This window comes from Phoca vitulina, unplaced genomic scaffold (assembly GCF_004348235.1).
Source record: "Phoca vitulina isolate PV1807 unplaced genomic scaffold, GSC_HSeal_1.0 scaffold13, whole genome shotgun sequence".
NCBI lineage: Eukaryota > Metazoa > Chordata > Mammalia > Carnivora > Phocidae > Phoca > Phoca vitulina.
Window position 1 is genome coordinate 2896742 of NW_022589716.1, and position 67965 is coordinate 2964706.

Here is a 67965-nt window from a genome sequence, read left to right on the forward strand (position 1 = left end):
TTTCTTCTGCTTTGTGCGTGCCGTCGGGCCTTTAACAAAAATACCCTAAAGCATGAACATGTTTTTCAAAATTTCCACGCCATAGAGAATCACCCCTGCTTAGTTACCTGGCACCACGATTATGGCTATCACTCACGCACGGATCTGCATACCCGCGTGTGCACGGACGCGCGTGTGCGCACACGCGTGCGGTTGAAGCAATCCGCGTGGCTACTGCGGAATTGCAGAAATGCATTGTCACATTCCCGGAGGCCGGAAGTCCGCAATCCGGGCGTCAGAGCGGCACCCCCTCCCGCCGGGGCGCGGGGCATCGCTGGTCTCCTCCAGCTCCTGCGGGCTCCACGCGTTCCTTGGCTGGTGGCCGGGTCACTCCGGTGTCTGTGGTCACATGGACTTCTCCACCTGTCTCTGTCTTTCCTTCATGTGTCTCTGAAGGACACGCGTCAGTGGATTTGGGGCCCACCCAGAGAGTGCAGGGGGATCGCATCACGCGATCCTTTACTTAATCACATCTATAAAAGACCGTTTTTCCAAATAAGATCTCGGTCACGGTTTCCAGGCAGTGGACAGGGGTGGTTTTGTTTGTTTGTTTTTTGTTTTGGGGGGCTGTTTTTTTTGTTGTTTTGTTTTTTGTTTTTTGGGTGTTGTTTTTTTTTTTTTTTTTTTTTGGTATGAGGGGAATATCACCATTCAGCTCATTATACTACAGCTGCTGCTTTGTTTTCACATTCCCCAATATTCAGTTTTTGGAGCGCCAGATAACACAGTACCAGATGTGGGGCATCCAGTTAGTGAGTGAATGAACTTTGTACCTCCAAAGAGTTTGATTCTCCAGCAGTGTGGCCCTCTAGACCTTATCATGCCATTTCGTAGGACCCTTTAAATTTTCCACCAGGCACATTTTTATTTTTTTTTTTAAAGATTTTATTTATTTACTCGACAGAGAGAGAGACAGCGAGAACAGGAACACACGCAGGGGGAGCGGGAGAGGGAGAAGCAGGCTTCCCGCGGAGCAGGGAGCCCAATGCGGGGCTCGATCCCAGGACCCTGGGATCATGACCCAAGCCGAAAGCAGACGCTTAACCGACTGAACCACCCAGGTGCTCCTGGGTGAAATAAATTTTAATAATATTTTCAATGTGATCCTTTGTATCTAAAATATTATCATCTCTGGGCGCCTGGGTGCCTCAGTCGGTTAAGCGTCTGCCTTCAGCTCAGGTCATGATCCCTGGATCCTGGGATCGAGCCCCACCTCAGTGGGGAGCCTGCTTCTCCCTCTCCCTCTACCCTTCCCCCCACTTGTGTGTGCTCTCTCTCTCTTTCTCTCTTGCTCACTCTCTCAAATAAATAAATAAAATCTTAAAAAAATAAAATATTATCATCTCGACATATAAACAACCTTAAAAAAGGTATTAATGAGACATTTTACATTCTTTTTTTTTTTTGAGTGCCCAGCCTCCAAAATCTGATGTGTGTTCCTCACTGACTACACATCTCAATTCATACCAGCCACATTTTAAGTGATCACTAGCCATGTGCACCCCCTGCTCTCCCCCCACCCCCGTTGTATGGGACAGCATGCTCCGCAGCCCATATTTTAAATGTTTACATATATAAATATTTACATTTGCAATGCCCTTTCTGTGTGTAAGCATATACACAAATAATTAATGGTTGAAACTCAACTGTATTCAGTGCAGTGCCCTGCCTTTTGTAAATATTTTATCATGAGAATTTTATTACCTAGGTCGTTAAAAATTCTCCCTTACGTTATTTTTTTTTTCATTTTTAAAAATTTAAATTCAATTAGCCAACTTGCAATACTTCATTAGTTTCAGATGTAGTGTTCGATAACTTATCTCTCTTATGTTGTTTTAACAGCTGGGCACTTTTTAGTAATGAATGTAACTGTTCTCCTATTATTGAGCCTGCCGGTGTTTTCATGGTTTTTTTTTTCTCATTTTTAGAAAAAACACTGAAGTGATCACTGACAGATTATTGCCTCTTTGATCATAGGTTTGATTCATGGAGGTTATACCTTGTCCTTTGTATTTGGCAATATGTTTTGAAGATCCTCCCTTATAGAACTGCTTTTGGGGGGGGGGCGCCTGGGAGACTCAGTTGATTAGGCGTCTGCCTTCAGCTCAGGTCGTGACTCCAGGGTCCTGGGATCGAGTCCCACATCAGGCTCCCTGCTCAGCAGGAAGTCTGCTTCTCCCTCTCCCTCTGCCCCTCCCCCCCACTCATGCTCTCGCTCTCTCCCTCTCTCTCCCCCTCTGTTTCAAATAAATAAATAAAATCTTAAAAAAAAAAAAAAAAGAACTGCTTTTGGCATGTTAACAGCTGTGTAGTAGCTCCTGATTTATTTAGCCAACCCCCTGCTAATGGCTAATGAGGTGGTTTCTGGAATTTGCTTGCGTGAATGCAGCTGCAATGGACCTCCTAGCATTTTGTACATCCTGGCATGTTTCCTGGGCAGACCTTTCTGTGGGGTGACTGGATGGTCTAGTCCCGCAGCAAGGGCCAGAAACGATGTGACCCCAGGCAGAGCTCCGGGGAGGATGCTGTCCTCTTCTTGGCCTGGGTGGGTGGGTGGGGGGAACCCGCAGTCTCATGGGCAAACCTGGTTAAGCCCTGCACGTCTGTCTGCAGCTCGTGGTGCATGTGGGGGTGTCGGGCATGGCGACCACGGTCACGCTGGAGAAGTGCGGGCATAACAAGGGCTACAAGGGGCTGGACAACTGTCGCTTCTGCCCCGGCTCCCAGTGCTGCGTGGAGGACGGCCCAGAAAGCATTGACTCCATCATCGACATGGACGCTGTCTGTAAGAGGGTCACTACGCTGGGCTTGGACGTGTCGGTGACCATCTCACAAGATGCCGGCAGGTAGGGCACCTGGGGGTGAGCACGAGCGGTGGCTTCCCTCGTCTACCTGCCCAGGCTAGTGGCGGGCAAGCCAAGTGTGTTGACTTTGGCCTCTGTGGGCTGAGCACTCACTATTCACGAGGACTGGAGCTAAGTATATGTTCGGAACAGGTCCCACTGATTCTGCTTCCAGGACTCATGATGTATGGGTCTGCCCACTTGTCCCCACCCAGGCCCTGTTGTCTGCCACCTGGATGCTGCCCCAGCCACCTCCCTGGTGGTCCTCCTGCCCCCTCTGCCCCGGCCCTGACAGCGCTCCCCCTCTACGCCATGGGTTTCTGTGTTAGTTTTCTGTGGCTGTTATAACAAAAACCGTCAACTTGGTCGCTTAGGACAACAAAAGTTCACGCTGTCCAGTTCTGGAGGCTAGAAGTCCAAAACCAAGGTGTTGGCAACGTTCGCTCCTTCTGGAGGTCCTGAGGGAGAATCAGTTCCTTGCCTCTCTCCCGGGTTTTGGTGGCTGTTGGTAACCCTTGGGGTTCCTTGGCTTGTGGCTGCATCACCCCAATCTCTGCCTCCATCTCCCCATGGCCTTCTTCCCTGTGTGCGTGTTCACATGGCCTTCTTATGAGGACTCCAGTCGTTGGATTTAGGACCCACCCTAGTCCAGTATGATTTCATCTTAACTAATTATATCGGCAAAACCCCTATATCCAAATAAGGTCGCATTTTGAGGTTCCGAATAAACATCAATTTGGGGAAGAAACTCTAGCCTATTACAAGTCTTTTATACATTTAAATCAGATGGTGTCCTTTCCTTGCTTAATCCCTCCTGCAGCTCCCACTGCACCTAGAATAAAATCCCAACCTATCTCCACCATCCACAGGTGGTGTGTGGTCTGGTCCCTGCCACCCCTCTCCCCTCATCTGCCTTCGCTCTTCCTGCCCCTACTGCATGCCAGCCCCACCAACCAGCCTCCTCTGGTTGCTCCAACACACCACGCTCACTCTAGCCTCAGGGCCTTTGCACATGCTGTGGCCCCTGCTCAGAACTCACCTCCCTTGGATAAGGCATCTTTCAGGCCTTAGCTCCAACATGTTGCCTCCTTGGGGGGGCCTCTGCAACCCTCTAGACCAAGCTGTGTCCTCTCTGTTCTATGTCCTGTCAGCACCAGTGTCTCCATTCCTCAGTACTCTGTACACTTCTCCAGCCCAAAGGCGGCGGTGGCAGACTCAGTAGACTGAATGGAATAACCAAATTTGCCATCATTCTGTTTTTAAAACTAATTCCAGGGGTGCCCAGGTGGCTCAGTCGGTTAAGCATCTGCCTTCGGCTCAGGTCATGATCCCGGGGTCCTGGGATTGAGCCCCACATCGGGCTCCCTGCTGGGCGGGGAGTCTGTTTCTCCTTCTCCCCCCTGCTCATGCTGTCTCTCTCTCGCTATCTCTCTCTCTGTGTCAAATAAATAAATAAAATATTTTTTAAAAATAAAACTAATTCTAAATTGCACAGATAATTCTAGAATATCTTCTCATATGCTCCCGTCGTGAAAAATTCTCTTGCCTTCTCTCCTTCTCCTTAGCGATCCCTCTATTAAATCTGAGACTTAATTGTAAAACCTCCTACACCTTTCCATAGACAGTTAACTCTTGAACAACATGGAGGGTAGGGGTACTGACCGCCCCCCTGCATAATTGAAAATTGTGTAACATTTGACTCCCCACCCCCCAAACTTAACCAATAGCCCACTGTTGACCAGAAACTTACTGATAACATAAACAGTTGATAAACACACATTTTGTATATGTATTATATACTGTATTCTTACAATAAAGTCAGCTAGAGAAAAGAAAATGTTATTACGAAAATCATAAGGAGGGGCGCCTGGCCAGCTCAGTCAGTGGAGTGTGCGACTCTTGATCTTGGGGCTGTGGGTTTGAGCCCCACATTGGGTGTAGAGATTACATTAAAAAAAATCATAAGGACATGAAAGCAGCCCACGTATCCATCGGCTGATGAATGGATAAGAAGATGTGAGATACACACACACACACGTATACATGTACACACACACACAGAGGAATATTACTCAGCCATCAAAAAGAATGAAATCTTGCCATTTGCAACAATGTGAACGGAACTAGAGACTGTTATGCTAAGTGAAATAAGTCAGAGAAAGAAAATTCCCTATGATTTCATTCATGTGTGGAATTTAAGAAACAGAACAAATGAGCAAAGGAAAAAAGAGAGAAAACAAGAAACAGATTATTTGTTTGACAGAGAGAGAGAGCACAAGCAGGGGGAGCGGCAGGTAGAGGGAGAAGCAGGCTTCCCGCTGAGCAGGGAGCCGGCTAAGGGGCTCAATCCCAGGACCCCGGGATCATGACCTGAGCCAAAGGCAGACGCTTAACCGACTGAGCCACCCAGGCGCCCCACCAAGAAACAGATTCTTAACTGTAGAGGACAAACTGCGGGTTACCAGGGGGAGGTGGTGGGTGGGGGAAATAGGTGATGGGGATGAAGGAGGGCACTTGTCATGCTGAGCAGCAGGTGATGTATGGACGTGTTGAATCACTATATTGTACACTTGAAACTAATAGAACACTGTAGAGGCTCCTGGGTGGCTCAGTCAGTTAAGCCTCTGCCTTGGGCTCAGGTCATGATCCCAGGGTCCTGGGATCGAGCCCCACATCGGGCTCCCTGCTCGGCGGGAAGCCTGCTTCTCCCTCTCCCTCTCCCTGCTGCTGATGCTCTCTTTTGCTCTCTCTCTCTCTCAAATAAATAATTAAAAAATAATAGAACACTATATATGAACTAACTGGAATTAAACTGGAACAAACTGGAATTAAAATAAACACTTGAAGAAAACTATAAGGAAGAGAAAATATATTTATAATACTGTATTATATTTGGTGAAAACAATCCTTGTATGAGTGCACCCTTGCAGTTCAAACCATGTTGTTCAGGGTCAGCTGCCTACAGAGCACTTGGTGTGCTGATTTAGGATTTTGTCCTATTTAGCTTTCCTCTCACGTGGATGGGGTTACACAATGTGCCTTTTCCTGAGCGCCCTCTTCCTCAATTTCACCTGCGGGCACACAACACGGGTCTTGGTGAATTCTCCGGTTCCCAATGGATCCACTGCATGCCTTGCAAATGGCTGCATAGTATTCATTCCATTGTGTGGCTGTTTCCATTTAGGAAGCCACTCCTCTGTCCGTGGACAGTCATGTTGTGTCACAGCCCGTTCGTTCTGCTATAACAATATACCACCGACCAGGCAGCTTATAAGCAACACAAAGTGATTGCTCACAATTTTGGAGGTGGGGAAGTTCAAGATCATGGCGCCAGCCTGGTCAGGTTCTGATGAAGGCCTCCCTCCAGGTTGCAGACTGCCGACTTCTTGCTGCATCCTCACGTGGCAGGAGGAGGAAGAGAGTTTTCTGGGGTCTCCTTTATAAGGGGCACTCACCCCCTTTGTGAGGACTCTCGCTTCCCAAGGGCCCCGCCTCTTAATACCAAGGCATTGGGAGTTAAGGCTTCAACACTGAATTTGAGGAGAGACATTCAGACCCTAGCAGGTTGCTTCTTACTCTACTTTTATACTTAACAGTGCAGCGAACACCTTCTTCATCTTTCTTGTGCCCTCATGCAGTTGGCTTCTGAAGGCAGATTCTCAAAACCGGCAAGAACATGTCATCAAGTCCAGGCATTTGTAATATTCCTAGCCTGCCAAATTCTCCCCCTGGGGCAATTGGCATTCCTGCTAGCCGTATCTCACTGCCTCCTTCCTGATCACATATACACCAGCACTTGGAGTTACCAGGTTTTTTTCATTTTTGCCAACCTGGGGGGTGGGAGGGAGAAGCAGTATTCCATCTTGTAGATTTCTGGCGAGGTTGGGGGTCTTACAGCAGATCTGGATGGAGGCTGTCCTGTTAGTCTATGTATTGACCCTCTGACCCCATTTTGGTCTCCCTCCTGCCCCCAACGCCCTGAAACTTAGGTACCTCTGTGACTTCACCTACTACACCTCGCTGTACCAGAGTCATGGCCGCTCAGCCTTTGTTCACGTGCCTCCACTGGGCAAGCCCTACAACGCAGACCAGCTGGGCAGGGCGCTGCGGGCCATCATCGAGGAGATGCTGGATGTCCTGGAGCAGTCAGAAGGCAAAATCAACTGTCGCCACAAACACTGAGAGCCTCTCGGGCCTCCCAAGACCTCGTCCCACTAGGGACCCTGGGAGGGACGTCCGCCCTCTGGGGGCCTGGCCAAGGAGGATAAGCCTGTCAGCTGGGGATCGGATTTGGATCAATATTCCAACGTACACACTTCCTCTCCCTTCTTCTCCACAAAAGGGCTGGTCGCTTTGAAGAAGGTGGCTGAAGATTTTTTTTCTCGATTTCCCTTTGCATCTGGGGGACACAGCCACAATGGCTGGGAAGCTGGTGGGTCCCGATCTCCACAGGGAATCCTGGTCAAGTGGATCTCTGCTCTTGATCCCACAGCTGGGGCCACCTGCTCACCTGCTTTTCTAAGTCTCTGGTGAAGGGATTCCAGTGTTCCCTCCGTCCATGACTGGTTTTTCCCAAACTTAAAAACTCCTTGAAGAGTGTTTGCCCTGATCCATGTCCCAGCAGCTGGGACAGCCCCGGAAAGGGCTGCCTTGGGATATGGCGGAGGCTTTTTTCCCTTCTCTTTCTTATTCTCTTTTTCAAAAACAATAGTGCTAGTTTGGGCACAGAGGAATTTATATTCCCTTTGGTTAAAACGCGGGCTTTCACCGACGACAAAGTGTCTTTTCTTTTTCCTGGGATGCGGCCCCTTCTTGCCTCTTTCTCTGAAAACGGGACCCACATCTTTGTGTCGGAGCTGACATCGGGTTCCGTTTCCTCAGGCGGGCAGGGCCCTTGGCCAGGCCCTGGGGGGGTGGGAGCTGCTGCCCCAGCTGGTTAAAAAGGTGGGCTGACCCTTTCGACACCAGAGCTGTGAGCTGTACCCGTGGGGACTCTGGAGCAGGGGTAGGAAAACAGCCCTTGTCATTTTGACTTGCACGTGACTTTTTTTTTTTTTTAATATGTAAAAATCTGTAGCAGCTGCAAACCCACCCCACATCTGGCCTGGATTTTTGCAGTCTTGGTGCTGGGGACCAGCTTCTTGTTCTCCTTAAGTTGGGGGGGCTGCCCAGAATGGGGCCCGGGGGCTGGAGTTTGCTGATCTCCATGTGTGCTGTGTTTGAGCAGGGGGGTGCTGGAGCAGCCCGTGGGCTTTTGTGTAGACGGTTCTGGAGACGGAGTAAATTTTGATCTCAGTCCCTGGCAACTTTGAACTTAGCGGCCACGGAGGAGAGTAACCTCACCCAGGAGGCCACTGAATTCAGCTGGACCTTGATACCCGCCAGAGGAAAAGAATGACAGCAGCTGTGAAGCCGGCTGAGGCAAATACACATTTTGGAAGTGTTCTCCTGCTTGGGGGAGAAGACGGGGGTTTTATCATTTCCCTAAGTGAGAGGTGGACTGGAGTCTGATGCCAGGTTGGATCACGTCGGTGTTACCCAGCACGCAGTTCTTTCTAAAACAGATGAGATTTTTGTTTTGTTTCGTTATCTCAAACATTCCCCTTCTTTGCCTCTTGTTCTGCTGGCCTGGGGAGTTTCTCTTCTCTGCTGAGCTGCGGTGTTGCTTGAGAACCGGGTTGATAGGTCTCTGAGTTAAATGCATTTTCTGGGTCCTGGGTTTTCTCCGGAGGGGAAAGTGGCTCCAGGTGGGTGACTTGGGGCTGGCACTTGGCAGTGGGCATGGCCTGTGGCTGGCAGGTTCGACTGATCGGGACTCTGCCCCTCTCTCCATGTCAGCCTGCCTTCTGCCAGAAATGCCCTGCTCACGTCCCCAGTCCGAGATTGCCGTCTCCTGAGAAATCTGCCGTGTGGGATTCCGTAAGCAGAAATTGTGACTCTTCTGAATGTGGGGAGCTCAAGCCTCGGGGGTCTCCCCAGAGGTCTTATTGAGAACGTTAGGTTTCATCTAGCTCTGATCCCCAAAGGTCTGATCTTCAGGGGTGTGAAGGAGGAAATGAATTCAGGCAAGATGGGGAGGGAAAGGGGGGGACCTGGAGATGAGCCAGGTCTGCGCTTAGCTGGGTACCCACTGGAACCCAGACACACCATCCCCAAACTCCACATTTTCATCTTTCCTTTGTCTTCATTTTGCCTCTCTGTTTAAAGCACCATGTGATTCAGAGATTTAGAGGTATAACTTATTGTCCGATCATTGTTGAGTGTATGTATGTCATTTTTGTGTTCCTGCAAAGGTTTTGGATTTTCTCATCAAGTCAAGCCAGAATCCTGTCCTTGTCCACGATGCAGAGCATTTCGCACATTTTTATTCAATCAGACAGCCATTAAACATTTCACCCACTTCCCGCCAGCTTTTTTTACTTTTATTTTCTAGTTTAAAAATGGTTTTCTTTTGGGCAAACTCATCTGTTCTCTCCATGGTGTGTCTGTCTGCATTTGTTGGGTGTCGGACTAAAATGTCCTCCTGTGAGAAAGGAGAACCAAGGCCCATTCTTGCTCCCTTGTCATTTGCAGAGTCTCAGGTGGAGGGGGGCACACAGAGCGGGGCCGAGGGACGGGTCTGTGAAGTAGGTGTGGCTTGGCAGGGTGTGGAGGGGAGAGACGCCAACGGGGGGAGGGGTGAGCAGGTGTTCATGGTAGAAGGATGGGCAGTGGGATGTGGTGGCAAGGCTGCTGGGGGAATCTTGTAAGAAATCGGAGTGGGGGCCCCCATGGGGGTGCCGAGGTGGGGGAGAGGGGCAGCACCAGTCATCTCCTTCATGGTGCTACGCCCTCCACACCGAAAGGGTACCTTTCTTCTTCTCTCAGCCCCTTCGGCTCCCCCTTGCTCACCAAAAACAAGGCCAGTGGGATGGACGTGAGCTTGTAGCTTAAAAAAGAAATAAGAAGGAGAGGTTAGTAAGAAGGAAAGAAAGGTGAGAAGAAGCAGGAATTTGAGTTGGTGGACTGGGTTTGTGCCGCCTGGCCCGCCTGGTCCAATCAAAGAATGGCCAAGGTCCCTTGGCCACGGGGAGAGACGGGGATAGGTGGGGGGCAGAAATCATGGCTTCCCAAGAGGCGCCGGGCCTTTGCGGAAACGTCAGATCGCAATCGTTTCGGCAAGGAAAATCCTTTTCAGCCGCCTTGCTCTTTGCTGGCACGGTGACTTCTAGAACAGAAAGGGCCTGCTCAGGGGGATGGCTGGAAAAGGAGATTCAGGATGCCTTTTTGTTGTCTTAGAAGTGTCTGCCAGGAAGCCAGGCCAGCTGGTGTGTGTGTGTGTGTGTGTGTGTGTACCCACATGCCTGTGTGGGCCAGGGAGGGGAGCTGCTCCTGGAAATCCGCCCACAGCACCGGCCTCTTTCCTGCTGCCACTGTCTAGACTGTTGACCTTTGACCTCTCCACCCCTTGGAGTGTTTAAACCCAAAAGTCCCCTTTGGGGATAGCGGGACAAAGCCCCATTCTTCTCCACGGGCCCAGCCTCCACCCTGTGAGCGCTGCCGCGGGCAGCCGGTGTGGGGCGCTGGTGGTCCCGCGGGCAGAGGCAGGCCGCCGCATTCCCAGGGGGCTCCCCGTGGCCGCGAATCCCACTGGATCCGTGGGACTTGGGGAGCCAAAGAGGCCTTTTATTTGTATATCCCAGATTACATTTCCCTTCCCCAGGCACAAGTGCCTCCTAAGGGCCTGGGGCTGCTGGCCAGGAGGGAGAACATCTCTGTTTTTACAGTGGGGAAGCATGTTCCAGCCCTGAGCTGGTCCCCTCACCAAATCCCCCCCCCCCGCCTGCCCCCATCTCTCTCCTCACCAGGCCTTCCTTTTCAGCTGCCCCGAGACCCACAGAAGTGCCTGCCTCCCCAGTATGCATGGGGCACAGAGAAAGGAGACAAGGTGGGAAAGAGAGAAGCAACCCTAGGCTCTGGGAGGTGGCCCTGGCTCCCCAGGGCCCAGCCCAGGGTCACCAGAGCCATTTGCAGAGGTGGGGGACTGGGGTGAGTGGCTTTTGTGGCCGACACACTTTGTCTCTAGGACATCCCAGAGAAAGCCGGTTTGGAATTGGACTCTGTGCTCCCGAGGCATGTGGCATCCCCAGGGACCAAGGAAGCAGGGTTGACCTTCTGCCTGCCCTGGGGGTGCCTGGTGTGTTTCTGGGGCTCCCTTAACATCTCAGGTTTCTAGCTCATCCTAAATCTCTCTTTAGGAAAAACCTTTCCTACCTAAGGTAACTGTGTTTTCTGTCCCCCAAGGTGGGCCTGTCCCCCGCATCTCGGGGTGGCCTCTCCCTGACCCCCAGAGTTCCTGTGAGTGCCTTGTCTGAAACCCTCCTGTCTGGGAGCCCAGGCCGGGGAAGGGTCTGTCGTGACTTTGCTGGGGGCTGGGCTCGGGAAGATCCCAAACTTGACACCCCAGAAAGCAAATAAAACAGTTGAAATACGTGATTTCTTGTGTGTCTTTGTGAGGGGTTAGTATCCACCTCGGTCATCCTTGGCCTGAGGGCCTGAGTGGGCAGAGGGGCATCCCTGATTCACTGGGATTTCTGTCCCTGGTTTGTGACCTGGTGCTCAGCCTGTGGTGGCTGTTATGAATGTGCTGAGTTAAGAATGACAAGATTTCTGTACTGAATGGTCTCCCTCCGCACAACCCAGTGCATTTGTTCTGATGCACAGAGAGACTGAGTCACTTGCCTGTGGTCACACAGCAAGGGGGTGTGGCGCTGGGATTTGAGTCACGATCATTTAGACCCCAGCTCGTGCCGAGTTCCCACTCACAACCCTGTGGTGGGGGGTGCCATTACCACCTTTTACAGATGGGGAAACTGAGGCTCTGCCAGGTGAAGCCTCTTGTCCCACGTGTCATGGCCAGGGGGTGGACAGGTCTGGAGCTAAGCAGTTTGAACCAGAAATAGGACTTGGTGACTCCCCTATGTATGTCCTCAGAAGGAATGAAGACATTTTTTTTTTTTTAAGATTTTATTTATTTATTTGAGAGAGAGAGAAAGCATGAAAGGGGAGAGGGTCAGAGGGAGAAGCAGACTCCCCGCTGAGCAGGGAGCCCGATGTGGGACTCGATCCCGGGACTCCGGGATCATGACCTGAGCTGAAGGCAGTTGCTTAACCACTGAGCCACCCAGGCGCCCAAGAATGAAGACATTTTAAGGGTCAGGGGCTTTCAAAGAATAAATCTTTGAAACCAAAAAGACTTGTCTTGGCGAACGTGGGTCCAGGGGAGGGGGCACCTCCTCCAAGTCCCTGAGGACACAGGGTCTTCGCTCCCTCAGAGGAGGTGTCCTTTGCACCCAGCACAGCTCCAGGCGTGTAACTGGTGTGTAATAAAACTACGGGAGGACGGAGGAAAGGGGTGAGTGCTCGGTGTTCCCTCCCGAGGCCAGCAGGGGGCGCAGAGAGGCGCTGGAACCTCCCGGGAGCGGAAGACACGCCCGCTTCCTTCTCCGGCCGACCTGCCCACGCCGCACGTCCTTGCCTTAGCCTGTGGCTGCCTCGGTCACTTATGGAGTGCCTACTGTGCATTGGTTCCTGGGGCTGGGGACACACCAGGGATCCAGCAGTTTCCAGGCTGGGAGTACAGTGCAGGGGACCCAGTAGTAATGAGGGAGGCACAGGCGGCTGAATAGTCCAAGGCAGATGGGGGGAGGTTCATGGGAGGGTACAGCTCGGAGAGGCCTCGCTTGGCCCCATTCAACAGTTTCCCTCAGCTCTCGCCTGGACATTCTCAGTCTTACTTGGAGATGAGGGTCTTGGACACCAGTCTCATCCTTCTAGTCCGCCCCATTCTGGGTATCTAATGGGGGCCCCTCCGCACCTCTCATATCCTCCACGGCTCCCTTTCGCTTACAGGAGAAAGCCAAACTCTTCTTCTGGGCATTTGAACCTCTGTTCTCTTTTTACCACTGACCCCAAGCTGGCCTCTCTGCCTGGAACCCCCCCTGCCCCCATTTATACCTGGAGAACTCCTATGCATACCACAAAACCCAACGTCATCTTGCAACACGTTGAGTGTGACAGTCCTGGGTAGGGAAAGGTAAGGGGGGGTGAAGTACTGAACCGGAAATCCCAAAGTCCTTCCCCCACACCCTCTTTCACTTTCCTACCCCCTCCTTTCTGCACTGGCAACTTGCCACCAGGCATTCAGCAGTTTCTACAAGGAGTGTCTCAGACCTGCCGGGACATGTCCAGGTCCCCCGGAAAGGGGGAGGGGCAGGCTCGGGTGGCACCCCTCCCCCCACACACACACACTGTGTGGTGCTGATGGGGGAGGTGGGGAGGCCAAGACAGAAAGAGACTATGAGAGACTGAAAAGCAGAGATGCAGAGAGACAGCAAGGGAGAGATTCAAAAAGGGGCAGAGAGAAAATGTGGAAACTCCCTAGATATTTTCTCTTCCAAAGCCCCATGTTTAGAGTGAGGACAGTGAGGGGCAGGGAGGGCTCTAGCCAGCCAAGGGAAAGGATTTGAGACGTCGGGTGAGACAGGGGTGCCCTGCTCCGGGCCTCAGTTTCCCCCGTGATAAGGAGCTGATACCCACACCCCCCTGGCAGGGTTGTGCGTCACTGCTCCGCCATGGCCTGGCACCGAGTAGGTGCCCACCCTTGACAAGGAAAAAAACCCAAGGTTAGAAGAGCCATTAGGGCAAACGGGGGGGGGGGGGGGGGGGGGAGGAGGAAGGGCAGGCTCTGGGGGGTTACCCCCACCAAACATTCCGGTCAGCGAACACGTGGGATCCGGAAGCCTGCTGCCTCAGCTGACCCACTTCCTGCCCCGCTCATTCTGTCCATAGCCCCCCTTGGTCAGGAACCCACACAGCCGGTCCCAGGGGCTGAGCCAACCACTTCCGCCCCAGGCAGCTTGGCCCGGGCTGACTCACACTCAGCTGTCCGCCCCCCTCCCCCACGGAGCGTTAATGGGGGGCAAAGGGAGGGGCTGGCGGAGGCCCCAGCCCGGAATGCCGAGAGGTCAGGATGGAAGCACCGCAGAGGAGAACCATACACCAGTTTTAACTGCCTGGCACATGAAAACCCACCCTTGACAAGGAAAAAAGCCCGAATAATTGGAGGGTTTGGGATACATTAAACGCGATCACAATGTCCCACTTTCGGACACCCCAAAAAATCCAATAAGAAATTGAAAAGACAAGCCAGGGACTGAGAGAAGATGTCTGTCATGCCTTTAACTGATCAAGGAATAGCTTCCAGAACACAGGAAGACACACCAGAGGGAAGAAAAAACCCCCACCAAATATTAAGATGGGCGGATGACATTGTTTCATGGGGCGGCTGTAACAGTTACCACAAACTGATGGCTTAAGGAAGCAGAAATGTATTCTCTCACAGTCTGGAGGCCAGAAGTCCCAGATCAAAGTGTCGGCAGGGCTGGAGGCTGAAAGGGAGAATTGGTCTCAGGCCCCTCTTCCGGCTTCTGGGGGCTTCCCGCACTCCTTGATGGCTTTGGCTTATGGCTCCGTCATTCGCATCTCTGCCTCTGTTTTCACACGGCCTTCTTAGAAGGACGGTCACTGGATTGAGGGCCTGCCCTCCTCCAGGGTGACCTCATTTTAATGTAAATAATTATATCTCAAAGACCCTAAAAAGTCACCATCTGAGGTTCCAGGTGGACGTGAATTTGGGGACACAATAGTCAACGAATACAGGCAGGAACAGGTGATTCAGGGAAGGAGAATCAAGACAACCCAAACTTGAAGCTCGGCCTAGTTTTCAGAGAACAAAAATCACTCTGAGACCTCTCCTCACCCCTAGGGAGGCTCCCAGGCAGGCCCTAGAGACAATGGGCAGAGGTCGCTGGGAGTGCACTGGTGATGGGGAGGGGGGACTCCGTCTGACCACGTTAAAGAGTAATTTGAGGGCGCCTGGGTGGCTCAGTTGGTTAAGCGACTGCCTTCGGCTCAGGTCGTGATCCCGGAGTCCTGGGATCGAGTCCCGCATCGGGCTCCTGGCTCGGCGGGGAGCCTGCTTCTCCCTCTGACCCTATCCCCTCTCATGCTGTTTCTCTCTCTCTCTCAAATAAATAAATAAATAAAATCTTAAAAAAAAAAAAAAAAAAAAAGAGTAATTTGGCCATGCTAGTGCTATTGAGGATGGACGGACCCTTCGACCTGACCCTTCTGCTGATGGTGTGAATCCCAGAAAAACCCAATGTGCATGTTTTCCCAGAGGCCTGGTTTACAAGAATGAGGAGTTGGAGCGTGGAAAAACACTAGGATATACTTATACCGTGGAATACTATACAGCACAGAAAAAGGATGAGCCGGACTTCCGGGCAAAAACCTCCAAACCAGAACATTGAGTGAAAATAAGCAGGTTGTAAAATGGAACAAACAGTGTGATACCAATGTTATGAAGGTGTTTTTTTTTTTTTTTAATTTGCATTTTTGTATTGTGGTTAAAATATATAGAATGCAAAATTTGCTGTTTTAACAGTTTCTAAGTGTACTGTTCGGTGGCATTAAGTACATTTACAAGATAGAATATGCACAATACCTGACCTCTATTTAGTTCCAAAACTTTTCCATCACCCCCAGACGGAAACTCTTTAACCATTAAGCAATAATTCCTCATTCAAGTCCCTCCTCCTCCAGCCCCTGGTAACCTCTAATCTACTTTCTTCTGTCTCTATGAATTTGCATATTCTAGATATTTCATATCAGTGTAACCATATAATGCTTGCCTGTCTCTGATTTATTTCACTCGGCATGTTTTTAAAGTTCATCCAAGTTAGGGACACCTGGGTGGCTCAGTTGGTTAAACGTCTGCCTTCAGCTCAGGTCATGATCCCAGGGTCTTGGGATTGAGCCCCTCATCGGGCTCCCTGCTCAGTGGGGAGCCTGCTTCTCTCTCTCCCTCTGCCACTCCCCCTACTTGTGTGCACTCTCTCTCTCTCAAATAAATAAATAAAATCTTAAAAAAAATAAAGTTCATCCAAGTTGTATCATGGATCAGAACTTCATTTTTTTGTGGCTAAGTAATATACCATTACATAGATGTACTACATTTTGTTTATCCATTCAGCCTGTGATGGACACTTCGGTAGTTTCCACTTTTCGGCTGTTGTGAATAGTGCTACAATGAACATCGGTGTACCCACTCAGTTCCAGTCCCTGCTTTCAATTCTTTTGGATATATACCCAAAAGTAGAATTGCTGGATCATATGGTAATTCTATGTTTATCGTTTTGAAGAACCGCCACCAAACTGCACAGCAGCTGCCCCATTTCACATTCCCACCAGTGGTATAAGAGGGTTCCAGTTTCTCAACATCAACACATTATTTTTGATGATAACCACGCTACTGAGTGTGAAGTGGTATCTCATTGTGGTTTTTGTTTACATTTTCCTAATGAACAATGTTGTTGAGCGTCTTGTTACGTGTTAATTATCCATTTATATATCTTTCTTGGGAAATATGTATTCAAGTCCTTTGCCCATTTTTAAATTGGGTTGTTTGTCTTTTTGTTGTTTAGTTGTAGGAGTTCTTTGTATATTCTGGATATTAAACCTTCATGAGATATGTGATTTGCAAATATGTTCTAGCTCTCTCATGGATTCCTTAGGATTTTCTATAAATAGGGTCATGTCATCTGTGAATAGAAGTAGTTTTACTTCTTCCTTTCAAATGTAGATGCCTTTTGTTTTTTTTAAAGATTTTATTTATTTATTTGATAGAGAGAACACAAGCAGGGAGAGCAGGAGGCAAAGGGAAAGAGAGAAGAAGGCTCCCCGCTAAGCAAGGAGCCCAACACTCCAGGACTCCATCCGAGGACCCTGGGATCATGACCTGAGCCAAAGGCAGACGCTTAACTGACTGAGCCACCCACATGCCCCTAGATGCCTTTTATATATTTTTCTGGTTAGAACTTCCAATGTGATGTTGAGTAGCAATGGTGAAGGTAGACATTCTTGTCTTGCTCCTTATCTTAGGGGAAACCTTTCAGCCTCTCACCATTGAGTATGAAGTTAGCTGTGGGTTTTTCATAAATGTCCTTTATGATGTGCAAGAAGTTCTTTTTATCCCTAGTTTTTAGAGAGTTTTATCACAAAAGGATAATAGATTTTGCCAAATGTCTTTAATGCAACAATTAAGATGATCATGTGATTTTTTTCTATTTGTTCCATTAATATGAGTATTGCATTGATTGATTTTCTTATGTTGAACCGTCCTTGCATTCCTGAGATAAATCCTACTTGGTTATGGTGTGTAATCCTTTTGATATGCTTTTGGATTTAGTTTGCCAGCTTTTGGTTTAGGAATTTTGCAACTATATTCTTCAGGGATATGGATCTGTGTTTAAGGGAAAACCTCAGTCCTCTTTCTGTGTTTTTCCTTCACTCTCACCCAACTACCACACCCACGACACTTCTGAAACACCACAACAAGCAATTCTCTGCAACACCAGTTGGTATCTGAGAATTTAACTCAGTTCTGACACAATATACCTCAAGATAGTGTCAGATCCTTCAGGTTAAGGGTTCAGTCCTACAAGACTGCCCACCATTTCAGATACCCAGAGCACGTCCAGCTTGTTAACTGTGGTCCTAATGGACTGGCTAGAAATCAGAGGTTTCCATTACCCCTTCTTTGGGTTCAGTTGATTTCCTAGAGTGGCCCACAGAACTTAGGACAACAGTTTACTTACTGTTTACCTGCTTATTATGAAAGGATATGATAAGGGTACAGATGAACATCCAGATGGAAGAGATCTGTAGGGCAAGGTATGTGGGAAGAGGCATGGAGCTTCCATCCTCTGGGTGCACCACTCTCCCAGCACCTCCACATTTTCACTGACCCGGAAGCTCTCTGAACCCCGTACTTTTGGGATTTTTATGGAGGCTTTGTCACATAGGCATAATAAATGATTAACTCCATTTACAGCCCCTTTCCCCTCTCTGAAGAATGGGGGGTGTGGCTGAAAATTCCAAACTTCTAATCATGGCTTGGCCTTTCTGGTGACCAGCCCCCCTCCAGGAGCCCACCCAGAGTTGCCTCATTACAACAAAAGACACTCCTATCAGGAAATTCCAAGGGTTTTAGGAGCCCTGTGCCAGGAACTGGGGTCAAAGACCAAATAGTATAACAAAAGATGCTCCTGGTACTTTTATCACTTAGGAAATTACAAAGGTTTCAGGAGTTCTATGCCAGAAACCAGGGGCAGATATATATATATATGTATTTTCTCTTTTCTCACAGGCTGTAATTTTAATTTCTTTCTTTTTTTAAAAAAGATTTTATTTATTTATTTGATAGAGAGAGAGAGCACAAGCAGGGGGAGTGGCAGGCAGAGGGAGAGGGAGAAGCAGGCTCCAGGGAGCCTGATGTGGAGCTTGATCCCAGGACCCTGGGATCACAACCCAAGCCGAAGGCAGATGCTCAACCGACTGAGCCACCCAGGTGCCCCTGTAACTTCCATTTCTTATATTTATCAGCCTTTGTTATCAGGGTAATGCTGGTTTCATTATAAGTGTTGCTTCCTCTTCTATTTCTTGGAAGAGTTAGATAAGAATTGTTATTATGGTTGAGCCTTGAACAAGATGGATTTGAACTGCACAGGTCTATACATGGATTTTTTTCAGTAAATATGGCACAGGGGTGTAAATGTATCTTCTCCTCTTTATGATTTTCTTTTCTTTTTTTTTAAAGAGAGAGATTGAGAGAGAGAATGAGCCAGGGGAGGGGCAGAGAAGCAGACTCCCTGCTGAGCAGGGAGCCCCACGCAGGCGTCGATCCCAGGACTCCGGGATGATGACCTGAGCCAAAGGCAGACCCTTAACCAACTGAGCCACAGGCGCCCTCCTTATGATTTTCTTAAGAATATTTTCTTTTCGGGCGCCTGGGTGGCTCAGTTGTTAAGCGTCTGCCTTCGGCTCAGGTCATGATCCCAGGGTCCTGGGATCGAGCCCCGCATCGGGCTCCCTGCTCAGCGGGGAGTCTGCTTCTCCCTCTCCCACTCCCCCTGCTTGTGTTCCCTCTCTCGCTGTGTCTCTCTCTGTCAAATAAATAAAATCTTTAAAAAAAAAAAAAAAAGAATATTTTCTTTTCTCTAGCTTGCTGTATTATAAGAATATAGTATATAATACATATACAAAATAAGTGTTAGTCAACTGCTTAATGTTGTAGGTAAGGCTTCCAGTCAACAGTGGGCTACTAGTAGTTAAATTTGTGGGGACTTGAAAGTTATATGCTAGGGACATCTGGGTGGCTCAGTTAGTTAAGCGTCTGCCTTTGGCTGAAGTCGTGATCCCAGGGTCCTGGGATCGAGCCCCATGTTGGGCTTCCTGCTCAGCAGGGAGTCTGCTTCTCTCTCTCCCTCTGCCGTTCCCTCTGCTTGTGCGTGTGCTCTCTTTTTTCTCTCTGTCAAATAAATAAATAAAATCTTTTTTTTTTTTAAGTTATATGTTGATTTTGGACTGCACAGGTGGTCAGTGCCCCTAACCCCTGCATGGTTCAAGGGTAATTACTCCATAAATGATTGGTAGAATTCACCAGGGAAGCCATCTAGTCCTGGACTTTTCTTTATTGGAAGGTTTTGGATTACTAATTCTATCTCTTTATATATTATAGGTCTGTTGAGATTTTCTATTTCTTCTTAAGTCAGTTTAGGTTATTTATGTGTTTCTAGGAATTTGTCCATTTCATCTAGGTTATCTGATTTGTTGGCATACAATTTTCCTTTTTTTAAAAAGATTTTATTTATTTATTTGACAGAGAGAGAGACAGGGAGAGAGGGAACACAAGCAGGAGGAGTAGGAGAGGGAAAAGCAGGCTTCCTGCTGAGCAGGGAGCATGATGCGGGGCTCGATCCCAGGATCCTGGGATTATGACCTGAGCCAAAGGCAGATGTTTAATGACTGAGCCAACCAGGCACCCCAATTTTTCCTTTTTTAAAGATTATTTATTTATTTATTTATTTATTAGAGAGAGAGAGAGAGAGAGACAGTGGGAGCACAAACGGGGGAGGGGTAGAGGAAGAGGGAGAGAAACAAGCAGACTCCCTGCTGAACACTGAGCACAGAGCCAGACATGGGGCTCAGTCCCAGTACCCTGAGAACATAACTTGAGCCGAAGGCAGACACTTAACAGACTGAGCCACCCAGGTGCCCGGGCATACAATTTTTCATAGCGTTCTCTTATGATCTTTTTTATTTCTATAGGGTCAGTAGTAATGTCCCCACTTTTATTTCTGATTTTAAGGATTTGCATCTTCTCTCCTTTTTTCTTTGTCAATCTAGCTAAAAATGTCTTGATTTTGTTGATCTTTTCAAAGATGCAACTTTTGGTTTCATTGATTCCAGTGATTCTAGTTTTCTCTATTCTCTATTTAACTTTGCTCTAATCTTTATTATTTCCTTCCTGATACTAGCTTTGATTTAAGTTTACTCTTCTTTTTCTACTACCTCAAAGTCTACAGTTAGGTTATTCATTTGAGATCTTTCTTCTTTTTCAATATAGTCATCCATAGCTGTAAATTTAGTATGTGCACTGCCTTTGCAGCATCCCATGACTTTTAGTATGTTATGTTTTGTTTTCATTTGTCTCCAGATATTTCCCAACTTCCTTTGTGATTTCTTTGACCCACAGTTTCTTTAAAACTGTGTTGTTTAATATCTACATATTTGTAAACATTCCAATTTCCCTTCTGTCATTAATCTCTAGCTTCATTCATTCCCTTGTAGTTGGAGAAGACACTGTATGACTTCATTTTTTCAAATCTATTTTTTTTCAATTTTTTTTTTTTTTTATTTGACAGAGAGAGACACAGCGAGAGAGGGAACACAAGCAGGGGCAGTGGGAGAGGAAGAAACAGGCTTCCCACCGAACGGGGAGCCTGACGCGGGGCTCTATCCCAGGACCCTGGGATCATGACCTGAGCCGAAGGCAGACACCTAACAACTGAGCCACCCAGGCGCCCCCAATTTTTCAAATCTATTGAGACTTTTTTCCCCTAGCATATGGCCTATACTGAGGATATTGCATGTGCACCTGATAGGAATGTGTATTCTGCTGTTCTTTCATGGAATGTTCTACAGATGTCTCTTCAGTCTAGTTGGTTTATAGTGTTATTCAACCCTCTATGTCCTTAATCTTCTGTTTAGATGTTCTATTCATTATTAAAAGTGGGGTACTGGAGTCTCCAACTGCTTTTTCTTTTTAAAGGTTTTATTTATTTACTTGAGAAAGAGAAAGAGCATGAGAGGGGGGAGGGTCAGAGGGAGAAGCAGACTCCCTGCTGAGCAGGGAGCCCAATGTAGTACTCAGTCCTGGGACTCCAGGATCATGACCTGAGCCGAAGGCAGTCACTCAACCAACTGAGCTTCCCAGGAGCCCTCTCCAACTGCTTTTGTAGAACTATTTGTTTTTCCTTTCTATCCTGTCAATGTTTGTTTCTTTTAATTTGGAGCTCTGTTGTTTGATGCATATATATTTAGATATGGCTTTGAGTTAGTGTCTAGTGTCCTTTTATTTTAACCTGTAGGACTCCGTTAGCATTTCTTGAAGGGTGGATATAATGGCAAAAACTCCCTCAGCTTTTGCTTATCTGAGACTGTCTTGATTTCTTCCTCATTTTTGAAGAACAGTTTTGTTTGATATAGAATTCTTTGTCAGGCTGTTAATTTTATTGAGGATAGGGGAGCCTGGGTGGCTCAGTTGGTTAAGTGTCTGCCTTTAGCTCAGGTCATGATCCTGGGGTCCTGGGATGAAGCCCCATGTCAGGCTCCCTGCTCAGCAGGGAGTCTGCTTCTCCTTCTCTTTCTGCCCCTCCCCCCCGCTCATGCTCTCTCTCTCTCTCTCTCTCAAATAAATAAATAAAATCTTTTAAAAAAATCTTATTGAGGATAGCTTATAAATGATGGGTAGTGGTTTTGTTTTGTTTTGTTTTGTTTTGTTTTGTTTTTTTGAGAGAGAGACCACAAGGTGAGGGGGACAGGCAGTGGAGAGGGAGAGAGAGAATCTCAAGCAGGCTCCATGCCCAGTGCAGAGCCCCATGTGGGGCTTGATCTCATGACCCTGAGATCATGACCTGAGCTGAAATCAAGGATCAGCTGCTTAACTAACTGACTGAGCCACCCAGGCGCCCCTATTCTGTTCCTTTGGGCCATAATTTTATGTTTCCTTTTATGCCTTGTGATTTTTTGTTGAAAATTAGGCATTTGAACATTATAATGTGATAACTATGGAACTCAGATTCTTCTCTTGCTTGCTGTTTTTGTTTTTGTCTTTAAATTGTTGAAGGCTGTATTCTTTAATTTGTGTAGGTACTCAGTGGGTATTATATAAGACTGATGAATCACAGACCTGTACCCCTGAAACAAATAATACATTATATGTTAATTAATTGAATTTAAATTAAAAAAATAATTTGTGTAGGTACTTTTGCAAACTATTTTGTGCAAAGACTGTATTCTTTATTGTGTGTGGTCACTGGGTTCTCTGTTCTTTAGCTCAGGTTCAGTTAATGTCTGGACAGAGATTTCTTTGAATGCCAGGAGCTAAAAAAAGAACCCCCCAAAACCCCCCTACAATCAAACAACAAAAGAATCCACCTCTCCTAGTCTTTGCAGATCAGTTCCGTGCTGGGGCATTCCTTCAACATTAAGTCAGGCTTGTACTGAGTCTAGGGATCACCCTGAGATGAAAACTTAGGGTCTTCTCTGGTCTTTTCTGAGCCTAAGTCTAGCTCTGAGCCATGCACATAGTTTTCTAAATTCCCCCCAGATCTATGGATGCTTTGAATGTCCTAATTTCCCAAAGATTCCCCCCATTTTTTCTCCCAGGGTTTAGGTAACTGATTTTTTTTAGAAGATTTTACTTAGTTATTTGACAGAGAGAGAGCATGAGCAGGGGAAGCAGCAGGCAGAGGGAGAAGCAGGCTCCCTGCTGAGTAGGGAGCCCGATGAGGGGCTCAATCCCAGGACCCTGGGATCATGACCTGAGCCGAAGGCAGACACTTAACCAACTGAGCCACCCACATGTCCCTAGGTAATTGATTTTGACCCTAATCTTTTATCTTACATGTTTGCAGGTTGTGAGTTTATCTTGCAGTGTTTTTGAGCAATGCACGCCACCTTTCTGGCCTGAGCTCTGAGTTAGGCAATTCAGAAATGAGCATTCTGCATCAGTCCTTCAAGAAGCCCTGAGTAGGTTAGAACAGACCTACAAAATAATTTGTGAATAAGATCTGCTCTGCCTCCTCCAGAATCAGGGACCAGGGTTTAGCACTGGAAACACAGTTTGCTTTTGCTAAACCACCACTGCTGAGCTGGGGAGGGCAAGAACATCTTTGGCAAGGGCAAGTAAAAATGCCACAAAGCTTTCCTACATTTTCAGGGGCGCCTGGGTGGCTCAGTCGGTTAAGCGTCGGCCTTCAACTCAGGTCATGATCTCAGGGTCCTGGGATCGAGCCCTGCGTCAGGCTCCCTGCTCAGATGGGAGTCTGCTTCTCCCTCTCCCTTTGCTGCTCCCCCTGCTTGTGCTCTCTGTCAAATAAATAAATAAAATCTTTAAAAAAAAAAAAAGCTTTCCTACCATTTTCAAATTGCCTTTTTTTTTTTTTTGCTTCAACATTTGCTTAGTTGCTGCAAACCTTTGACTGTTTTCCAGATTCTGACGAAGTCAATTCTGATAGCTTTTGTTCGATGTTCCTGTGGAGGAAGCAGAGGTTGGAGCTGTCCACTCCACCATTTTGCTGATAAAAGTTTTTCTTTTTTAAGATTTTATTTTTAATAGAGCTACCATACGATCCAGCAATTGCACTACTGGGTATTTTTTTTTTTTTTTAAGATTTTATTTATTCATTTATTTGAGAGAGTGAGAGAGAGAGAGAGAGCACATGAGAGGGGGGAGGGTCAGAGGGAGAAGCAGACTCCCTGCCGAGCAGGGAGCCCGATGCGGGACTCGATCCCGGGACTCCAGGATCATGACCTGAGCCGAAGGCAGTCGCTTAACCAACTGAGCCACCCAGGCGCCCCCTGCACTACTGGGTATTTACCCCAAAGATACAAATGTAGGGATCCGAAGGGGTACGTGCACCCCGATGTTTATAGCAGCAATGTCCACAATAGCCAAACTGTGGAAAGAGCTAAGATGTCCATCGACAGATGAATGGATAAAGAAGATGTGGTATATATATACAATGGAATATTATGCAGCCATCAAAAGGAATGAGATCTTGCCATTTGCAATGACGTGGATGGAACTGGAGGGTATTATGCTGAGCGAAATAAGTCAAACAGAGAAAGACATGTATCATATGACCTCACTGATATGAAGAATTCTTAATCTCAGGAAGCAAAATGAGGGTTGCTGGAGTGGGGGGTGGGGTGGGAGGGATGGGTGACTGGGTGATAGACACTGGGGAGGGTATGTGTTCTGGTAAGCGCTGTGAATTGTGCAAGACTGTTGAATCTCAGATCTGTACCTCTGAAACAAATAATGCAATATATGTTAAGAAAAAAAAAAAAGAAGAAGAAGAAGATAGCAGGAGGGGAAGAATGAAGGGGGGGAAATCGGAGGGGGAGACGAACCATGAGAGACAATGGACTCTGAAAAACAAACTGAGGGTTCTAGAGGGGAGGGGGGTAGGGGGATGGGTTAGCCTGGTGATGGGTATTAAAGAGGGCACGTTCTGCATGGAGCACTGGGTGTTATGCACAAACAGTGAATCATGGAACACTACATCTAAAACTACTGTATGGTGTACTGTATGGTACTGTATGGTGATTAACATAACAATAAAAAATTTAATTATAAAAAAAAGATTTTATTTTTAAGTAATCTCTACATGCAACACAGGGCTCGAACCCATAGCCCTGAGGTCAAGAGCTACACGCCCCACTGACTAAGCCAGCCAGGCCCCCGTTGCTGATAAAGTTTTAAATATGCCTACCCTTCAAAAATATATATAATATTATATGGGGCGCCTGGGTGGCTCAGTGGGTTAAGCGTCTGTCTTCGACTCAGGTCATGATCCCAGGGTCCTGGGATCGAGCCCCGCATCGGGCTTCCTGCTGGGCAGCGGAGCCTGCTTCTCCCTCTGCAGCTCTGGCTGCTTGTGCTCTCTCTCTCTCTCTCTGATAAATAAATAAATAAATCTTTAAAATATATATATATATATAGTATTATAAAAATAAGCTTGGGGATGATCTAATCCTAGTTTCAGACAGAGACTTCCCTGAGATTGGAGAGGAGAACGTGGTGGATGGATGATGGGGGTGCACAGGCGCTTCAGTTCTTTGGGGACTATTTCTTCAGCTGGGAATAAGATAGGTGAGTGTTATTTTATGATTGGTACTTTTGTGTATACCTGAAATCTTTCATAACGAAAATAAAACTGACGAGAAAAGGTTTGGCAGTTTCTCAGCAAGTTAAACAAAATCATCACATGACCCAGCAATTCCACTCCTCGGTATAGGCCCAGGAGAACTGGACACAGGGGGTCAAATTAAACTTGCAGAGGCATGTTCCTGGCAGCACTAGTCACAATTGACAAAATACAGTATAAATATTATACGATTCCACTTGCATGAAATGTTCAGAAGAGGCAAAATCATAGACAGAAAGTAGATTGGTGGTTGGCAGGGGCAGGGACAGGGGGACAGGGTTTCCTTTTGGGGTGATGAAAAGTTCTGGAACTAGACAGATGTGGTGGGTACACAACCCTGTGAATGTGCTAAATCCACTGAATTGCACATTTTAAAATGGTTAAAATGATATATTTTATGTTATGCCTTTTACACAATAAAAAAATGTTTGTTTTTTTTAATAATAAAACTGACTGTGCTCAAGAAGCAGCCCTCACCATCAATGGGGTACTTTTTGGGGTGTCTCTACATGCTCACAGATTTTTGATCTTACCTTGATCCTGAAGAGTCACAAATAAACCTCTCCAGGTGAGGATAATTGCCCTGGCCAAGAAAAAGGATCGAGGATGTGAAGAGCTCGCTTGCTCACAGAGCTAAGGAGAAGCAAACCAGGATCTCAAACAGGCTCATCTGCTGTGAACAGCCTCTTGGGCCTGGGTCTGCTTTCAAGTTCCCTAGCCGGGCTGTCACCTCCAGGTTGTCTGTGGGAGAGTCTCCAACCTCAGGGCATTTGAATAGGCTGTGTCCCCTGCCAGGAGTTCCCTTTTCTCTACTCCTTCCATACCCAGAGCCTTCTCTTGCCACTTGAAAGGAGCCCTGGCACATGATAGATGTTAAAACAGCGTTTGTGGAATGAATGAGTGAATGAATGAATATATGGGTTTCTTTAAAGCATCTCTCGGGGACGCCTGGGTGGCTCAGTTGGTTAAGCGTCTGCCTTTGGCTCAGGTTATGATCCCAGGGTCCTGGGATTGAGCCCTGCATCAGGCTCCCTGCTAGGTGGGGAGTCTACTTCTCCTTCTCCCTCTGCTCCTCCCCCGACTCACGTTCTCTCACTCACTCTGTGAAATAAATAAATAAAATCTTAAAAAAAAAATAAAGCACCTCTCATGGGAGCACTGTCCAATTACAAAAATACTACAATTTAGCAACGAGTTTGATGCCCTTTATTCAAGGGAAAACAATCCATGAATTGGGAGAGTACATGCCTCACAAGCAGAGAAGTACATTTCCCGAGGAATGTGGAATTCTATAGAACTTTAGAACCGGCAACTCAGAAACAGGGCATGATTGGCTAGGAGGTCAGGGATTTCCTTACAAGGCTAGCATGTCCTATTTTCTAGGGTAAGGTAAGCTAGCTAAAGCTGAATGGGAAGATTGTGATTGGTGTATGTTAGGTTTCTTGGAAGAGCAGGCTGACTTAGGTTTAGATTTGTGATGTGGGCAGGGACACTGGGGCGGCTTCTATTTTATGAGTCCTACTAGATGAATTACCCCTATGAGAACAAAGGAGAAAGACCTGTGAATCCTCATAGCTCTGGCCAGTCCAGGGATCAGGACGCCCGAGGAGGAGCTTGGCACAGAGAGGTCAAGACACCTGCCCAAGATCACATAGCCAGGAACTGATAAAATCAGGATTTGAACTTGAGTCTCCTTTCCCAGAGCGTGGGTTTGTCCCGCAGTGCCCAAGTATTGCAAGCCCATCATATGCCCCACAGTACGTGTGTATCATTCCCATCGGGAGGTAGCAGAAGATGCTGCTGCAGAAAATGCTTCTTTGGCATAAGGACTATTTTGAGAAACTGCAGACACGGGAAAAGCTCTGGAAAAAAGAGTAGAAGTGACTCTTTTGTAAGGAAAATTGACATTTATAAGGAGGGTCACCATTTGTAAGAGCATGTCCCTCTCTGTATCAGGACGAGAAGGTTGGCTCAAAATCACAAGAGAATCTTATCAATGAAGAAGCACGTAACTAGCCTCGAGCCCCACCCCCAACATCTTTCTTTTGTCTTTAGTTGAAGATGGTATTTAAGGTGATGGCTTGGGCCGTCTCCTGGAGTTTCCTGTTTTCTGTGTCTCTCCTATGTATATTTGAGGTATAGATGTTAAACTTCTGTTTTTCTCTTCTTAATCTGTCTTTTATTACAGGAAGTCTCAGCCAAGAACTCAGAAGGGTGGGGTGAAATTCTTCTTCCTCCCCACTGCATCTCACACGCGGAAGTGTGGCCATATCCCATCATGTTAGGGGCCCTGAGGGAGATGGAGCGGGCTTGGGCCTGGCTGTAAGGGGCTCCACCCCGACCCTGCTGGCTGCCAGCCATGTGGCCTTGGCAAGCCCTCCTCTCTGGCCTCAGTGTCCCATTTGTGAAATGGAGATCACACGTCCAACGCATCGGGTTTTATAAAGATTGAGTCTTAAGCCCCTGACACTTGATAAGGGCTCAAAAATTTCCCCCTTGATATTTATTTCTTTACTCCACACTCTGCTGCAGAGGTAGGCATTCCCCTCGCTCCTTGTCATCCCCATTCACTGCTGTGAATGTCTCTCAGCTGCTTTTACGGCCCTTCTCTGGACCACCCCTGATCTGATATCTCTATCCCTCACAGTCCCTGTGAATGTGACCTTAGTTGGCAAAAGGGCCTTTGCAGATGTAATTAAGTTAAAATCGGGAACGAAATCATTCTGGATTTATGGTGGGCCTGAAATATGACAGGTGTCCTTAGAGAGGGGAGAGGAGAGACAGAGAAGAGGAAGGCCATGTAAAGACAGAAACAGAGTTTGGAGTGACTTCGCCACAAGCTAGGTGTTGGGGAGGAAGAATTCTCTCTGTCCTTCAAGGTCCCTCTAGTGGGACTAAATCCAATTGACATGAGACAGATTAACAGGAGAAAATCAAATTTAATAGTGGGCATATATACGGGGGAGGCACTTCAGCCTGGAGGAACCTGGGGAGAGAATGGGGAATGCTTATTGAAAGATAGGACATCAAAGCTGGGGTTTGACAGATAAATAGGAGTTTGTAGGAGGGAGACATTCTTTCCAAGCAAACTTGCCTGGGCCTAGCTCAACTCAACTCTGGCTAAAGCAGAGACATTGCTGCCCAACCACCTATTGTCATGATGGTCATTAATTCTAAAGTATTGGGATTATATCTCAACTCAAGCCTCATCGACTCAGGGCTACTCTCTAAGGGGGTACTACTGAGAAACCAACGTTGGGAAGAGAAGAGCAATGCTTCTAGATCTGCTGGGCATCTCGAGGGCTGAGCCAGGATTTGACCCCAGGGCTGGCTGTGGAACCCTCTAGATGACACAGGTGCCCGCTGGCCTGGAGGGACGTTCACAGAATGGGCTATCAGTTCTCCCTTGTCCTGCGAACTCATAGGAAATTTTCAAATAACCTGCTTTTTTGCCTCTTCCAGACCTCCTGCCACGACTGTTTGCCTCCTGTCATGAGGAACAAACAATAAAAGTGGGTGTGTGTCCTGTTGTGTGTTGTGTGTTTGACGAGGGTGACTATGGACGAGAGTAGGTGGTGAGGGAAAATTCTGGGCGGTTTGGGGCCAAGCCAGGTGGCAGGGACGGCCTGACCCCTGGCCTTCATGCTGTTTACTCCCACCTTGGATTAGCCCCTGGGGACCCATGGAAGCTGCCAGCGAGGAATGCAGGGTCCCGGCCTGCTGAGCTCATCCGTGGCTGGCTGCCTACAGTCCGTCCCACTGCCCCTCCCAGCTTGGCCACGGAACTGGCCATGAGGTCATCTGCTAACGATGTTGTAAAGGGAGCCAGATGGGCCTGGCTGCCAGCATTCCGGAGTTTGGTGAACCGGAAACACCATGGAGCTCATGTCCCCCCCTTTCCCTGTCCCTGGGGATCCCCCAGGCCCTCTGTGGTGCTGTGTCCTCTTGGGAAATTACAGGAATACATTAATTACTGGTCCTGTTCGTAAAGTGACAGACGCCCATTCACGAACCAGCAGCTCCTCTCCTGGATGGGCCCAGCGGAGCACGATACTGCGAGGGAAAAGAATGGACCACGTGGGAGAGAAAGAACAAGTCTCAGACGTGATGTTGGGTGAGAGACACCAGACCGTAAAGGAAATACCCTGACTGGTTGTGTTATATCAGGTTGGAAAACAGGCAAACTCATCCCTGGTCACAGAAGTCGGCCTGGCTGTTACCCAGGGACAGGAAGAGTGATGGGAGGGGGACCAGTGTGTTCCTGGGGCCGGGAATGATCTGGAACCTCATCTGGGAAGTGGTCCCACAGGCCTACTGTGTGTGAAATGCCATGGAGCTGAACACTAAGATGGCTTCTTCTTGTTTCATGGAAGTCGTATCTCAATAAAAGTTTAAAAGGAAAAAGGCAGAGGCTGTGGAAAATATTCTGGCCACCCCTCAAAACGTTAAACACAGAATTCCAATTTGACTCAGCAATTGCACTTCTGAGCCTATCCCTGAAAGAACTGAAGACAGGGCCTCAGATCCTCAAATGCGAACGTTCACAGCAGCCCCGTTTGCAATCACCAAAAGGTGAAAACAATCCAAATGGCCATGTTCATGAGTAGATGAACAAAATGTGGTCCATCCACCTGGTGGAATATTACTCAACCGTAAAAAGGGATGAAACCCTGACACATGCTACACCATGGAGGAACCTTAAAAATATCATGCTCAGTGAACGAAGCCAGGCATGAAAGGCCACCTGCTGTATGATTTCACATATGTGTGTGACATTGTCACTTATAATAAGAAATATGTGTTTGGTCTTTGACCCTTGGGATTCCCGTGATGAGAGCTATAAATGTGTCTTTTTTTTTTTTTTTTTTTAAAGTAGGCTCCATGCCCCACGTAGGGCTTGAACTCACAACCCTGAGATTGAGAATTCAATGCTCTACCGACTGAGCCAGCCTGGTGCTCCAAGAGCTACAAAGATGTCTTTTCTTTTCTTTTCTTTTTTTTAAGATTTTATTTATTTATTTGACAGAGAGAGACACAGTGAGAGAGGGAACACAAGCAGGGGGAGTGGGAGAGGGAGAAGCAGGCTTCCCACGGAGCAGGGAGCCCGATGCGGGGCTTGATCCCAGGACCCTGGGACCAGGACCTGAGCCGAAGGCAGACAATGCCTGAGCCACCCAGGCGCCCCTGTCTTTTATTTTCCTAATGAGGTGACTTTTGGAAGACACCTAACCGTGTGGTTGGAGAGTTTAACTTTTGGTCCCACCCCCGCTGACATCAGGGGAGGGGAGAGGGGCTGGAGGCTGAATCAACCCCCAACTGCCAATGATTTAATCAGCCATGCCTGTGATGAAGCTTCCATAAAAACCCAAAGGGTAGGGTTCCCTGGAGAGCTTCTCCATTGATCAACATGGAGATTTGGGGAGAGGGCACCCCTTCCCACATATCTTGCCCTATGTATCTCTTCATCTGGCTACTGATTCGTATCCTTTAACATCCTTGTCCTGAATCAGTAAGTGAGTGAACGGGTTTCCTGAGCTCTGTGAGCCGCTCCGGCAAAGCAACCGAACCCAAGGAGAAGAGGTCCTGGAAGCCTCTGAGTTATAGCCAGGCTATCAGGACTGCAGCTAACAACCAGGACTTGCTCTGGGCATCTGAAGTGGAGACAGTCTTGTAGGACTGAACCCTGAATCTGTGGGATCTGACACAAGTAGGTGGTGTCAGGATTAGGTTGAATCGTAGGACACCCATCCGTGTTGGAGAATTGTTGGCGTGCGGAACCCTACCCCTGCTCCACCACATTGGAACTTGGGTGCAGTATACTTAATATGAAATGTCCAGAGCAGGCAGATCCATAGAGACAGAAAGCTGATTGGTGGCTGCCAGAGGCTGGGGGAGGTGGATGGGGAGTGGCTGCTCAGGGGGACGAGGTCTCCTTGTGTGGTGATGAGAACGTTCTGGAAAAGACAGAGGCGATGGCAGCATAACCACTGCATGCCACTCCACTGCTCACTTGAAAATGTCGAACCTTCTGCTACTTTTCCATGGATCCTCACACCTGACAGCCTCGCAGGAGAACCAGGGGGTGCGTGGAGATGTCTTCAGATAAAGCCTTCCAGGCCTCCAACCTCTGTGTCCCTGGGGACCCAGGCTTTCTGACAAGATGCACAGAGGCCTGCATGGCCTGACGGGACCTGGTGGGATTGTCCCCTACAACTCTATCTACCTTATTTGCCCCCAGGGCCCTGGCTTTCTTATCCCTAGAAAGCGACTGGGTCTGAAGGGAAAGAGGCTGAGTCTAACCTCCCAACCAGCTGTGATCAGGCTGGAAAGTGACAGTGACAGGAGCAGGCTTAAGCACCTCCTATTTCCTGGGGGCATCACTCAGGACACTCAGGGACTTGACTCAGGTCAAGGCTGGGCTGGAGGAGAGGATGGGGTTTGGGAGCACCCAGTTGAGCCTGGGATGATAGCGTCAGAGAAGGCTTTCTGGAGGAGGGGCTTTTTGAGTAGTGTTTTGAGGAACGAGTAGGAGTTCCCCCACAGATAATGATGAGTGACTGCAAATACACCCAGTTAACCACAGATTCCTATGCATCTGGCCCTGTCCTTTCTACCTCATTTGAACTTCTCTCCAGTGAAAGTCTCAGTTCTCATTTTCCAGACGAAGAAACGGAGATGGGAAGGAGAGGACTGACTTGCCTGAGGTTGTACTTTCTGGCTCTTTCTGTCCCTTTCTCTCCTCCGCTTCCTTTGTTTTTCAACATCTTTAGCCTTTGGCCCTAACCAGGAAGGGAGAGCAAGAATCCCATGAGGGAGAAGGCCACCTCTTAAGCTCCTGCCATGAAATTTAGCACATAGCTGGTGGCTAATAAGTCTTCTTCGACAAAAGCATTCTTTCGACCAGTCCACCAGGCTGAGCTGATGTTGTCATTTTACGGAGGGGGATATTGAGGCTCCAAGTGGTGCCCCAGCTTCATCAGGAGCACATCTCTGCAGCCAGGCCCCACTGTGACCTCTCAAGTAAGTTTAGTCTGCACAGAGGGGTGGGCAGGAGATGCTGGGGAGGCTGGGATGGGTAAGTTCAGACTATAAAGTTTGGTCCTAAGTGTCAGTCCCAGCTCAGAGAGGAAGGAGCACAGCCATGCCTGGGCAGGAACCAACACCATCACGTTTCTTCCTGATGCTGCAGACGCCCCAGGGGGTACCACTGGGGCATGCCCTAGCCCTGATCCAGGAGCACCTCCCGACCTTCCCAGGACCCTCCGAAATGCAGTCCAGTCTGGATGTCCCCAGATTCCAGAAGTTGCAGAAACACTTCAAGGACACCCCGCCCATGCTGCCGTTGACCAAGAACTTGAAAGACTCACACCCCAACCGCATCCTGAAGTGTGGGTGAAGTCTCGGAGACCCCTCTGGGCAGTCCCCACATCCAACCAGTGGTTCCGTGTCTTAGAAAAACACTGCTGTACCAGCTGGGAACTCGGCAGGAATATCCCATCCCCCACCGTGACCGATGAAGGAGCTAACAGCCTCATTTGTGGCCAGACAGGGTGGGGCTCGGCCGACGTGGGATTGTTATAACCCCATCCTGATCACAGATGGGGAAACTGAGGCCCAGAAGGGCCAGCAACTCTCCTGAAAGTGAGAAAGGGTTCAGCCCCTGCGGAACCCAGAGAGGCAGGTGCCAGGAGGGCATGGTTCTTGCCCTTGGCTAGGGGTCTGCATGTGGGAGTAAGGGAAGCTGGGCAGAACCCACTCAGGTTGGTTCCAGCTTTGAGGCAATCGAGGGCCAAACTCAGCTAAAGTCGCCAGTAGAAGGTGCCCTCGAGAACTGGGCTACCTAGGATCCCCGGGGGAGGATTTGGGGGGGGAGGTCAGAACCCTCCCTGGTCTCACCTGGGATGTGTATTTCCAAGTAAACCTCTATCCTCTCAGACAGAGAGTAACCTAGTAACTAGGTCAAGGGTCCTAGAACCACAGGCCCACTCCGCAGTTGTCCCCAAGACCTGGGAGGGAAGCTGTCTAGTGATCCTAAGGGTCCAAGGAATCTGGAAACTGGACATCCTGTGTGGTCTGGCACCCTGTGCCCTGCACATAAGGAGGCCCACGAGGGGTCAGTTTCTCTTTCTTTCTCCACAGGAAACCTCCAGCCTAGCAACTCTTCTGCCCCTGAGAAATCCTGCTTTTTCCGGCCCTACTCCCACTGTCTCCAAAGGCACCAAGCCCTCTGTGAGTCCTACAGTCTTTGAAGCGCCGTGGGGGCCTGGGACTCAGCTCCTTGTCCAACCCGGAGGGAGCATCCAGGCCCCCGGAGTGCTGGAGCCACGAGGAAGACCGGGTAAAAAGCATTTGGGATATGTCTCATAGTCTGACCATAATGTCGCCACTTTGGCTCCAGGCCCACAGGTCAGAATGGCAGCCTTTCGGGCGAGGCGGGTACTTGCCAATGGCCATGCCTTGAATCAATTCCTAACAGATGCTGAGTGCCCATTGTCCCCTGACTCACTGCTTATGAGTCCTCCTTCCAACCCCGTGAGGGGGAGCCATTACCACCTTTTACAGACAGGGAAACTGAGGCTCACTGGTCACAAGCTGAGGGTTGAGGGCTCACAGATCTTGAGGGACTCCAGTCCAGCCTTTAGCTGTTCCTTCTTCCCCAAATCCATTTCTCTTCCTCCCTCTCCTCACCAAACCTTCCTTCAGCTGCCCAGAGACCCACAGACGTTCCTGCCTCCCCAGTATGCATGGGGCACAGAGAAAGGGAATGGGATGGGAAAGAGAGAAGCAACCCCAGGCTCTGGGAGGTGGCCCTGGCTCCCCACTGCTTGGGTGGGAGTCACCCAAGTGTTCGCACGGTGGGGTCTGGGGCAAGTGGCCCTCGTGGCCCACATACTTCGTCTTGAGGAAACCCCAGAGAAAGCCGGTTTGGAATTGGGCTCTCTGCTCCCGAGGCAGGTGGTATCCCCGGGTACTACAGAGGATTTCGGGGAACAGAGTTGACCTTCTGCCTGCCCTGAGGGTACCTGGTGTGTTTCTGGGGCTCCCTTAACATCTCAGATTTCTAGCTGTTCCTAAATCTCTCTTTCGGAGAAAACGTTCCTGCTGAAGGTGACGGCCTCTTCTGTCCCCAAGGGAGGGGCTGGCCGCTGGCCCTCTGCTTGCCTTCTCCCTGATGCCCAGAGCTCCTGTGAGTGCCTTGTCCGAAACCCCCGTGCCTGGGACCCCAGGATCTGCTGGACACTGTCCAAACGACACCCCAAAAAGCAAATGAAAACAGTTGAAATATGTGATTTCTTGTGTGTCTTTGTGAGAGGTTAGGGTCCACCGGGGTCATCCTCGGCCTAGGAGGCATCAGTGGGCAGAGGGGGCCCAGAATCACCGGGATTCCTGTCCTTGGTATGTGACCCGGTGCCCAGTCTGTGGTAGCTGTTATGAGTGTGCTGAGTTAAGAATAAGATTTCTGTACTGAACATTCTCCTTCCTCACAACACACTGCCTTTGTTCTGATGCACAGAGAGTTGGAGTAACTTGCCTATGGTCACACAGCAAAGTGGGTGGCGCTGGGATTTGAATCATGATCAGGTTGCTGCACAGCGTGTGCAAACATTCCCACTCCCTGTGTGTTGTCCCCACAACCCTGACGCAGAGTGCCGTTACCACCTTTTACAGACGGGGAAACTGAGGCTCTGCCAGGTGATGTCCTTTGTCCCATGTGTCACGGCCAGGGAGGAGTGGGCCAGAACGTCAACCCAGGCCAGCTTCTCTGGAGCTGACAAATGTCCAGTCTGTTGGGACCTGGGTCAGGAAAATCTCTTCACGAGGCTTTGAAATTTGGGGGGAAAAAACAGTCAACAGTCCTAGACAGAGGGAACTTCAGAATCCTATCCCAGGCTTAGAAATGCCAGGAAAACAGATGGCCAGCCAGGAGCTGGACGTATGTGAGGTCTCCAGTATGGAGTCGCCCCCTACAAACTTACGCACCTCCTTGCCCCCTCTTGGTTTGATTCACTTATTCAGTAACGGAGGCTAGTGAATGTTGGCATCTCGCCATCATTGATCTTGCAGGGATGCCTACTAGGACAATGCCCCCTTTGCCCCATTCAGGCCCAGGTTAGGTCAGATCTAGGCACTGGTGGCCCTCGCTGCCCTGTCCCTACCAGTCTGGATTACTCAGCATTCTGGCTCGCCTTCGGGACCTGGCCTCTGCTCTAACCCTTGTTACTGAGCACTTACTGTGTGTGCCAAGCTAGTGAGGCAAGAGGCCCATTTTCCCAACAGCCCCTGTCAGGATGGAAGTGACAGTGGCCGGAACCAGTGTGTTTACTAAGCACTTGAATGCCCGGAGCATCACGGGGTGGGGGGGGGGTGGAGATTTGGACCCATAGCTGGGTGATAATCTCACGCCTAGAAGCTGAGACTGAGACTCAGGGGGGCCCGAGTCTCCCCAGTGGGTGCATGCTGGGTGTGGGGAGGTCTGACCCTGTTCCTCCAGGGGAGACTTGCTGTGCGGCCCCCCAGCACATCCTTGTGCCTCTCACCTACACACACTCTATCCCACTTTACACATCCCCTCCATCTGCCTCACACAGCTGCCCATCTTCTCTCTGGCCAGGAAGCTAGAAGCAGGCACAGGGGCTGGGGCCAGGGGGCCTGAGCCGTGGAGAAGGGGCTGACGGGAAGACCTGGGTCTTTCTGGGGCACCCCTTGCCCCTCTACCATCTGGTGGCTGGACCTGACACCAGCCCTCCCTGACCTAAACCCCAGCACTCTGTTTCCCTGCCATCTCTGTTCTGGGCCCAGCCAAGGGACTGTGTCCCAGAGTAGCTTCATCTCCATCTAAGTCTTCAGAGGACCTCCAGTCTGGGGAAGACAGAGCCAAGCACAGATAGTCTCAGTGCTGGGAGGTCAAGGCTGGGCTGGAGGAGAGGATGGGGGTTGGGAGCACCCAGCTGAGTGTCAGAGAAGGCTTTCTGGAGGAGGGGCTTTTTGAGTAGGGTTTTGAGGAACGAGTAGGAGTTCCCCCACAGATACTGATGAGTGCCTGCAAACACACCCAGTTAACCACATACCTCCTATGCATCTGGCCCTGTCCTTTTTATCTCATTTGAACTTCTCTCCAGTTCTAATTCTCCAGATGAAGAAACAGAGATGGGATGGAGAGGACTGACTTGCCTGAGGTTGTACTTTCTGGCCCTTTCTCCTCTGCTTCCTTTGTTTTTCAACATCTTTAGCCTTTGGCCCTAACCGGGAAGAGAGAGAGAGAATCCCATGAGGGAGAAGGCCACCACCTAAGGTGCTGCTGTGGAATTTAGCACATAGCTGGTGGCTGATAAGTCTTCTTTGACAAAAACATTCTTCCCACCAGTCCACCAAGCTCGGAGGAAGTCCCCATCTCATAGAAGAGGATACTGAGACTCAGAGAGGCTTCTAGGGGGTGGGTACCCCCGCTTCTCCAGGAGAACCCCCCCATAAGGGCCTCCCCCTGAAAAGCAGCCCAAGACTCAGCCAACTATGGTCCCTGGAGTGTTTACTCTGCACCCAGGGCGGAAGGGACCAGGCAGGCGGGGGCGGACAAAGTCCGGGGATTATAAAGGCCAGTCCAGCAGCGTCCGGTGTCTCAGTTCAGAGCTCAGCTAGCACCAGCATGCCTGGACAAGGACTGACACCACCACACGGCTCTCCTATGCTGCTGATGCTGCTGATGTTCTCGTGGCTGCCTTCGGGAGGCGCCCTGTCTCTGGCCCAGGAGCACCTCCCGGCCTTTTCGGGACCCTCAGACGCGCACTCCAGCATGGATGTCTCCAGAGTCCAGGAGTTTCGGAAACGCTACGAGCACCTGCAGACCAGGCTGCGGTTGAACCAAAGCTGGGCTGATTCAAACCCTGACCTCGTCCGTGCAGCTCAAGTCCGGATACTCACTCCAAAGCGTGAGTGAAATCTAAGAGACCTCTGTCCCCTGGGCAGCTACCATCATTTAACCAGTGGTTCTGAGTCATAGGGGCCCAGGACTGCCCCTGAGCCTCAGTTTCCCCATCTGTGAATCGGACAAGAACATCTCCCCTTGGCGCTGATGGGGGAACTGGTGGCCTGGTTTACGCCAAGACAAAGTGAGGCTTGGCCAAAGTGAGATGTTACAGATCGCAGATGGGGAAACTGAGGCTCAGAGAAGCTAGGGATTCTTTTGAAAACTCACAGAGCCTGGAATTCCCAGAGACAAAGTCAGGTGGCAGGGAGTGGGTGGGTGGGGGGTCCTTGTCCTTGGATGTTTGGGGGAGGGCGTGCAATCCAGGAGAAAGGATGCCGGAGAGTGGGGATCAGGCTGAGCAGACAGGAGGAGCAGGCGGAGCGGATGAGAGGAGCGCAGCCTAGCGATAGGTGGAATGTGCCCGTACTGGTTCCAAATCTGACACAATCCCTTGACACGGCACTGCTGAAGTCGCACGTGGCATGTGCCTTAGGGAGGGAGGAGATATTTTCTCGCCCATCCACGGAGGATCTAGGGGAAAGAGAGGGCAGGAGGAGATCTGGGCTACGCTGGGAACTGGGAGGCGCTGGGGAAGAGTGTCAGGCCAGGAGGGACCGCTACTATCTCGCTCTAATCCTACTAGAGCTGTGAGACTCCAGATAATCCTCTTGTCCTCTCTGAGCCTAGTGACCGGTGTCCAGGGCCCTCAAACCCTAGTCCCCACAGTATCTCCAACACCTGCACCAGCCTAGGGATCTGAGAATCCTGAGGATCCAGATATCCTTCATTTCTCAGATACGGAAACCAAGACCCAGAGAGTTGAAAACACAGTAGCTAGCCCCAGCACTTAGTAGGCCTTCAATGAAATGTTTTTGACTGCCACAGGAGGGAGAACCAGTGTTTGGATTTTAGTCCCTCTAAATATCATGTATACATTAATTCCTGCAAGTATTTTTTTTTTTTTTTAAGATTTTATTTGAGAGAGAGAGAGAGAGCACAAGCAGAGGTGGGGAGGGGCAGAGGGAGATGGAGAAGCAGACTCCTGGCTGGGCAGGGAGCCCGACATGGGGCTGGATCCCAGGACCCTGGCAACATGACCTGAGCGGAAGGCAGAGGCTTAACCGACTGAGCCACCCAGGCGCCCTAATTCCAGCAAGTATTTACTAAGCACCTACTGTATGCCAGACATGGTGGTGACAAAGCAGACAGAAATCCCTGGTGAGGGGATTCAGTAGGGAAGATGAAATGATACGCAATGAAATAAAATAAAATAGGGCAGTGCCTATTTTAGGCAGGGTGGAGGGATACGTAGCCTGCCATGCTGAGATTCAGGGGAATAGTGTGCTTGGAAGAGGAAGCAACTTGTGCAAAGGCCCTGAGGTGGGATGCAGCTTGGCGCGGGGGAGGAAATGGGCTCTCGGCACCTGGCGCACAGTAGGCATGTGGTTGACTGTTTTCCTCTTTTCCTCAGTGCGACTTGGACCGGGCGGCCACCTGCACCTGCGCATCGCCCGAGCCGACCTGACTGAGGGGCTCCCCGTAGCCTCCCGCCTGCATCGGGCGCTGCTCAAGCTGTCCCCGACGGAGCCGAGCTCGTGGGACGTGACTCGGCCGCTGCAGCGTCAACTCAGCCTTGGAGGTTCCCGGGCGCCCACACTACGCCTGCGACTGTTGCCTCCGTGGGACCGGTTGGGAGCGACGTTGCCTTCTGCACGTCCCCAGCTTGAGCTGCACTGGCGGCCACGCGCGGCCAGGGGGCGCCGCAACGCGCATGCGCACGCCGGGGACGGTTGCCCCCTCGGGGAGGGGCGCTGCTGCCGCCTGCAAAGCCTGCGCGCGTCGCTCGAGGACTTGGGTTGGGCCAACTGGGTGGTGGCGCCTCGCGAGCTAGACGTGCGCATGTGTATTGGCGCGTGCCCAAGTCAGTTCCGATCGGCTAACACGCACGCGCAGATGCAGGCGCGCCTGCACGGCCTGAACCCCGACGCCGCGCCTGCGCCGTGCTGCGTGCCCGCCAGCTATGAGCCGGTGGTGCTTATGCACCAAGACAGTGAGGGTCGCGTGTCGCTTACGCCCTTCGACGACCTCGTGGCCAAGGACTGCCACTGCGTATGAGCGGTCCTAGTCTTTCACTTACGGCTCGTGATCAGAGATCCTTGCCTGTCGAATGGGCTTGTGGGACCTGAGATGCCCGATTCCCACCACTGCTGTCTACCCCGTCCCGCTCAAACCTCTGTATTTATAAGTTTGTATTTATTATTAATTTATTGGGATGATCTCCCTGGGGACTGGAGGGCTAGGGAGGGCTGGTCTGACGGTGTGCACTTATTTAAACTGTGGTAATAAAAATGAAGCTGTCTGACCTGAGCCCCGTGGTGTCCAGGATGAAGCTGTGTGACCCTGGGAAGAACCTTCCCCTCCTTGGCCTCAGTTCTCGCAGGGGACCTGGTATCAGGGTGAGTGGAACCGTTCAGGGAATGCGTGGTGGAGCGTCTGGCATGTCAGGCAATTGGATGGTGCTCATGACACCAATGCATCTCAAGGACAACCCTTCTCTCTGTCTCTGCTTCTCTGTCTCCTTGTGTCTCTGTTTCTGGGTGGCAGTCTCCCTCCATATCTCATCTCTCAGTATTCCTGTTTCTGTAGTTATATGGCCCTGTCTCTATCACCGCCGTGCAGTCTCTCCTTGCATTGGAGTCACCTTTCCAAACACAGGCAGCCTAGAGTCATGTCCATCTGTAGCCAAGTGTATTGTGTGTGATGTTGCCCCCGACCTAGAAGAGTCCCATCACTTCTTTTGGGGGCACCTCCCTCCAAGGGCCAGGAGGGCCACGCCCTGTGCAGCTAAGGCGACTGGGAGTTCTGGGGCTCTGCCTGTGCTTGGTTTCCACCAGCCCACAAGCAACAGCATGGCAGCCATCCCCTCCATCCGCTCGCTCCAGACCACGCATGGCCATTACCGGCACCGTCGGGGTTCCATTTCCAGTAACAGCTCCTGCAGAAGTGCAGAGTATCCTGGGGAAGCCATCGCTCACCACCCCGGGTCTCCCCAAGGCTAACCCGGGTCACTGGTGGGCAAGCTTCTTTTTCAGGAAGTCCACTCTCCTGTTCATGACTACAGTGTTGGGAATCCCCAGAACCCTCAGGATCTCTCCAGGCCTCCAGCGGCCGGATCACCTATGACTTGGCTCTGGAAGCTGTGAGGAAGCAGCTCCGTGGCCAGCCTGGCAAAGCCAACACCCCGCCCCAGTCCTGTGGCCACCCCCAGCCACCAGGCCTCAGGAGACGCTAGGCTCATCAGAGCCCTTTCCCTCTCCTCCCTTCTCCTCCCCCCCCCCAGACTAGGCAGGCTGCAGCAAGCAGAAGCAGTTGGGTTTTTTTTATATCAAAACACCAAAAAGGAAGTTGAGAGAACCCCACTCTTTACTATCCACACCACATGCATGCCTCCCTGACACCCTATAATTGTGTGCCTTGCACCAAGTAGAAAATAAACTCCAAGCAGCCAGTTAAAAAAGAAAAAAAAAAACAAAAAAACAGGAGGAGATAAATATGTTGTGAAGAACATTTTTGTGCATACGGCATCTCCCATGTTATATAGTCTTCCTACTTAGGATCTTGGAATCCCTGAGATGTGCCAGGTCCCCCCTTCCCACCTGCCTGTTCACCCTGAGAATCTCCAAAGGGAAATGTTACGGGGGCCTGGGGGACAGAGTACCTCCTTCCAGCAGTGAGTGAGGTGTGTCCCCTGTGAATGCTGCCACCCAGAGGCAGACCTGAATGATTGTAGGTGCCCATGAATGTATTCAGTAAATGCCCGCTTTGTGCCAGGTCTTGATTGGGCACTCAGGACACAGAAGGAACAAGACAGGGGTGCCTGGGTGGCTCAGTCGTTAAGCATCTGCCTTCGGCTCAGGTCATGATCCCAGGGTTCTGGGATCGAGTCTCACATCGGGCTCCCTGCTGGGCGAAGCCTGCTTCTCTGTCTCCCACTCCCCCTGCTTGTGTTCCGCTCTCGCTATCTCTCTCTCTGTCAAATAAATAAATAAAATCTTAAAAAAAAAAAAAAAAGAAGGAACAAGACAGGCAAAAGCACCCCATCTAAGCTCAGTCGAGTGAGGAAGACAAATGAGTACAAAGATACATAATAAGAAAGTGGTGGACTGCAGTATGAATTGTGCTGTGGAGTCAACCCAGGGAGTGCACTAATGAGTGGAGGCAGAGGTGATTTAGACGGTTGGGGGAGGGGGCCTCCCTGAGGAGATGGCATCTGAACTGAGACCTGGAGGAAGAACAGGACTCGGGGGAGAGTTAGGGAATGGGCATTTGAGGAAGTCAGAACAGCAGGTGCAAAGGCCCTGAGGTAGGAACAAGCTCAGTGTTCAGCCGCAAAACTGTTGAAGGTGGGGTCAGAGAGGTGGGTGGGGGCCAGAATCCACCAAATCTCATCGGTGGTGGTGAGGGGTGTGGGTGTGTTTGAAGAGCCATGGGTAGATGTGAAGGCGGGGGAGCTGGAGAGGGCTGGGATCTGATTTATGCTGGAGGCGAGGAAGGCAGATGATCGGGGGGCAGGGGTGGGCATTTGAACAGTGTCTAGGGTGGGGATGCAGAGGTTCAAGGAAGCTAAAGACCTTTATAGGTGCCCTCTCCCACCCCAGATCATTCCCAAGTGTTGGGGAACCCAAGAGAGCCTCAAAGTTAAGCTCAATCCCAGGGTCCCCCAAAGCTAGCAGATGCCATATGAGCATCTCCCCAAATACAGCTGTTGCCTTTGCTGAACATTATTATGCCCGTGTGCCTTTCCATACCTCTAGTTGCTGCTTACCGGGCCGGTCCCCCCACCCAGTATGCGTGTCCTCTCTGCTTCTCAAACACACATCCTTCAAAACCCACTCCAGATTCCCTTCTTATGTGCAGCCTTTTCCAAACTCTTTCGTTCATCTCCCTCTGGAGCCCTTGGCCCCATCCCTCCCTCCAGCCCAGGCTTGACCTCTCAGGACTGAGGGTGTCTGTGTCCAGCTCTCTCCCCTAGATTGGAGGGTTGGCAGGATCCAGGCTGGGAGCAGCTGATAGGAAACCCAGCTGAGCGGCGCCTGATGGCTCAGTTGTTAAGCGTCTGCCTTTGGCTCAGGTCATGATCCCAGGGTCCTGGGATCGAGCCCTGCATCAGGCTCCATGCTCAGTGGGAGGCCTGCTTCTCCCTCTCCCACTCCCCCTGCTTGTGTTCCCTCTCTCGCTGTCTCTCTCTCTGTCAAATTTAAATAAATAAAATCTTTAAAAAAAAAAAGAAAGAAAGAAACCCAGCTGAGGCATGAGTCTGAAAAAACTCTTGAAATACACGGAGCTCTGGGAGTTATTAACTCGGCCTGAGGAGGAACCGAGAAAGGCTTCTCAGTGGAGTGGCATTGAACCTGGCCTTGAAGGACGAGTTAATACATCTCAGCATATTGAAGCTAAAACAGCTGCAGAGACTGTCTAATTGCCTTGTTGTACAGATGGGGGACCTGAGGGCCCGTTAACTGCAGAGTCAGGACTTGGACCCATGCCTCCTGACACTCAGACCAGAGTTATGCACCTGTATTAAGATGTTTAAGAGTGTGGGATGCCTGGGTGGCTCAGTCGGTTAGGCGTCTGCCTTCGGCTCAGGTCATGATCCCAGGGTCCTGGGATCGAGTCCTGCATTGGGTTCTCTGCTCCACGGGGAGCCTGCTTCTCCCTCTGCCTCTGTCTCTCATGAATAAATAAATAAAATCTTTAAAAAAAAAAAAGATATTTAAGAGTGAGAAAAAGTGGAAGGGGATGGCTTTCTGGGCAAAAGGAGTGGCACGGGCAAATGAAAACTTCAGGAGCGAGGTGGGCTGGGTGGTGAGGAGGCCTAGACCAGAAAGACAGAAGGATGGGAGAGGACAGTGATAGTGAGGGGGGTAGGGCAGAACCACGCAGGCCTCAACCACCAGACTGAAGTCCTGGGGGGCAATGGGGAGCCACGGAGGGTGTGTGAGCAGGGGAGGGGCACAGTCCCATTCGTAAGTTATAATGATCCCTCTGGGGCTAGTGTGGGCTGCCCTGGGGGCTGAGTCTGGGTACCAAGTGCCTGGGAACAGGGCCTGAGAGTGACAGAGTGGGGAACAATTCGGGAGTCTCGGAGAATCTGGTCTGGGGAGCTTAGGGAATCCCCACCTCAAGGAACCCACTTGCCCTGAGCCAGCAGCGTTTATTAAGCACCGCCTGCATACCGACAGGAGGGTGATGACAGCGTTCACAAACTGACCCTCCTGTCCCCATGTCATGTCCTCTTCCCCCTTGCAGCAGCTGAGGGAGCTGAGAAGCAGAGCGGGGGCTGGAGAGGGAGCTGAAGAGCTTCCCTGGGCCTCAGGGACGGTCCTTCCCTGTCCCCATTCCTCAGGTGGGAAGACTGAGGCCAGGGAAGAGCCAGAATGCCCCAAGTAAGTAGAAGGCAGCAGGCTGGAGTTCAGGGCATCAAAGGCTCAGTGCCCGGGGATCACGTACTCCTCTTCGTCAAGTGGGGTCTGGTGCATCGACCGCAGGTTGCCGTAGACAGGCTGGGAGGCATGGTCGGGGCCCTCGTAGTTCATGTAGAAGTCGTTGTCCTCTGATGGGTGAGGCCTGTGGAGACAGAGAGATGAGAGGGGAGGGAGCACTCAGGGGGTAGGCATGTCAGCTTGGAGAGGCAAGGAAAGTTCTGGGCGCCTGCGTCCCCTCCTAGTGTTTACATACGAGGAAACTGAGGCACAGGGCCGTGTTCTCCCAGCTGCCCAACTTTCTCTGAGGAAAGGAGGTGGGGGCCAGGGATTCAGGGAAGATTCCATGGATTTAGCATTGTAACGCTCCTGTCCAAGGACCTCAAGCCCATGGTCAAATTGTTTTCTTCCTTAAAGTTGAGGTAATTGCTCATTTTTTACATTAAAGTCTAGACTTTATTTTTTTTTTTTAATTTTAAATCTAGACTAATTTTTTCAGTTTCCTCTTGAAAAATCAGAAGCTCTAGTGGCACCAGCCACATGGACACAAGTGGCCAGAGCCAAACCAGTGCCCTTTCAGCTGGGAAATGTTTTTACTAGATTCTCTGAAGCAACAGACTTTGTGGCCTCAATACAGAAATAAATTTCTGAGTCTCAGTTTCTGCATCCATGGAATTGGTCTGGGAGGAGATAGCTTCTCAGTGATGTCTAGCTATGTATGGTGGCAAGCCCCCCCCCCCCCCCCGCAGACTTCCCCTGCCTCTGGAACATTCTAACCCTACTCTGGTTTGAGCAAGTGGTGTCCATCAGTTATTCATGCTTTAGAATGAATCACTCCAAACACATAAATGCTTGTCTAGGGATAGACAGGACTGGGAGTCAGACTCTGCTTTCAGACTCACTGTGTGACCTTGGGCAAGTCACTCCCCTGCCTCCCAGAGCCTCTGTTTGTACAAGTGAAATGTAGGGTGGGAATGACAGATCGCATTCTAAACAATGTTTTTGGAGGAGACTGATCCTGAGGCTTTGGTGACAGCGAGACCGAGGTGAGCCTCACAGCACAAGCTGCCTTAGGGAGTCGAATGCCTGCAACCCCCTCCTGCAGGCCACTTCTGCTTTCGAGCCCTATTTGCATCTGCTTTGCATATTCTCTCATTTCTCACCCACAGCTTCCCACCAGCCTCCCCACTTTGTGGATTCCCCTGCCCACACCGATCCATGACCCTGTTCCATTCCTGCTTGGATTCTCCCAGCCACTTCCAGCCTCAGCTCTGATGTCTTGCCTTCTCAAACCGATTCACAGAAGATTCTCCATTCTCTCCCACCTCTAGGCCTTTGCCCCTGCTGGGGCTGCCCCCTGCAATTCCTTTCATTCCCTCATCCAACCTGGAAAAGTTGAACCCATCCATCTAAGTCCAGCCAAATCTAGAGGTGTCAGGGCTTTGTCGGGGAGAGAAGGACACAGTTTTCTGAACATCTCATGTGTCAAAGGGACATGTGGAAAGGGGAGCTGTCCCCATCTTACAGAGACTGAAACAGAGGCTCAGAGATAGCCCTGGGTCACACAGGATCTGAGCCAGGCCACCGACTACTTCTGCGACGCCCCTATTCTGCCTGGAACACTTGCTTCCTCTCTCCCCATCCTTGGCCACCAGAAACTCAGTTTGCAGGTCACGAAGGAGGAAACTTGTCTCATATACAGGAACTCACTTAATTCTTACCCCAACTCTACGAGGTAGGGGCTGTTATCTCCTTTTTACAGATGAGAAAACAGAGGCCCTGAGGTAAATCGACTGGCCCAAGATCACACAGCCTACGAGAGGTGGTGCAGGGATTAGAAACCTGGCCATCTGGCTCCAGAGTCTTGCAGGCAGGCGTGAATCACTCACCCATGTTCGGCCCACTGGTGCCCGGCAGCTGGCTGGCCCACGAACACATTCTCATAGTCAGGGGTGGAGGGTCTGGGCACGGCAGCCGCTGGGGGCTTAGGGCTGAGGCCCCGGCTACTGTATCTCGGCTGCTTGCCGGAGCCAGACCGACAACCACCCTGAGCAGCCCCTGTTTTGTCCAGGTCCCGGTTACCGACCCTCCGGCATCCCCGGAGTCTCCAGGCCAGCACCAGGCCAGCAATGGTGAGCCCCAGGAGCAGGCTGCCACTGGCCACCAGTGCCCCGATGGTCATCAAGGACAGGCCAGGGGAGCAGTGAGCCTCCAGGAAGGCAGAGACATTGCGCCAGGCACCAGTAGCTGTGTCTCGGCACTTGAGGGGTGGCCGGCTGGAGCAGTTGTCCTGTCGGACCAGGTGCCAGGGTTTTAGGACACAGCTGCAGTCAGCCTTCAGGTCAAGTGTACAGCTCATGGCCAGCTCCCTGTCCACGCAGGTCAGTGGGTTGTTTGTCACATCTAGGTCCTTCAGATTTCCCAGGTGTTTAAAGAAGAGCAGTGGTAGCTTTTGAAGACTATTCCCAGACAGGTTAAGGTAGAGCAGGTCCGTGGCCTGCAGAGACTGGTTCTGGGGCAGTCGGAGGCCTTGGCCACTGAAATTCAGGCATATGGCTGTGAACGCTGTGTTCCAGTCCACGATCCCGGAGGACACGTTGCAGGAAAAGACTTGGCTGCCTGTATCCTGCAGCAGCAGGGGCAACAACAGCATCCACGCCAGGGAGCCCCCCATTCAAGCAACCTGGGCAGAGACACCAGAATCCAAGCCCGGACTTTAGCCTGTGATCACCTCACCCTCACTGCTTGTGTTGTATTACTATTATCATCATCATCATCATCATCATCATCATCATCATCATCATCTCAGAGTGGCCCAGGCTGCTTTTGAAATGGTAAAGCACAGGCCCTCGCTTGCCGCCCCTCTGGATGGCTCTGGCTTCTGGCCTCAGTCTCCCCCTCTGGGGATTGGGTACGTAAGTAATCCCGGTGCCTGACAGTCCTGGAAGGCGAGGAGGAGACCCGGCCCAGTCGGCCCCTCCCCTTCTCCCAGTGGAGCCCCTTCGGGTTAAGTCGCCCATTCCTCCCCCAACCCCACCGTCCACCCCCCCACCACGAATATTTCAGGCGCCCTCACTGGCCAAGATGGGACCATATGCAAAATAAGCGGTTGCCCCGGAAACGGCCTGCCCCGGGCCCCGCTAATTGTTTCTCGCAGAACTGCGGGGTGTTGGGAGTCTTGGGCTGGGGTCGGATGGGGCTGCTGTAAGGAACCCCCTCCAGTCTGGCTTGAGGCTCCTTCCCGGACCCAAGTTCTAGCGCCTCCGTCCTATCTTTCTGGTCCCACCGCCACGCTTTTGCCTCGGCGGGGTGGAAGGTTCTGGCGCGGGAGGGGCTGCGTGGTGGCTCACCTGGACGTGGGGGCCGAAGTAGTCAGCACCCTCCGCGGATCCGCTGTGGTCCGGGGCGCTCCTCGGGATCTGCACCCAGCGACTCAGGGGAAGAGGAACTGGTGTCCGGGTTCAATGCTGAGGGGAAGAATGAAGACACAGAGACCCGCCCCCTGCAAGGCCTCAGGCCCAGGATTCTCACGGGAGGGGGAGGGGCGACCTGCTTCTCTTTTGCTGGAACCCAGTGACTACATGTCCCCCATTAATACCCTAACCGACCGACTGCTACCTCATCAACTCCCTTCCTGGTGTCAGCTCAGTTGACGCCCAACCCACGTGTTCACTTGTTCGTTCAACGATCACCCATGCTGAACTTCCAAAAGGCCCCAGTATGGCCAGGTTCTGGTGAAGCACCCAGTCTTCGGAGAGGACAGAGCTGGACACAGACAGACCCAGTCCAGTGGAGTCAGGTCAGGTCAGAGAGAGGGACAGAATCTTGGAAGGCTTCCTGGAGGAGGAAGCATTAGACTTGGGGCTTCCACACATGAGTAGGGTTTTGCCAAGGATTCCTAAAGCCTGCCTTTGACTCTCCAACCTGCTAGCCTTCCCCACAGACTCAGAGCTCCTGCTCCAGTACAGCGATGCCTCCATGCTGGAAGGGGCTGTGAGGAGGGTTCCCTGGGGAAGGAGACGTTGAGTCTGGGGCTTGGAGGATGAGTCACAGTAGCTGGCAGAAACAAATGCGTGGCAGATTTCAGGCAGAAGTCACAATAGGAGCAGATGCCCTGCAGCTTGAGAAAGCATGGCTGGCTGGGACAGTGTGTTTAGGAGTGGAGTGGTTGGAGTGGACAGGCTGAGAGGAGAAACTGGTGGTGTGGGCAGGGGGTGAGCAGTCCTGGCCTCAGACACCTTGCTGAGGAGTGGGACATTATTCCCAGGGCCATGGGGAGCCAAGGAAGATGTGTGAGCAGTGGAGGGGTACTGTGTTAAAAGATTCCTCCAGAGTGAGCCTGGTGTCTGGAGATGGGGAACCTGGGGAGGAGGCCAGAGTTCCAGAGGAGGAGGGGGGCTTGAGTCAGACCCAAAGGGTAGTAACAAAAGTAGATTAAGGAGGAGATTAAGGGCTAGGGGAGTGTCTCAGCCTTACCGGGGTCCTGGCATCAGGCAGACCAGGTTCAAATCCATTCCGGACACTGACTCACGGTGCAACTTTAACCACTCTGTGCCTCAGTTTCCACATCTGTAAAATGGGATAAATGCTAAGAGCCCTCTCCTTTTTTTTTTTTTTTAAAGATTTTTATTTATTTATTTGACAGAGAGATAGAGAGCGAGCACAAGTAGGCAGAGCGGCAGGCAGAGGGAGAGGAAGAAGCAGGCCCTCCGCCGAGCAGGGAGCCTGATGTGGGGCTCAATCCCAGGACCCTGGGATCATGACCTGAGCCGAAAGCAGCCGCTTAACCGACTGAGCCAGCCAGGCGCCCCTAAGAGCCTTCTCCTTGACTGTGGGAAGCTGAAATTCACTCGCCCATGCTTTCCCCTCTCCTCAAACTCTGCCCCTTTCCATCTAGGAACTCAGAGGAATTGAACAAAGGTTTTGAACTGAGACTTTATAGAAAGTTGCAAGTCGTTGCTTCAACACACCCAAAGGTACTCCCTCCTCACAGAAAAATTGCAAATCACAGCTCTGAGGTACCGTTTCCCCTATCTCTGTTTTCCCCTATCAGACTGGTAAAACTTGATAAGTGTGATAATGTCCGGTGCTCGCGGGGCTGTGGGGACACTGTGGCGCTGTCCCAGGGGAAGGCACACTGACACAGGCCACCAGAGTAACAAACACTTGGGCTTGCTGACCCAGCAGCCCACTTCTGGGATGCTCCTGAATAATTCACATTTACAAAATGAGAAGGGCAGCAGGGGCATGAACTAACTCGTGAGTGGATAAACAAAATGCAGTGCATCCATACAGCGCGATGTTCCTCAGCCAGAAAAAGGAACAAAGCCCTCACACACGCTACATCATCGATGAACTTTGAAAACATGATGCTGAGTGAGCCAGACACAAAAGACCACGTAGCCTGTGATTCCATTGATAGGAAACGTCCAGAACAGGCAAATCCATGGAGACAGAAAGCAGACTGGTGGTTGCCAGGGGCTGGGGGTGGGGGGCCGAGGGGGAGGGCCTGCTCATGGGGACGGGGTTTCCATTTGGGACAATGGAAATGTTCTGGAACTAGATGTTGGTGGTCCTTGCAAAACACTAGAAATGTACTAAAAAAAAAACCCTGAATTGTTCACTATAAAATGACTAAAATGGTAAATTTTATGTTAAGTGTATTTTGAACCATTTAAAAAAAGAGGGAAGGCAAAAAGATGGCAGAGCTAAGAGATGATTCATTGCAATGTTGTTATACAGGGTGGAAAAAAGGAAGCAACCTAAAGGGTTGGTTAGATGAATAACAGTTCATCCATCCTGGGGTGGCTCAGAGTCATAAAAACAAAATGATAGAGCTCTGTGAACCAATAAGGAAAGACTCATTCATCTTTTTCCACAGAGCTTTATAAAGCGCCTACGGTGTGCTGGTCACTGGTCTAGGAGCTGTGCATACGGCCCTGAACAAAACAGACAAAATCCCTGTCCTCATGGGCTTCTTGTAGCAGTTGGAGAGACCGGCAACGTGCGGGATCTACCGGGAAAATATGAGACGGGTGGAAGAAGCAGAGGAAAATAAAATCGAGAAGCAAGCAGGGAAGGTGGCAACTCTTTTTTTTTTTTTTTTTTTAAGATTTTATTTATTTAGGGGCGCCTGGGTGGCTCAGTCGGTTAAGCACCTGCCCTCGGCTCAGGTCACGATTCCAGGCTCCTGGGATTGAGCCCCGGTTGATCTGCTTCTTCCTCTCACTCTCCCTCTGTGCTCTTTCTTTCTCTCAGATAAATAAAATCTAAAAAAAAAAAAAAAAAAAAAGGCCAAAAAATAAACTCCTAGATTTCAATTGGCTAAAGAAACTTTGGATGAAACATGAAAAACGAAAATTCACGGTTACCTCTTAGCATCAGGCAGATGGGAGGGAGAACCTCCCCACGTATGTTCTTCAGTGAAAACATGGGCCTCAGCCAACAAGCACACATAAAGATGGGCCTTCAGCATAAGAGGGGCAGCTGGCCTCAGGCCCAGGTGTGGGTGGATGTCCCCCATGCCCCACACCCTGGGGGGAGTCGGCAGCGTCCAGCACGAAGCCCTCTTACAACAGGAGGAAATGAGGAAGTGTGTGTGTTTGGGGCGGAGGGAGGCAGGCTTGGGGCCTGGGATAGTGGGGTCTGGAGGTGGGTCTGGGGGACCTGCGGGACCTGGAGTCTAGACCATTTAGTGGGGTCTGGAGTTTGGGAGGCCTAGGTCCCAGGGCTTGGGGGTCTAGAAATTCCTGGCATGTGGGGAGGTCCTGGGTTCTGGAGCATGCCAGGGGTCTGATGGGCCTGGGGCCTGGGGGACCTGGGGTCTGGGCCGTGTTGCTGCTGCCCCAGCAGGTGGTGACCAGGCTATGGGAAGCAGGGCAGCTCTGGGCTCCACTGCCTGAGGGGGACCGGAATCTTCCAGAGGGCACACCTCCATACTCCCCCTCCTCCCCGCCTGACATGCCCAGAGCCTGGGTCTGAAACAAGCCTCAATGCCAGGCAGGGCCAGTCTCTCAGCACAGAGACTTCCAGAGGTCCTTAGGGACACCTAGAGACCTTCAGAAATCCCCAGAGATACCTAGAACAGCTCAGAATCCCCAAGACCCCAGGGTACTCAGAGACCTGTAGAGACCTTCAGAGACCCCTCCAAAATAGCCAGGAAAACACAGAGATCTCCCACAAAGACAAAGGTAGAGATATATACAGTTTTCCTGGGACAACCCAGACCCAGGGCCACCAATCTGTGGCCCCCTCAATTTAGCCATATTTGCCTCACACCCTCTGACCCCCACGTAGCCACCTGTGCTGGCGGAGGCCTCAGCCTGGGCCCTGCCCCCAGTATGCCGGAGACTGGGGAGCTGAAGTGGGATCAAGGGTTTGCCCTCCCCCCCATCCACCTCCCATCCAGCTCCTGGGCTCTCACACTTGTCCCAAATCTGCCTTTCTCTCGAGCCCTGATTCTCCCTGGGGCCAGGCCCCCAAACCTCTGGCCCCAGCCCCTGTCCTGCCATTTCCATTCCCATTTGTTCAAAGTGCAGCCTTTGAATGCCAGACTTCCTTCCCCCCACACCCCTCAGGGTCTGGCTTCCCCCTTAGGGGCCTGTCTCACCTGAGGGAGGGCGGAGGCCACCCAGGAGGCCCAACCCAGCAGCTGGGGCTATCCAGAGGCCCGGGGATCTTAAGGTGTCTGAGGGGCTCTGGAGCCACCAGGGCAGGACCTGGGGCAGGTGTGACAACACAGGGCTGGGCTGGGGCAGCAGAACTGACTCAGGGGCAAACTGTGGACAGACAGGGCAACCGCAGATCAGGCATGCATCCAGCAAACAACGACTGAGGTCGGCTTGGCCGCTTCACGGCCGTGTGACCCAGGGCCGGTGCCTTAATCTCTCTCCGCCTCGGCCTCCTCCCCCCTAAAAGACAGACAGTGAAAACCACCCTGTGGGGTGGCAAGGGCCGAGAAGCAGATGTGAACGTGAGCGTGTGCCTGGCACGGGGGGACATAGGCGACTTAGGACGCAGGCTGAGTGTCCCATGGAGGAAGGGGAGTGGTACATGAGGGCCCATCGATGCACCAAAATCGAATTCATAAGGTTAAAGCTGGATTTTTAATGATGCGGAAAGAGCCTGTTTGAGGTCACGCGGCCACGCCGGTTATAGTAAAATTTGAGAAGCCACTGAACGCTCTTGTCGGGGGTGGGGGAGCGAACAAAACGTGGCACCGAGGCGGCTGCGGTCAGCGAGCACCGTCCACCTGCTCGCTGCTTAGCCGAGGGCCGCTCCGGCGGTGGGAGGCCACCCTGCTGGCCCACAGGGCCCTCCTGGGGACAGCCCTCAACCACAAGACGGAAGGCGAGCTGATCAGAAATGCATCAGCTCCCCACCACCTCCGGTAGGACATCTCCGAGGCGGGCTCTGGGCTGTCGCCCCGAGGGCCCCCTGGGAAACCGGCTCCTGGGAGCCTGCTCGTTGGCGCCCCCTGCAGGGCTCCTTCTCTCTCCTCGCGGCCCGGACCGGGGGCTTCCGGGGAACAACCTCCCAAACAGTGAAGTTCCCCGAATCTGTTCTTAGGGCCTGCTTCTCAGGGACCCCAAATTAAGATAGGTGCAGTGATTGGGACACCTGGCTGGCTCAGTGGGTAGAGCATGCAACTCTTTTTTTTTTTTTTGAAAGAGAGAGCCCAGGAGCAAGTGAGGGGAGGCACAGAGGGAGAGAGAGAATCCCGATGCAGACTTCCAGACTTCACTCTGAGCACGGAGTCCAACGTGGAACTCCATCCCCAGGACCCTGAGATCATGACCTGAGCCAAAATCAAGAGCCCACCGCATAATCAGTCAACTGAGCTAGCGAGGTGCCCAGGAGCATGCAACTCTTGATCTCGGGGTTGTGAGTTCAAGCCCCACATTGGGTGTAGAGATTTTTTAAAATAAATAAAAAATAAACTTTAAAAAGAGAGATGTAATCTTCACGATAACCCCTTGAGATAGGAACTGTTATTACCAGTTCATTGGAACTGATAAGACCCCTCCCCCATTTTACAGACAGGGAAACTAAGGCATGGTGTGTTTGAATAGCTTGCCCAAGGCGCAACAGCAACTGAGGGTCAACCACAGAATCTGTGTGGTTGACCATTAGGGTACACTGTGCTCAAACACAAGATGCATTTGTCTGCATCTACCTGGGAGGTTCTGAAGAACCATTCCAAGACGTGCAATGAATCTCTATGTCACTCCTGGATACATGGATTTGGACTTGAGTTCATGATAGTGATTGCCTGTGGCTGTGGGCTAAGGAGGGTATTTTGTTTTATTTGTTAGGCTTTGTTTATTTTTGGTAAGATTTCATTCCTTCCTCAAATATTTACTGAGTGCCTACTGAATGCAGCAAAACTCGTGCCCTTGAGGAGCTGATATTCCAGTGGGGAGGGCGTCATGAACCATAAATTACCAAATTTAAAAGTGGTTAGGAAATAATAGTTCAATGGAGAAAAAGTTAAACAGAGTGTAGGGGGATTTGGAGAGCAAGACGGGGTGGTTCACAGTTTTGAAAGGTTAATCAAAGAAGATTTCTGGAGGAAAAAAAATGCAGGAAAAAAAAGGGGAAACAAAAGATGTTCCAGTCAGAGTTCAAAATGGGAAGTTTTTTGGGGTGGTAGGGAACTGGGAGGGTTTTTTTTTTGTATTTTTCTCCTTTCTTGCTATGAAATAATTCAACACATAAAAATGTAAGTATATATTTGGAAGCTGACCTGGGGGCATGGGCAAGATCAAGAGAAGCTAACAACATTCCAAGCCTGAAACTTTGAGGTCTCAAGAGCTGTTCCAAAGGGGCACCAGGGCGAAGCCTGCGGGGGACCCTCAGGAGTTGGTGTTGCGAGTCTCTGCTGTCCTCGTGTGGCCATACTCAGGATTGCAAGTCCTGGTGGCCTTGGTAGAGACAGAAAATTGGTCCCTGGCTCTTCCGACCTCCAGATTCCACCCTGGCTATAGGGAGGATGGTAATGATGGGAGGATGGTAATGAGAGTTTGTGTCACAGTCAGGCTGAGACCCCTGGGGATACTAGAGGCCTTGGATCCCAGCACAGAGGGGACAGTGGTAATTTTTAATTCATTTGTTTAGCAACAGGTATTTATTGAGCTCCTGCTGTCTGCCAAGCATTGCTCTAAGCACTGAACAAAACATTCAAATTCCCTGCCCTCATGGACCTCATGGATTACTGAGGACATGGGAAATCAATGTGCAAAAACAAGATTTTCAGGAAAATCCAACGTGACCCAGGTTGGAGGGCCTCTCTGAGAGGACATTGCTGGAGCTGAGGTCTGTAGGATGAAGAGAAGCAGGCCATGGGGAACGGCTGGGGGGAAGGTGTCCCAGGCAGGGAGAACACCCTTGCAAAGGCCCTAGGGTGGGGATGAGCTGGATGCATACAACAGGATCATGGACAAAAAGTACCCAATTTCTGGTGCTTAGCAAGCATCCATTCCCCCATGTTGTTATTAAGCTGAGGGACTCCCAAATGGGGAAGAAAAGACCCTTCCCCTTTATGGTCCAGAAAGAGAGTGGGACCTTAGGGTGTCATGGAAACTCTTTCCTCTGCCACAGGAAGAGACCGGAGCTCTGGAGAGGAAAGCTAAGGGAGGGGTGTTGCCAGTGCACCCCAAAGTGGGACCTGGTCCTCCACTCTCTGCTGTGTGTCTTCAGGCAAGTTGCTTCCCTGTGCTAAGCCTCGGTTTTATCTGCAGAACTCTCTCTGTAGCTGCCACGGGCTCTCCCCTCCTTCATTCCTCTCCTCCCTGCTCCTCCCCCCCAGGCCTGAGTTTTCCACAAAATGCCTCCAATTTCCCAGAGTGAGTATCCCAGACCCCAGACAGGGCAGGCACGCCAGTGGGTGAAGTGCTGCCACTGGGTCACCTATGTGACTCCCTCAGTACCTCTTGGGGTTCAGTTTCCCCATTCTCTAACATGGGAAGAAGATAGGCTGCCTCTCCAATGAGGTTGCTGGGTGGATTTTCCAGGGATGATCTGATCCCGGGCTGAGCACACCAATTTCTAATGACTGGTTTGGCTCTGGAATTCAAGTGCAGGGAGGAGGGGCAGGGGCTTAATTTGTGGGCACGGGAGCCCACAGAAAGTAGGGCAGTGTACTGGCTCAGGCTAAGCCTTGTGGAGAATGGACACAGGTGCTGTGGGTTTGGTTGAGGCTCCTCTTCCCAGTCCTCCTGGATCCCTTCTCTCGCCTAGAGCTCCTGGCAGCTCTGCAAGCTTGGGGGTTCAGTCGCTTCCTGCCCAAAGACTCACAAGCGGACCTGCACAGCCAGAATTCAAACCCAGGATCATCCTCCATCCGGGGACTTCTGCCTCCAGGCGATCGGTCTTGGAGTAAAGGAAACTGAAACTCCAAGCGGTTGCTGCCTCTTCAAGGAGCCTAGCACATCTGAGCGAGGCTTCGCCCCCTCCTCCCAGCACTCCTGGGTTGGGGGCCTTGCTCCTCCCGCCAGGTGTCGGCGGGGACTCCCACCCCTGCTCTAGCGCTCACCGGCTGCTGTGGCTTCTCCCCTCCCGTGTTGTTTGGGTTTTAATTTTTGTGTTGCAGTTAGAAAATTACCCATAATTACAGCTTCTGAGAGGAAACATCTCCTGGCCCAGACCCTGCTCCCAGCTGTGGCCCGCCTCCCACGCACGGCTGGGGCGGGGCTGCGGGAGCCGCCCTCCGGATCCTGGCCCCGCCCAACGCCTGCCACTTTAATGGGGGGGGGGGCGCTGCTTCCATCTCCAGTGGAGAGGAAAAACCATCATTAGGAAAACCCAAACCAGACTTCCGAGCGACTCCTGCAACATATTCACCGGCCGCCAGGGCTGTGTCCGCAGGGAGGCCAGATCCAGTGGAAGGCGGAGGCTGCCCGCAGATTATCTGATGCATCATTTTATCGTTAACAGTGACAAATCCAAACAAGGCCAGGGAAGAATCCGTAATCTAGGGGAGATGGCCAAGGAAGGCAAGAAGAAGGGACGGGAGGAGAAAGAGGGGAAGGAGGGAGAGGATGGGGGGAGAAGAAGGAACTAGAATAGGCCAGGCCAGGAGCCAAACTGCCCTCCAGGCAGCAGGAACAGCTAGGGCAAAGGCCGTGAGGTGGGCCTGTGAAGGGTGGGTATGAAGAATGGAAAGACTGGAAGGGAGTGGGGAGGGACAGCCTCCCCTCTAGGCAACCCCCCAGCCCTACAAGCACAGCCTGCTTCAGGCTCCCCCAGGCACCGCCCCCAAACCGGTGGTAATCCCAAAAGAGGCAGAGAATCGGCTCAAGGCTGCAGGTCCGCGAAGCCACACGGGGGCGATCGGGAGCTAGTGGAGGGATCGCTGGTCTGGGATCCAGCCTAGACCCTTAGCCTACTCTGCTTGCATCCCCGCCGGGGCCCCTTAATCAAATCCCGGGTCTGCCATGGCCCAGAGCCCCTGTCTACCTGGGCCTCTTACCAGGGCAACCTCCTGCATCCTCCATGCCATCCCAATCTACCCAGGAACCCCATGGTACTTCTTAAAATCCTGTTGCAGATCCTGCCCCTCACGGCTACACACCTTCCGGTGGCTCCCTATTGCTCTTGGAACAAATCTCAGCCGATCCCCTCGGGAGTGATCCGGGTCCTCTTCCCCCTGCTTCAGCCACACTGCCCTCCTCGCTCTGCGTCCAACACCTTAAGCATGCACCCACCTCAGGGCCTTTGCACTTCTGTGATTGCAGTCTGAACATTTTGCTTTCAGATCTTTCAGATCCACCCCACCCCTTATTAAAAAAAACAAAACAAAACTTTCCTCCCCCCCCATGCCCCTCCCTTGTATGGGTGCGGGGGGGGGGGCCTCTTTTGTGGGTTCGGCTTTTGCAGGGCGTGCGCCCGGTTCGGATGTGCTTGCGGCTCAGCTTCCCTGACGCCGCGTGGGGCCCAGAGCTCGCTCTTCTCGGACTTTTCCGCCGGCACCGAAGCTGTGTTTGGAGAACCGTCCCCGTTGCCATGAGAACCGCGCTTGTCGCTCCAGCCGGCCGCGCCTCCCCCTTCGCAGCTCGCGCCTCCGTCTCCCTCCTTCTCTCCCCTTGCTTCCACCCTGCTCCGGGAGCTGGGCCTACTCGGCCGTCGTTTGGTCCTCTCCACCGGGAACCCCTCCCTCGGCCCAGAATGTGGTACTCCCTGAAATTATCCTACTGACTCGCCAGCTTTTGACGGTCAGCCTTCCCCGTCAGGATCTGCTCCACAAGCAGTAGCAACGCGTCCTGCCTGGGCCCCCAGAGCCCTGCACACAACAGACGCTCAGTAAATGTTTGTGGGGAGGTTGGAGACTCACAATGACTCAAGCAACCGTGGCTCAGAGAGGGCGAGGGACCTGCGCAGGACACAGAATCCTGGGGAGCCATGGAGCATTGGGAGATAAATAGGGGGTGCCTGGCGTGGCAGGGCCTGGGTGTCACAGTTGTCACCAATACGCTGTGTGACTTGGGTGAGCCACACTTTCTCTGTGTCTCGCTGGAAGTAGGCACTGGAGAGCGGTGGTGGGAGCGGGTATTACGATGAGGGTGCCCTTGACGCCCACGTCCGCCGGTGGCGTCCGGTGCTCGAGGCCCTACAGAAGCTTGGCGGCCGCACCCCCACTACTTCGCAGCGCAGGCCCCTCCTCTACGCCGGCCCCTGGCTCCGGGGGGCCCCGCGGGAGAGGAAGTTGGGGGAGGGGACGACCGGCTGGACAGGAAGTGGGAAGGGCTGGCGGCCCCTCCAACCCCGGCCGAGGCCCCTGGGGATGGAGGCGGGGCTGGGGCCAGCCTGGCCCTTCCCTTCCTCTCCGCCTGTCTGGAACCCCAGCGGCTCCCGACTTCCCGACCGCCAGAAGGCCTGAGGGGTGGGGATCCCCACTGGGGGGCGTAGCCTCTAAGAGGGAGGTATAACAGGGGGTCAGCTCGCAGTGGGAGGGGGTACCCCCATCAAGACACTCACACACACACACACTCGCAGTCGTGCACAGGAAAAAAGAACACCTATGGCGAATAGTCACAGAAACATCCAGACCTGGAATCACAACTGGACTGCCTCCCCCCACCCGTGGCAAGCGGGTCCAGTGCACAGGCGTCCACCCCTCCCAGGCACCCTTGCCTTGGGGCCCTTACCTCAATGTCTGTCCCCCATTTCACAGACCCTGGAAGGAGAAGGGCCCCAGGAGGGGGAATGGGGTACCCACTGCCTGCAGTCCTGACTGCTGCAGAGGGGCGATTAAAGGTGGGATGCGCCCCATTTACCGCTGGCAACACAGAAGTTGAGAAATGGCAGCAGGAATGACCCAGTGGACAATCGCCCAGCGACTACTACTGACACAGGGTGTGACTGTGGAGCCGCGCAGGATGGCTGCCAGGGTGTGACCCGGCTATCCCTGTGTGCTTGTCTTTGTGTTGCATGTGTGTGTTGCGTGTCTATGTGGCAGTGAGTATCCACAGGCCATGTGACTGTGTGACACTGACTCATCTAGGGCACTGGGAGACCCCAGGTCTGTGTGTGGAGCCCTGGGTAGGCTAAGACCCGTGTGCCCCAGGGTGATCGCAAGTAGCCGCATGGGCTCCTTCCGCAGCTTGTCGGAAGCTGTAGCATAGCTGAGCCTCCGTGTGTCTGTGGGGCTGTGTGTCTATGTGAGTGGTGATCTGTATGTTTTGTTGTTCTGACAGTCACTGTGTATACCTCTGTGTGTATGACAGTGTGTCCCTGGGTGAGCTGTGTGTGTGGCGGTTCCTTCTCAAGCTGTGTGGGGGTAGTTCCGCGGGGTCGTGCACCCCGTGTGACTGCCTATTGCCTTATGGAACTCTCACTAGTTGTTCCAGTAGCTATGTGGATCTATGTGTGTAGTCCTGTGTCCAACAGTGTAGCTGCAACTGTGTGTGGCTGTGTTCCTGGGTGTACAATTTGGGTGGTTGGTCCTATCTGGGGAGTGTGTGTGTAGCCGTGATCAACTGTATCCTGCTGTGTGTCCCCAGGTGGCCGTCCCCACCCGTGCCTGCGTGTGTGTACCCGCGCCCCCCCCCCTGCCGCGGGCACTGCGCGTGCGCGCCGGGCCCACGGTCCCCACAGCGGGACCCATCCGCGCGCCCGCCATCGCCCCTTTAAGAGCGGCGCCCGCGGGCGGCAGGGAGGCGGCGGGCGGGGGCGCGCGCGGAGGGAGGAGGGGGCGCGCGCTTCCCGGAACAGCCCGCGCTGAGGGAAGAGAGGAAGAAAATAAAACCCGTGGCTGGAGCTGAAGCTGGAGCTGCCGCCGCTGCCGCCGCCGCCGCCTTGGCCGTCTGGAGCTCCCCCGCGCGGACGATGCCCGCGGTGCCCGTGCGGGGCTCGGGGCGGTGAGGCCCGGGGCGCGGGGTAGCTATGGCGACCGCTAGCGCGGCCAGCGGAGCCGCCTGACAGGTGTGGGCCCCGGCGGCAGCGGCGGCGGCGGCGGCGGCGGCTCGGAGCAGCATGTACGCCAAGGGGGGCAAGGGCTCGGCCGTGCCCTCCGACAGCCAGGCCCGCGAGAAGTGAGTCGGTGGGCCGGGGCCGGGGGAGCCGGGGGCGGGGCTCGGCCGCCGCGCAGCTTCCGTGGGCCCCAATGCCGGCGGGCACCGCGCGGGGCACGTGGGCGCGGGGGCAGGGCGTGCGGGGCCGAAGCGCGCTGGAGGGGTCGCGAGATTTGCGGGGGCGCGCGAGACCCGAGGGGCGCGAGATTTGAGGGGCGTGCGAGGCCCGAGGGGCTCGAGGGGTCGCGAGACATGTGGGAGTGCGCTAGATCTAAGGGGTGTGAGGAGCTTAAGAGGTCGCGAGATTTGGGGGGCGCGTGAGACTCCGGGGGCGAGAGGGGCGCAAGGAGTCATGAGGTTTGGGGGGCGGTGCGCAAGAGCCGAGAGGTCGTGAGAGTTGAAGGGGCGCCGGAGACCCGAGGTTCGCGAGATTTGAGGGGGCGCGTGAAACTCGAGGGCTGGGGAGACGCGACATTGCAGGGGCGCGCGAGACTCGAGGCGCAGGATTTGAGGGGGCGCGAGAGACCCGAGCGGGACTCGAGGGTCGCGAGACCTCCCCGACGGTCGAGACTTGGGTGCGCGAGTTTGCGGTCGCGCGTGCGCGCCAGGTCGCGCACGGAGCGGCATCGCAGTGTCCGGGGAAGTTTGCGGGGCGGGCGAGACTGGCCAGTTGGGGACCCCTGCACGTAGGAAGAGCTTGCGAGAGGAGAGGGCCTGAGGGCTGCTAGCCCCAGCCCGGCGGGGGCAGCTGGGTGGGGCCCCTGGGGAGGCCACACGGCCCACAGTGGGAGGACTCTGGGATCTGCAAAAACGCCTCAGGCGGAGGCTAAAGGCCCCGTCCTGCTTGTGTTCCAGTCCCCTTGATGGCCAGACGGGTCCTGTGCTCGTCCATTTCTTATAGAGGGTCCCATCTAAGCCTTGGTTTGGAGGTAGGGTTCTGCTGCTAAAGAAAGTTTGGAAAACACCAGATGGTCACATCCCCTATTTCATCCGTGGGGGTGCTGGGGCCCTGGAGAGGAAGCGATCTGCTGAGGTCTCAAGGTCTGGGGCGCGGGAGAGCGCTCAAAAAGCGGGAGTGGGGCGGGAGCGGGGAAGGCACACTGGACAGGTCGGCTGGTTGCTCCGAGCATTGCTCCGAGCATCGGTTTCTGAAACGTGGACAACCGACCTTGTAGGATTCTCACAGGGAGGGGGTGAGAGGCTGCAGGTAGAGCACCCCACACAGGCAGCCACCAGCCGAGCCACTTCCTGTCTCTGGGCCTCGGTATCCTCCTCTGTGAAATGGGGGTGTGGGGGGTTTGCACTGCTCAGGTCCTTAGCTCTCTGGTACTGTGTTTTTCTCCCTGCTCGAAGTCCTACCTCCTCTTGCCCTTCTTCCTTCTCAGGTCCCTGTCCTGGGCCTGCTTCTTGCTCCTCATCTCAACACTAGTTCTGGGACAGCCTGCCCCAGAAATGAACTGAGTACCTGCTGGGTGCGTGGATGGTGGATCCATTAATAAACACTCCCAGCCTACAGGGCAGCCTGGAGGGCACCTACCACCCAGCACTAACTAGCACTTGGATTTGGTCCTTGGTTTGGGGGCTTTTTAAATAAGAGGACAAAGGTGACGGGTAGTCGAAGGCCCCTTTGTCCCCTTTATATCCTTCCCCCTGTGGCCCCAGAGGTTCTGCTAATGTGAAGTGCTGCCAGGTAGGTTTAAATAGTTCCATAAATGACAACCATGGTTGGTGTCTTGTGTTTTTTCTGGGATTGGTTTTGAGAAGGGGCACATGACCACGTGTAGTTTGTTCCTTAGCCCAGCAGGTGAGGGAATCACCTTGTGTTTGCTCTGTCTCTTGCTGGGCTTCCAGGTGTGGCTGTGGGCATCCTTGTTTGGAGGGCAGATGGGCAAGAGTTTCTTGAGAAAGGAACCCCTGAACTGAGTCCTGGAGGCTAAGCAGAGCCAGTGGACACAGGGGAGCTTCCAAGGAAGGGCTTGAGAAGAGGGAAGGAACAGGAGGAGGAGGAAGACAGAGGGGGAATTTGTGAGTGGGGGTCATCACCCAGGCCACTGGCTGGGAGAAGGGCTGTAAGGGGCGTGCGTGGAGGCTGTCAGGCAGGTGGTGAGACACCCAAAGGCCTGGCCTTGAGGGTGGGGGTGGAGGGTGGGGGGAAGAAATGTGTGGGCTGGAGCGTCCCTCTGTTGGGAAGTGACACAAGGCCCTGAGTGGAGTCTCCCAGCCCCCAGCAGCAAGTCCAGGGGCTTTAAGGGGGAGGAGGACACTGTACTAGTGCTCAGAGCCTCTGTTACCTACCATAATTCTTGCTAATTACAGTGGTGGCGCCACGTTGTAGTCTCCAAGACTCTAACATCCCATTCTGTCACCTGAGCAGCCCTGTATGCATTTCTTCCTGTGAGCACTTGGGGTCTGGGCACCCCATATCCTCTAGGTCACTCGTTCCTTCCATCCACCTGCCCTCTTACAGCAGAAACCCTTCCCATGAACCTGCTCTTTGTTCTGCAGGTCATTTGCCAACATGGTTAGGGGTGGGGATGCCAGGATTTGGATCCCGAGCCCAGGCCCTTCCGCGTATGTGAGATCAGGGCCTGGACAGGGACACCTCAAGCTGGAGGCCCTGCATGGGGTGGCGCCCTGAAGGTCTCAAAACAACATGGTCGAATGTCCAGGCTTCAAAATTTTTCACTCAAAACAAAACAAAACAGCTCACAGTCCTTCCCTGAGACTCTATCCTGGTAAAAATTAAAGTAAGAACACGTAAGAGAAATCAAAACTTAAAATCTTCTCTGGCTTCTCTTTGCTTTGGGGATAAAACCCCAAATCCTTAACTTTGAAATACTAAGCTAACTTTTACTGGTGCTTACCAGACTGCCTGTGTTAAACCTATCCTCGCAGGAGGGAGTCCCTGTGTTTTTTTTTCGTTCATTTGTGGTAGCAAGGGGCCCAAGATGCCCTGGGTGCTGTTGTAATTTCAGTAGTGAGGGAAAGAGACCAAGTCCTTGCCCTCCCAAAGCTATATTCTAGAAAGAGCTGCAGGCAGTGGGCAGAGAGACATGTGTCAGAAGGGGATAAATAAGGTGGTTGGGGGGGTGGATGGGGCAGGTGGAGTTTAGGTGTGACAGGGAAGACTGTGACAGGTGACATTTGAACCACATAGGTCTCTAGGTGGAAGTGCCCTGAGTGGGGGGACACCCTGTGCAAAGGCCCTGGGGTGGAGGAGGGCCAGTGTGCGTGTGTTGGGGCACTGGAGGGACTGAAGGAGGCGTGCTATTGGGTGTGTGTGTAGACTCTAGAGGCTGGGGAGAGAGCAGCCGCTGGGGGAGCCCTGTCGAAATCCAGGTAAGAGGTGGTGGTAGCCTGGACCAAGTGTGGTAGAAGAGGCAGGAAGAGAGCTCCAAAGCAGAAGAGTGAGCTTTTTTCTCAAGTTTTCCCCCTAAATTCAGTAAGTGCAGTGATCTCAGGGGGATGGCTGGGTGGATATTCACGCACCTGTGTACCTTTGTGAGTCAAGGCCAGACTACCCAAGTCAGATGGTGGGGGGCAGGGGAGGTGGGGAGAGGAAGAAGCTGGGGGGGGGGCATGTTGAGGATGGGCCACTAGATGTTATGTGAATTCCAAGTTTGGGGGGGCCGGGCTGGCACACCCCATGGGCAGCTGCATGAAGATGTCATCAAAGTGGGAGAGGAGGCCATCCAGAGAGGGAAGCGAGGGCCCAGGGCTGAGCTGGGGCGGGGCTAGTGGAGGGAGGAGGGGAGCAGCCCGGGATGGGGTCCTGCATCCCGGGTCAGATGCCACCCCTGAGGAACAGTTGAGGGCAAAGGGGAGATGTAGGAGGACCTGATAGCTGGCAGTGTTGAGCAACCTTGGTGGATGTGGTGGGAGCCAAGGGTCATTTCTTCAGGAAGCTTCCTGAGCCAGAATGCCCCAAGGGCAAGACTGCAGCCTCCCTGCCCCTATCCTTACATCTGCCTACCTGGATCCCCCCCATCCCTTCTTGCTCCCTTTTCTCTGGGCATCTCAGCCCCAGACTTTCCTGCCTCCTGCAGTGACCCCCCAAATGGGTGAGGGACTGGCTGGACCTCTCTCAGCCTCTCTCCTTGCCCGGAGGGTGCGGGAGGGGGGCGGGCAGGCCTGGGCTTGTTGGCTCTGCTTCAGTCCGTTGTTCCTTCACTAATGGATGCAGGGCTGGCAGATGCAGACCACTTGAAGGCTCAGGAAACCTCTAGAAAGGAAGAGAATCATAGGAGTGAGTTGGACAGGTAAACCTGGAGGCCATGGGGCCAGGAAGGCTGAGAGGGGTGTGATGATGTGGTGGAGTCCACAGCCAATCTCGAGGAAAACCCACACTTGGAGCAGTGTGACCACCACGAGCCATACCTCTCTGTGCCCTGTCCCTCTCGGTGGCTGTCCACAGCTCATCTGGTGTGGGGTGAGCTGGGGGCACCCCTTGTCCTGGGACAGCTGCCCACCCCAGTCCCTCAAATGTCCGCCTCTTGTCCTTCCCTAGCACACACTATCTTCCGGCCCACCATAGAACTCAGCAGGTAGCCTCCGGGGGTCAGGTGTCTGTTGTGTTCACTGCACAAAGAGATGCTGGGTGAATGCTGAATGAATGAAAATGGATGGAGGGAGGAAGAGGATCCAGGGCAAGGGCAGAAGCTGTTGGGGGGGAGGGGGCAGGGGCAGGGAGCAGGGGCCGGGGGACAGAATGGCTAGAACCACCTCAGGGAAATGTGAGGGGAGCTAAGGAAGGGGGGGTGATCTGATGGGGGGCGGGTATGTGAGGATCAAGAAGCCTGGCTGGGAAGGTGGGAGAGAACAGGAACATGAGTCAAAGCAGGGTTATTTTAGGGGGGGCCCTCAGCCAGGGAGGGGTGGCCTGCTGAGTGGGGAGGCGTCCTGGAAGGGCTTCCAGCTCAGGCCAGGCCTGGGGGAGCCCCCCCATCTTGGATCTAGACCCTACCCTCCCAGCACCGCCCCCCCCCCCCGGGGCCTGGACCGACGGACCCTATGTCCCTGGGAGCACCGGGAGGGGGCAGTAACTGTGGATGGTTGGGAAATGGGTGACCCCAGGAGGCAGGAAGTTGTTTCTCTGCTTGCTGGTGGGGAGGACTGATGAGGGGGTGTTGGGGCTAAGGATGCAGAGGCTCGGAAGATGGTGTAGAGGGGCTGGCCTCCCTGTGTGGCCTGTGGAGGACGCTACTGGCTGGAAGGTGGCTTGTGTTCTTGGGGCAGGCAGCAGCCAAACTGTTGTGTCCAAGGGTGCTGGGCACTGTGTTTCTACAAGGCAGGCCCTGCTGCCCCTCACCTGCCCTTGCTTCTCCACACTCCCCCCTGCGGGGCTGGTGTAGCTAGGTCATGGCCACCACGGGTGGATGGGCGCTGGTCCTGAGAAAGAGAATGGGGGTCCGGGGACACCTGGCGGAGGAAGACCTCAGGTTAGAGGGCCCCTTTCTTTCTCTAGAAGACAAGGCTGGAAGGAAATTAGGTGTTGGGCCCTGACCACATGGCCTCGGGTACCTGCTGGAAGACCCCACCCACGGCAGAGTCTGGAGTGACCTCTAGGAGCCCTTTCTCCCGGCCACAAGACCTCCCTGGGACGAAGGCTGTTCTGGGGTCTCAGCATTGGCAGGATGGGGCCAGGACTTGGTCCACGAGGGGATGTGGAACTGAGCAGAATGGATGGCTTGCAAGTCAGGGGTCAGGGACTGCTGGGAGTGCTGCCTAGAGGAAGGGCCTGCCGGCTGGGTTTTGATGGATATGTAGGAGCTGGCAGGTCTGAGCACCTGATGAAGCCATCACATCAGGGTGGGAGAGATGGGGGGGTTGGGGAACCATTGGGGGGCAGTGAGTGAGGCTGAGGATGGTATCACGAAGGGCTCACCGAGGCCACTCCCAGGGACCCTTGGGGAAGGGTTGTGGGGCCGGCCGCAGGCCTCCGGAGAGCCTGAGCCCATCCGCACCCGGCCTGCCTGCAGGTTGGCGCTGTATGTCTACGAGTACCTGCTGCACGTCGGTGCCCAGAAGTCAGCCCAGACCTTTCTGTCTGAGGTAAGCCAGCCTCGCCAGGCAGGGCCCCCCCCAGCTGGGTCCTTCCTTACTGCCTATACCCTGGGGTCCACTCCACCCCCTTTCCATTGGGGCTCCAGTGGTGGGGTTCGGTTGCCCCTCTGCTGGCCCTGGGAACTGAGGGCTGGAGTGGGTCAGGGCCCGTGGGCTGGGGTCGAGGCATCTGTCTGGCCATCTGAGGATCTGTGCCCACTTCTCTGCCCCTTACCCAGTTGTCCTCTGCCCTGCACCCTTGCTCAGGGCTGCTGTTTCCCTGTCTCCCAGGCCCCAGGCTGGGCTGGGGCTGCCTCAGGTTGGAAGAGGTTGGGCAGGGCCAGGCAGCAGGGCCCCTCACTGTCTTGTTTTTCCCCTGCAGATCCGATGGGAGAAGAACATTACGCTGGGGGAACCCCCAGGCTTCCTACATTCCTGGTGGTGGTGCGTGTGGGGCTGGCCAGGGTGGACCATGGAGGGGGGCTGGGTGGGGACGCATGGGGAAACCATCGTCCCCCCCCTGCTGCCCACAGCGTGTTCTGGGACTTGTACTGTGCAGCACCCGACCGCAGAGAGGCGTGTGAGCACTCAAATGAGGCCAAGGCCTTCCAGGACTACGTGAGTCCCTGCCCCAGGGTCCGGGACCAGGGCTCTTGGGCATGGGCCAGTTTTGGGGCCTGTGGCCTTGGGGGCCTGCGTGGCCTGAGATTGGCTTGGGTGGGCAGGTGGGTCTGGTGTTGGGGTTTGATCTGGGATCTTGCCCACTTCTGGGAGTCCCTATGCCCTCTTCTCAGTCTAGGGTCACTCACAGGGTGGGGGAGGCTCCTTCCATTGCACCCAGCTCCTGAGAGTCCCCACAGCCCCCCCACACCTTCCTGAAGCCAGCCCTACCTCTCCTTCCCCTCTTCTGAATCCCTTGGGGAGCCAGGAGCTCTGCCTCCCCATCTGCCCAGCTGGGTGGGGTGTGTGTGTGTGTGTGTGTTGGGGGTTGGGGGCCACCACGGCATACCCCCTCCCACCCCAGCCTTTCTGAGCCCAGGGGACCCTGGGGTTGGCTAACTGGCAGGTGCACCCTTGGGCAATACACTTCCTGACTTTGCTTGGTGATTGGGGCTGTTGACCCCACCTCTTTGGCCTGTTTCCCTCCAGGTTGAGTGGGGGTCAGAGGCCTATCTGGAGAGGAGGGGGGATAACATGAAAGGGCTGGTGGCATCTCATTGTCATGGGGAGCAGATGGCCACCCCTGGGTTTATCCTCTTCTTGGTCCTGGCTGTGGGGCTTGGCCACCTGGCTTCTCCGAGAGGTCTCTGGCTGGACAGGAAGGGCTGGGGGACTCTGGGCCCACTCCGAGGAAAAGCAGCAGCTCAGCTGGCGTCCAGGGGCGTGTAGCTCTAGGCGAGCTCCCCCTTCTCTCGCCCTCCCCCTCGTGCACCCACTCTCCTCCAGCTGGTGTCCTCACAGCCTGAGCAGTCCGCCCTGCTGTGCCCCCTCGGGCCTCCCAGGGCGTGGCCGTCCCCATCTCGCTCTGCAGTTGGTCAAGGTCGTGCACCGCCTCCCCACATAAAGCGCCCCCCCCACCCGCAAGTGCAGGCCTTTGTAGAGCCGGGGTGCAGCCCGCGAGGGGTGGGGGTTCATCGTGTCCCTGAAGACGCTCCGCACCCGTTGTACGATGTGCATGGGAGCCGGGGTCACACTATTGGTCCCCATCGGGTTCCACTGTTCGTGTGCCATCCCCCCCTGTCGCTCTCCTGCCAGAACGGGCTCCAGGGGTGTCTGGAGCTGTGTGCGTGCAAGACTCTGCGTGGGCGCTCACTCCCAGTCGAACCCTAGCCCCTCCCAGCCTGCGCAGCGCCCCCCCCCCCCCCCCCCCCCCCCCCCCCCCCCCCCCCCCCCCCCCCGCCCCGGCTTCGCCTCTGCCCCCACCTCTAGCGGCCTCTCAGGGCCCCTCTGGGGAGGGCAGGAAGGCGGAACGCAGGGTTCTCCACTTCCACGGGAGCGCGCTTCCCGGGAGCGCGCCGGTTACCATGGCAGCGGAGTGCGTCGGGGGAGATGGTGCGGGCACAGCGGGTGTGTGTGGGGGGGCAGCGCCCTAGCCCCGGGGTGACGGGTTCCCTGTGGCTGCGGGCGCACATCCTGCCCAGCCGCTGCTCTAACGTGGGGGGAGCGCCGTGCTCGCCTCCCCTGCGTGGTCGGGGCCCCCTCCGAGTGGGGGGCTCAGTTCACCACTCCCGGCTCCTCGGCCGACCTCGGCGTCTCCAGGAAACGCTAGCGCGCCCAACCCATCGTCATAGCAACGCGGGATGGGCCAGGGCGTCTCCGGGTGGATGATTGACGTGGGGGGTCTAGCTCGGGCCACCCGCCAGGGAGGGTGGACCCGCCCTGTATTAACCCTTCTGGGCCTAGAGTTGGGGAGCCGCAGTGGGTGAGCGGTGCCCTATCTTCTCCCTGCCCCCACACCTCGTCGGCAGCCCAGAGAGCAGCTGCCCCCCGCACCAGGAAATGCTCTGGCACCTGCTGTGGCTTGAAAGGGGGGACTGCTCTCCCACCCTCCCTGTGGGGTAGGTTGGGGGGAGTGGACAGACTGAGGGCTCAGAAGTACCTCCTCCAGCCACTGAGGCAGGCGCCTGTGAGAATACAATAGCTGCTCCAGCTGTCAGGCTCTGTGTCTGGCGGGGGGGGGGGGGGGGGGGGGGGGGGGGGGGGGGG

The 67965-nt window shown here is 52.8% G+C and overlaps 5 protein-coding genes across 15 annotated transcripts in view; 4 read left to right on the plus strand and 1 right to left on the minus strand.

The window, feature by feature from the left end:
* PGPEP1 (pyroglutamyl-peptidase I) overlaps window positions 1-11350 on the plus strand; it is a 31204-nt gene extending 19854 nt beyond the window's left edge. For all 3 annotated transcript variants that reach the window (XM_032412483.1, XM_032412484.1, XM_032412485.1), the window contains 2 exons: window positions 2653-2885; window positions 6872-11350. In XM_032412483.1, the coding sequence (XP_032268374.1) occupies window positions 2653-2885; window positions 6872-7064 (426 nt within the window). In that variant the 3' untranslated portion in view covers window positions 7065-11350. The remainder of the gene's footprint in view (window positions 1-2652; window positions 2886-6871) is intronic.
* A 25544-nt stretch (window positions 11351-36894) lies between these two features.
* On the plus strand, window positions 36895-39341 carry GDF15 (growth differentiation factor 15). Its single transcript, XM_032412477.1, has 2 exons — window positions 36895-37188; window positions 38698-39341. The coding sequence occupies exons 1-2, from the start codon at window positions 36906-36908 to the stop codon at window positions 39339-39341; spliced, it is 927 nt and encodes a 308-aa protein (XP_032268368.1). The 5' UTR covers window positions 36895-36905.
* A 343-nt stretch (window positions 39342-39684) lies between these two features.
* On the plus strand, window positions 39685-40429 carry LOC116636930. The gene is given in 3 exon segments (XM_032412127.1): window positions 39685-40266; window positions 40305-40353; window positions 40355-40429. Coding segments are annotated over 3 exon segments (687 nt in total). The 5' UTR covers window positions 39685-39703.
* Window positions 40430-43429: 3000 nt separating this feature from the next.
* Window positions 43430-48235, minus strand: LRRC25 (leucine rich repeat containing 25). 2 transcript variants are annotated; one of them, XM_032412476.1, is made up of 4 exons: window positions 48185-48235; window positions 47059-47175; window positions 45598-46391; window positions 43430-43853 (listed from the first exon to the last, which is right to left on the minus strand). In XM_032412476.1, exons 3-4 carry the CDS (start codon window positions 46380-46382, stop codon window positions 43715-43717), a joined length of 924 nt encoding a protein of 307 aa, XP_032268367.1. In that variant the 5' UTR covers window positions 46383-46391; window positions 47059-47175; window positions 48185-48235; the 3' UTR covers window positions 43430-43714. The 2 variants fall into 2 exon arrangements, 1 of the variants encoding a protein (XP_032268367.1); XR_004300422.1 differs by lacking the exons at window positions 45598-46391; window positions 48185-48235 and having other exon boundaries at window positions 43695-43853.
* Window positions 48236-58797: 10562 nt separating this feature from the next.
* The window catches only part of SSBP4 (single stranded DNA binding protein 4), a 14850-nt gene continuing 5682 nt past the window's right edge, over window positions 58798-67965 (plus strand). For 7 of the 8 annotated variants that reach the window (XM_032412466.1, XM_032412468.1, XM_032412470.1 and 4 more), the window contains exons 1-4: window positions 58798-59238; window positions 65196-65268; window positions 65642-65703; window positions 65793-65877. In XM_032412466.1, coding sequence (XP_032268357.1) covers window positions 59180-59238; window positions 65196-65268; window positions 65642-65703; window positions 65793-65877 — 279 coding nt within the window. In that variant the 5' untranslated portion in view covers window positions 58798-59179. The remainder of the gene's footprint in view (window positions 59239-65195; window positions 65269-65641; window positions 65704-65792; window positions 65878-67965) is intronic. The other variant, XM_032412469.1, reaches the window with a different exon arrangement.

Excerpts from the sequence above, each read along its gene's own strand:
- GDF15 (XM_032412477.1), top strand. The coding sequence starts at position 36,906 with ATGCCTGGACAAGGACTGACACCACCACACGGCTCTCCTATGCTGCTG. Across the intron at positions 37,189-38,697 it reads CCGGATACTCACTCCAAAGC|TGCGACTTGGACCGGGCGGC; the intron begins GTGAGTGAAATC and ends TCTTTTCCTCAG.
- LRRC25 (XM_032412476.1), bottom strand. The coding sequence starts at position 46,382 with ATGGGGGGCTCCCTGGCGTGGATGCTGTTGTTGCCCCTGCTGCTGCAG. Across the intron at positions 43,854-45,597 it reads CACCAGTGGGCCGAACATGG|GCCTCACCCATCAGAGGACA; the intron begins GTGAGTGATTCA and ends CTGTCTCCACAG.